General features: G+C 40.6%; 1 protein-coding gene across 2 annotated transcripts; it reads right to left on the reverse strand.

The window, feature by feature from the left end:
- Positions 1-15,316: 15,316 nt before the first annotated feature.
- On the reverse strand, positions 15,317-57,768 carry NDST1 (N-deacetylase and N-sulfotransferase 1). 2 transcript variants are annotated; one of them, XM_058168983.1, is made up of 14 exons: positions 57,238-57,768; positions 52,985-53,467; positions 50,582-50,669; positions 49,941-50,095; positions 41,958-42,143; positions 36,383-36,511; positions 35,628-35,810; positions 34,541-34,637; positions 33,526-33,649; positions 31,805-31,979; positions 31,235-31,405; positions 23,719-23,828; positions 22,411-22,513; positions 15,317-19,795 (listed from the first exon to the last, which is right to left on the reverse strand). In XM_058168983.1, exons 1-14 carry the CDS (start codon positions 57,742-57,744, stop codon positions 19,676-19,678), a joined length of 2,631 nt encoding a protein of 876 aa, XP_058024966.1. In that variant the 5' UTR covers positions 57,745-57,768; the 3' UTR covers positions 15,317-19,675. The 2 variants fall into 2 exon arrangements, with proteins under 2 accessions (XP_058024966.1, XP_058024967.1); XM_058168984.1 differs by lacking the exons at positions 15,317-19,795; positions 22,411-22,513; positions 23,719-23,828 and adding an exon at positions 27,587-30,108.
- Positions 57,769-72,089: the final 14,321 nt, after the last annotated feature.

Raw genomic sequence — 72,089 nt, forward strand, 5'->3', positions numbered from 1 at the left:
CTACTACCTACTTGGGCCTGGGTCACAACACTATCTATCTATCTACCCATTTACCTACCTACCATCTGTCTATCTACTGTCTGTCATCTATCTATCATCTTTTTTTCTTTCTTTCTCTTTCCTTTCCTTTTCTTTTTCTTCCTTGCAGGTTTATCATCATTTGGCTCATCAAGAAACCAAGTATGGAACCCTGATGCCTTGTATGTTTAGCTCACTAAGAAGAGATCACTTTCACCTTTACTTTCTCACCAGTATGCACCACCCATCACTTCTTAAGCCAAGGAACAATGAAGTTATCCACTCACAGTTCATTGCAAATGCAGCCTCCATTTATGTCTGAATGCTGATTTTGGTCTGAAGTCATCTCAAGCCCTTCGGAGCAGCATTTTCTTGCAATCTTGTGACAGATTCACTTTTGCCTGGCTAGCACACCTGGCAGATTCCCTGCCCACTTGTTCCTTCCTTATTGCTGGCCCTAGAGAGGATCAAAGAAGCAACCTATTCTCTTTGCTTTGATCATTGCTGTATCTGAACAAGAATGGTACAATTAGGGGGGAAAGGAAGGGCTTGCACTGGTCTCAAAAGAAGGGTACCTGGGAAGAGAACGTGAATCTGTGCAAACATTTGGGAAAGTAAAGGAAAGCCATGAGGACTAGTGAGGAAGGATCCCTCCAACAAAAGGAATTGGCAGGTCCTGGAAGGCCAGCCCATGCAAGGCTAAGCCAGTAAGTCCCACCTTCTCTTCACAGATGAGAAGGACAAGAACTACAATTCAGGGCTTGTGGTGGTTGTAGTCTGGATTGAGCACCAGTAGAACTCCGTTATCAAACTAATCCAGATTGGATTTTTTTGAAGTCGGCTTCTGGAACACAAGAGCAATGCAGGAGTAGCATAGGAAAGAAGTGCAGGAGACAAGCAGATTATCCTTAAAGCATTGCCACATCCTTACATTACTTCATATCTTTGGTGCATATATCTACAAATATTATCTGATATATTGTGGGAAGTTAGCACCCACCCCTCCCCTAACGGAATGAAATTTTAGGAAATATTAAAAAGGCAGAATATATTTCCCTAGATGAGAAATGGAGAAACATATTTTAAAGACAAAGCAGCTTCCTGCAGCTTCCTGCCTCCCCCCACCTTTGTCAATGGGCCAGAGGCAGAAACTCATTCTCATACCTTTGTCAATGGGCCATTAAGGCCTCAGCCAAGCTCACTCATTCCCCCCACCTTTGTTAGTGGGCCATCATCTGAAACACAATAGGACCCATCTAGCAACAGAAACTCACCACATGGCACCTGGGAAGATTACATCAGCCAGCAAGGCTAGCTAAGACCCCACCCCCTGGGAGTCTGACAACCAATCAGGATATTCTTCCTGTGCCTCAGGAAGTTCAAAGCTCAGAGAGGGCATAAAACCAAGGTACACTCAGTATCTCGCCCCTTTTTCTGTTCAGGAACTCAAGCCATGTGAACCTGACCACCATTAAACCATCTTTCCAAGCAGTTTCCATGTTTCCAGTGTCTTTTTCCCCACTTGGAACTGAACCCAGATGGACATTTCTTCCAACACTATTAAACCATCTTTCCAAGCAGTCTCCATGTTTCCAGTGTCTTTCCCCACTTGGAACTGAACCCAGAAGGATATTTATTCCAACAATCTTTAAACATGTGTTCCTTGATACTTGGTTTGACTGATATCCGCTACTTCTGGGCAAACTTTATTAAAGGCTCCTCCCATGTTCTGAATCGATTAGAGACCTGTGACCTTCTCAGGGAAGAGAAAACAGCACAAAGCCCTCTAAGAAACCACTCCATTCCCTCTTCTCTCCTTTGGAGGAAAGCCTGTTAAGAAATCATGCTATTTTTCTCCAACTTCCCCCTCCCCTCCCGAATCCATAACAAATATAGCAATGGGAAGGAGAGAGAGAGAGGAAATACAGTTTACACAGTTATGAAGACTATGTTGGCAGCATTCCTCTCTAATCAGAAACTGGTTCCGGTACCTCAGACATCAGTCGCAAAAAAGGGAGACAGCTCTGACCAGAGTTAATTGGAGGTATTTCTAATCTCCAGCCATCTCTCTCAGATCCTGCAGCACCGGACATGAAAAGAGTCTAGAAGGACCTGAAGGGTTTTGTGCAAAGCATCCCGGTGATTAAATTAAAGTGGGAGGGGAGCCAAGAGGAGTTTCCTGGTACCTCTGGGCTCTTGCAATCCAGGGCGGACATGGCAGACTTTGGATTGCTGCAAAAATGCCATGCCCAAAAAAAAAAAAAAAAGATCCTATGCCACTAGTTTGAATTAAGTCATCCTAGACTGTAACAGTTTGAAGGCATATTCCCCTTGGTGCTATAAACCCCTGTCAAGGGCCATTCATCGGAATGGGAGGCATCCAAGTCTAGAATTTTTGGGAAGCAGCCGCGAGAGTTAAATGAGTGCAAAGTCAGTCCTTGTTTTCCATATAAATAGGACCCAATGCGGGGACCTGGGCGGGGTGAAACAGCTTTTGATTTTGGAAGGGAAATATATTTTCATGTGCCCCATCTGCAGCCCGCAGTGGGTCAAGGCAGAAACAGATGTAATGCATTCCTGCTGCCCGTGAGGATTAGCTCTCTGGTCGTGGAAAAATAAAAACAACCCAGAAACTCTCAGAGCTGTTGTTGCTCACAGCCGTCGGAATGTTTCATTATGATTTTGCTCTATGATGAGCTTTCATTATGATTTAAACTATATTTTTCAGAAGCCCTGAAAGCAAAAGATCATATAAAAATGTAAGGATGCTACATATGTCTGCATATTTGCAGAGCTTAAGATATTGTCTCCAACTAGGCTCTTTTTAAAGAAAATTTCTGGTTGCTTAAAATTCAATATCCTTGCCGACAACACTCGTTCCCCCTCCAGTGGTGCAGCTAGGTAATATTAGACCCTGAATTTCATCTTTATTGCCATAATTGTATCGCCCACAGTTCACCTTTCCTCCTACTAGCCCCCACAATGAACAACTTGCTATGTTCTAACTGGGTTGTACGTTTCTATGATTAAAAGGTAGGGGGGGGGAAATAACAGCTTGTCAGCCTTTATAAAGTATAAGAAAGAAAAATGTATGCTGAGCATACACTGTAATGGTTTGGAAAGAAATACATATAGTTTTCCATTGCCCTTATTCTGGGCCTTCCAATGTAATACAGCAGAGACTTGGAGCCAAAAATTCAGCCCAAATTGTAGTAGTGTCTCCCCTCCAGCTAAAGTTAATAAGCAGATCTTCCTCTCACCCTTGGGAAGAAGTATCTATTGGAATTAGACAACTGTACAAATCCTGCTTAGGAGTTTACCAGCATCCAGCATGGTTTAAAGCAGGGGTCTCCAACCTTGGCAACTTTAAGACTTGTGGACTTCAACTCTCAGAGTTCCTCAGCCAGCTTTGTTGGAGACCCCTGCTTTAAAGCTCTTTTACTTAGGAATACCAGCACCCAGCATTTGACCCTTGACTACACAGCTTTATTGATCCAGGACATGATGACCTTCCTTTCTGTTTGCAGCAGAATTGTTGGAAGGCAACCTGAAACCAAATATGTTGGAGAACACTTAGATGATATGTGTGCTAGAAGGTTTAGTGCAATTAAAATTAATTACCGGTACTAATTTAAAATTACTATTTTAAAGCTACATTGGACAGGAAAAAAAAACTAGGCAAAGCTAAAAGCATTTCGGCTGCCTTATTTCCTTATTACTTTCCTCCCTCCCTTCTTTTCTTCCTGCCATCTGTCTGTCCATCCATCCATCCAATCATCCATATGTCTGAACATCTCAAACATTTGACTCTGGGTAGCTAATAAAGAATATATTCAAAACAAAAAACTTCATAGGAAAACAATAAGCAACAGATATGGGAGCCAAGGTAAAACCAACAGCACAAATCAAAATAACCAATACAATCAAAATACAACCATCATCCCAAACAACTCTTTAAATTAGAGAGTCTCCAAAACCCTTTTAATTTTGGCTCCCTTTCAAAAAGCAGCACCCATAAGTTCTATTTCAGCTGCAGAAATGTAGACTTGTCAATAAGGGAGAGGTTTTTCTGAGATTTTGTCTAAAGTTACTTTTTGGTGCAGACTCAAGCCCCCCTCCCCAATCCTCTTATTTATTTGAACTTTGCCTACCTAGCAGCTCTATTTCTCAAGGCCAGGAAAAATAGGCTGCCCAAAACCATAATCTGATACCTGAGAGTAAATTTGTTAAAACAGTGAGATAGCCTGCAAAAATCACTGGGTATAAAATAACATCTGGATATAAAATAACATTTGTATATATGTATGAACACAGAGGTGAAATCCAGCAGGCTCTGGAGAACCAGGAGTGGAAATTTTGAGCAGTTTGGAGAACCAGCAAATACTACCTCTGGCTGGTCCCAGAGTGGGGTAGGAATGGAGATTTTGCAGTATCCTTCCCCTGCCATGCCCACCAAGCCATACCCACAGAACCGATAGTAAAAAAAAATTTTTGATTTCACCACTGTATGAACAGTAAATCTGTTAGGTCCACACAATCCAGTAGACTTGCAAAATCCAAATACATAGTTAAAATAGTTTTAAAAAAACATTCCAAAAAGCAGACTAAAAGCAATCTTAACAAAACATGAGAAGGGTCTCCCAATTACGGTGTCCCAGCCCTGGGAGTAAAGCTGGATCTTCAGGGCTTTTTGAAACCCCAAGAGTGAGAGCACCATGCATAACTTGAGAGATGCTGCTCCAAAGGGCAGGGGCAGCTTCTTCAGTTCTTCAAGATGGCAACATTTAATTAAGGGGAATTGGAGTGCACCCAGTGCACCCAAATGTCCCAGGTAAGCAGAAACAATTGGAGATAGGTGGTCCTTCAGATAGCCAGACCTTCTACCATAAAGGGCTTTATAGATGATGACCAGCACCTTGAACTGCACCCAGAAGCCTACTGGCCACCAATGCAGCTTGATAGTAAGGATAGACATAGCAAGAAGTGCCCATTACTGCTTGTAGCACTACATTTTGAATCACCTGTAGCTTAACGTTTTTTAATGGGTTTTTTTTATTTGCATTTATATCCCGCCCTTCTCCGAAGACTCAGGGCGGCCTACACTGTGTCAAACAATAGTCTTTATCCATTTGTATATTATATACAAAGTCAACTTATTGCCCCCAACAATCTGGGTCCTCATTTTATCTACCTTATAAAGGATGGAAGGCTGAGTCAACCTTGGGCCTGGTGGGACTTGAACCTGCAGTAATTGCAAGCAGCTGTGTTAATAACAGACTGTCTTAGTAGTCTGAGCCACCAGAGGCCCTTTAATGTTATTTGTTTCTTTGTCTGTCTGTCTGTCTGTCTGTCTGTTTGTTTCATTAAGGCATTTTTCTATATTTCCTTTCCTGGGATTGCTCAACTCTTCAGAAATCTTTTCACTTCTTCCTGCAATCATAAATTAATTCTGGGAGAACAGAGGGTGTGGCCTCTTTCTGACTGAAATCAATGTTCTGTAGAAATGTAGAATTAGAGTCTTTTACACAAGACCTCTGGCAATCTTCCCAACCTGTGCTAAACCTGACTATTTAAGGAATCAGTAAGACCTGATATGAGCTTTGGAAAGTTAGACATCACACTCCTCAGCACTTAGGTACTGTAACCCATCTCTTTTAGTCAAAATGGCCACAGAGGGCAATCTCTAACAGAGGGGAGGCACCAGAGGTGGGTTTTGAGCAGGTTCTGACCAGTTCTGAAGAACCGGTAGCAGAAATTTTGAGTAGTTTGGAGAACCAGTAGTAAAAATTCTGACTGGCCCCGCCCCCATCTATTCTCTGCCTCCCAAGTCCCAGCTGATCGGAAGGAAATAGGGATTTTGCAGTATTCTTCCTCTGGAGTAGGGTGGGAAAGAGATTTTACAGTATCCTTCCCCTGCCATGCCCACCAAGCCACACCCACAGAACCGGTAATAAAAAAATTTGAAACCTACCACCTGGAGGCACCATATTTGCAGTAGCCTTGTCAAAAGGGGCTGAACTGACTCCAGTCCCTGACTGTAACATCAATCACATCATCAATGCTGGACTCTATCCAGAGCAAAAATGATGGGAAATGGTTTTAAAAATGGAACAGCTAAAGCTGATCCTTAAATTTCCTCAGCTGTGGATTAGGGTGAAATAAAGGAAAGGTCATGAGGTCATATCATATAAAAAATAGTACTGGAGCAACATTTAGGCTGCATTTAAAGTGATAAGAGGATGAACCCATTATGATATTTTGTTGCAGCATCCATTAGTGATGTTCCTTGGCCAACTGGCAACTTTTAAGATCCCGAAATTAAAGTTTGCTTCTCCAGATTAAGTTCTGGAGAAGACCAGAGAAAGACAAGTTAAGTAATCCAAGTTGCTCACTGAAACCACTGCTTTGTGAACAGAACAGAAGGTTTTATTAGAGGAAGCATATCTGTTACACAACAAACAAGGGAAGAAAAAAAACCAAAACACATTAGCTGAAACTGTATCCCCGTTACAGGATCTGGGAACTCTATTTGTGTCCTTGTCATCTGACCTCTTTGGAGAATACATTCCAGCAGGAACCAGCAGACAAGCACCAAAACACTCCAAATGGCTTCCTGGTAGCTGCATAGCAGGCGTTCTGTGGAATATACAAAGAACCAAATCTAGCACCTGAAGGGCCGCTAACTTAGTAGGAGCCACTTTGGGGAAGCTTTCTCTGGAATTGCAATATTAGAAACCTCTAGCCTGCATTGCTCTGTTCCCTCTTTTAAAATGTTGCTGCCAAGTTAGTGAAGAGGTCTATTTGTGGTAATACTGCAAATAGCTCACGAATCCACCCTGTGCTATATTAGTGGGAAAACTGAAAGATAGGTCAGCTAAAGTTAGATTTTCAGCCCCTATATAACAAAAAAAATACTATGATGGCATAAATGTAAAAATATATAGATTACAATATGTACAATGCCATACTCCCACAGCTGTCTTTTCTTCATTTATGACCGATTTTTCAACAAGTTCCTTATAGCCCTTTGTATGCTAGCTCTAAATTACCTAAATAGGCGGGGATGCTTTATGTCAGCTTCACCATAGAAGAAAATGAAATCAAAAGCCCTATTAAATCCAAGGTTCAACCATATGAAAGTCACCACTTATTTATCAAAGTAACAGCTTCTTTTGTAGCTAGGAAAGTTGCCCTTCCCCCCAGTAAAAGTGAAATTGCTCCTAAATATGTATAAGTTAGGGGTATTTTTCCTTCAAAGATAAAATTAAGAGACACAGAATCACAGAATTGGAAAGGACCCTAGGCATCATTTAGTTCAATCCCCCTGTTCAATGAGGGATCCATTCAAACATCTCTGATAGATGGATATGGAGCCTCTGTTTGAAAACTTCCAGTGACAAAGAACTTACCTCTTTGTTCCACTGGCTGACAGCTTACACAATTCCTTCTGATATCTTACCTGAACTATTTCCTTGTAGTTTTATGTGTGGGTTTTGGTCCTGCCTTCTGGTGCAATATAGAATAAGGACAGCCCTCCTACTTTTGTGAGAACCTTTCACACATTTGAAGACTGCTTTCTAGTTTTCATAAGTCAAATAAGACAATAAATCTCTCAACAAGGAAGTGCTAAGAAAGATGGAGTTCTCAGACATACAGAAAGAGATACGGCAAGCAAACCTAAAGGGCTCAGATGTTAGTACACCAAGACTTGGAATATGAACCAAACAGGGAAAACGTGAAGTCTTTGTAGTGTGTGTATGTATGTGTGTGTTAGAGATGACATTGGTGATGTTGGTATTATTGAAATCTAAGTCATGATTAAAATATGGTGCTAGAAGAATGTAATTTGTTCAAAAGAAACAGATGCAGCAAAAGGTTTGCCTCATATGTAGAGAATAATTACACCTGTATGGAAATCTGTGACACCAAAGATGAAAAGCCCGCTGAAAGCATCTGGATGAATATTAAAGGAAAAAGAAATAATAATTACACTGTTGTGGGTGTGTACAATAAGCCATCCAGCCTACCAGAAGATATAGATGAAGTCTTTACAAATTAGATGGTCAAAATATCTTGGACTCATAGGTCTGTGATAATGGGGGATTTCAACCACTCTGATATCAACTAGGAATTGAACTCTACAGAATTCAAAGGTCCTTATTGGCATTGAGAAAACTTTATTGTCCAGAAAAGAGAACTAGAGAATTGGCTATACTGAGTTGATACTTTCTTAACAGCCGCTATGCGAGATGGGAGACTATACAGATATGATTTTTTTTTAAAAAAAGGAAGAAATGGTTGAAGAAATGGACATTGTAGAACATGGGTGTCAAACTCGTGTCTTCAGGGCATCATCACATGACATATCGGGACTTTTTTCCCCTTTGCTAAACCGGGCATAGTGTGGCCAGCATGTGACACATCCAGCCCATGGGCCATGAGTTTGACACCCCTGTCATGGGAGAGAGTGGCCAAGTGATTCTAGACTTCACTATATTGAAGGTACAGAGAACTGAAGGCAGCCATATCCTATATTTCAAGAGTGTTGACCTCTATAAACTAGAGAACGATAGGGAAGATTCTAAGAATGGAAATCCTGAAGAGAAAAACTTTATAAGGGATTGGGAAATTCTGACAAATGAGATAATTACGGCATAGACACAAACATTTCCAAAGGAAAAAGGAGATGGCCATTGAGCTCAGCTTGATGGATAGAGTTCAGTGATAAACAGAGAAACAAACATGAGCTTGATAAAAAGCATAGGCTGCATAATCTAATCTTATTGTTTCTTTTTGTTTTCTCAATGTGACAAGATTGGTAAATCAAGGGAATATTGTTGATGTAGACTACCTATACTTCAGTAAGGCATTTGATAAAGTTGATGATAGCCTCCTTCTTGATAAAATGGAACAATGCGGGATGGATGGACGTGTAGTTGGTTGAACAATAGTGCCCAAATTATGATCCTAATGGATCTATAGCTACATGCAGAAAGGTCAGAGACTCGGTATTTTCTCCTGACTCAGAGGTGTTCAACATTTTTATAAATGGCTTAGAAGAGGGAAATGAAAGGATGCTCAGCAAATTTGAAAATGATATAAAGCTGCTGCAGGTGGGGGAGGGAGGAGTGCTAACATCTCAGAAGATAGAGTCGGGGTTTTAAAAGATCTTGACAGATTCAAATATATTTCAGTAGCAAGAAAAGCAAGTTTCTGCATTTAGACAAGAAAAATCAGATATACAGGTACAGTTGGGTGGTACCTGATTCAGTATTATTATTAGTGAGAAGGGTCTGAATTTCCTGATTAATCACAAATTAAGCATAAGCCAGCAGTGTGCTGCAAATGTCCAAAGAGCCAATGTGATCAACTGTGGCATAATACTGAGATCATGGGAAGTGATTGTTCTGCTGGTCAGGCCACATCTGGAATACCAAAAGGATCTTGAGGAAAGAATGCAAAGAACAACAAAGTTGATTGGATTTGGAGACTAAGTGTTATGAAGAAGACTAAAAGAACAGGATAGGATAAGCCTAAAGTAGAGAAGGCTAAGGGGATACACGATAGCAATCTTCCATCGGTTGAAGCTTTGTCACAAGGAAGAAGGTATGGATTTATTTTCTGTAGTGAAAGACAAGAAAAAACAGATGTATCTATCTCAAAGCATAAATAGAATCAACAAGAACAGTGATTTAAAATGTCATACCCAGACAAGAGCTGAGTATTTTTTTTATTAGAATGAATCAGTTCATCTACTCTAAAAGAAAATAACAAACACCAACATTTGCACTCTATGTTGTTAGCACACTTAACCAATTCACCTGATTCCTGCTTATGGAGGAAAATCCACGCTCACATTAACATGTAAGAAATCAATATAGGGACAAACCTACAGATTCTTTTCTGCTTACTGGCTAAACAAGCTACACAGATACTGCTCTGTGCTGGTTTCTCCCAGATATATAAAAAAAATCAAACGGGGACGTTATTTTTGTTTGTTTTCCATTACATGACTGAGCAGTTTATGATGCCCTACAGAGCAATGACATGATATTCATGTATTTGTTGGCTGATATAATTGAAGAACCTCCTATTTTAAACGGTACCTGGCAGTTTGCAATCTCTGATCTGTTTTGCATCAGGAAAACATCCACAGTGCTTGGTCAAGATTCCTGAACAATGATTTCCTTCAAGTCAAGCCTCCCACCTTCATTCATTGGTATATCCATTGTTTAATAGTATCTCCACCACAGGCTCAAAACAAAGCAATTGAGACGATGCTATTGATAGACTTGAGGATGTTCGTTATCAATTGTCCTTCTCTGGTTACTGTTTCTAAACAGGATCTCTAGATTTTAATTCAAACAATGTTTTGCCTCAGCAGCTACTCAAAATAAACCGATCGCTGAGCTGTTTAAGTAGCCATCATCACAGTTAAATGCTTTCCTAGAGGAAGTAGAATAAATTTACATGCCATTTCTAGCCTCATGAAACAGCAATAATTCCCCTGCCAGAGCTGCTTGTAAGATATCACCAGTGCGTACTTTGTCTCCATCTTCCACACACACACAAAAAAAGGCGGGGGATAGTGCAAATTAATTGACCAATATGCTGGACAAAATGGTAAGGCTTATTCGTCAGTTCAATTGCATCAGTGCTTGAAACATACCTTGACTGTTCAGGAGCATAATGTTCCTTCCAGAGACTTGGAAAGGATTCCATTTCTCCAATATTTGTTGGAGCAGTATGACTTGACAGTGTCTTAAGACCCTGCCTTTTCTACCTCATTAATTAGGAAAGCAATCATTTTTCAAGTTGCAATTATTACCTGTCTCCAAAGTGAGAATACGCTTCCTTGGTTCCTCTGAGCAAGAATAGCTTAACATCTCTCTTCAAAAGCAGGGAAATCTGTTAGGTTTGTACTATTCCTTTGACTAAGTCAGGAATAAGTGGTGAAGCAGTGGTATAAGGCAGGGGTCTCCAAGCTTGGCAACTTTAAGACTTGTGGACTTCAACTCCCAGAATCCCTCAGCTTTGCTGGCTGAGGAATTCTGGGAGTTGAAGTCCACAAGTCTTAAAGTTGCCAAGCTTGGAGATCCCTGTTATAAAAGAACCACTCTTGCCAGCAGAAGAGGCATGCTGGTGGTCCCATCAACCCGTTTATTTCGGCTGGCGGGCTCCAGGAGGAGGGCCTTCTCTGCTGCTGCTCCTGCCCTCTGGGACATCTTGCCCCCCCACCAATGTGAGGTTGGCTCCAACTCTCTTATCTTTTTATAAGGGCCTAAAATGTATGTGGCTTTGCCAGTCAGCTTGGGGTCCCAGTGGAGGAACAGCTCAATGGAGGTGGTTAACAATAGATCCCAGCTCTCTCCCCTCTGCCCTCTCCTCCCCATGTGTCCTTGGTTTTAATGTCTAATTTTAACTTTTTACATTTTAGCTTATATGAAACTGTAAGTCGCCTAGAGTTATAGTAAGATAGGCAGCCAATATATTTTATAAATAAAATAAAAATACTATTGCTTCATGGCATAATAATTTTATCACTTTACAAAAAGTAAATCATATGGTTTTTATTAGCTGATACGAATAAGAATAATAAGAATTATTATGTCATGATAAGGATTATTATGTCTTATTTACATTTGATTTCTAATTTCCAGTTGACCTCATGAGGCTGGGCAGGGACAGCCAAAGGGCCGGATTTGGCTCAGAGCTATAAAATGTCCAGGTCTGCAATACTGACATGTTTTTTGTGAAGAAAATTTATGATACTGAATTGTTCTTAAGCCAGCCGCAAGCTGATTTGACAATATATTCCCTGTTGCAGTGGAAGAAAATATTTTGTTCTTTCTGCAGAAACCAAGTCACAGAAAGTGCATCCTTGCCAATGATTGTGTGTGGAATTCAAGACCTTTAAAAGACGCCTTAAATCAGAGCTTATGCAGTGTCCATACTATAAGTGTCACACTGTAATAAAACTTTTCCTATTACTTCATGGTTAAATTTAGATGGAAAATGTGCTTGTGGCTAATATGATTCCTTTCAAGTAGTTGCCTGTATGTATTTTGTATGTAACTGTGAGAACATGGAATACCATAAAAATTACTCTTTCACTTCATTTTAATTAATCTGAATTTCATATTCATCTGAATTTCCACTAGAGATGAAAAGACCAAATCTTTGTGTGTGGTTCCAGAAGTGAAAAACTGCTAAATTCAAAAACAAAGACTTTGAGAAATCTCCAATTAGTGGAGCAGCAGAACTTCAGCAGAGATGGCCTGAGCCAGCTTTTCAGGATCGAGTGCCCAAACCAGAACATGCGCCGCACATGTGCCGCAGCCCCGGAAACTCGAAGACCAGCTGGCCGGTGCACATGTGCCCCGGAAACCTAAAGACCAGCTGCCGGCACGCATGCACGTGCCAGTCACCTGCTCTTTTGAGTTTCCGGCACTTACATGTATGCTGGCCAGCTGGTCTTCGCGCGTGTCACAGTGCCAAAAACCCGAAGACCAGGTGACCATGTGTGCGGTGGCCAGCTGATCTGGGGCTCCAGAACGTGTGAAGATCTGCTAACTGGTACACATGGAAACCAAAAGAGCAGCTGGCGACAGCGTGCCACCTCTGGCACACATGCCAGAGGTTTGCCACCATGGGCCTGACTTAAAATAAGCAGGCACACGTTCAGTGATGCCTAGAAGCAGATACCTCTCTCTCCTCTAGCCAGGAGGCACTGCAAAACCAGAAATATAGGAAGTCTTATGGTCTCATTTAGTGGCTGTTCAAAATTACAATGGCACTGAAAAAAGTGACTTATGACTATCACTCTTAGGACTGTTGCAGCGTCCGTGCAGTCACACGATCAAAATTCAGACTCTTGGCAACTGACTCATATTTATGACGGTTGCAGTGTCCCGGGGTCATATGATCAATATTTATGACCTTCCGATAAGCAAAGTCAATGGGGAAGCCAGGTTCACTTAACAACAGTGTCACTAACTTAACAACTACTGTGATTCACTTAACAGCTGTGGCAAAAAAGGTCGGAAAATGGGGCAAAATTCACTTAACCATTGTCTCACTTAACAACATAAATTTGGGGCTTAACTGTGGCCATTAAGCCAATGACTGCCTTTCACATTGGTTGGCAGAATGTTCTCTCTTCTCCAGTAAAAGTAGCTGTTGCTATCATGCGCAGATCCACCTAATTCTTCTCATGCCCTTCAACTAACCAGCATCAGTGTTAGCTGTATCATGCACATATAAACTTTGTTACCCTTCCTGATCAAATGATTTGGGACATTCAATGTTCTGTTTCCTTTACCAGCCACATCCATATGACCACCAGCAACCGCAATCAGGTCTTCATATCTACCCCCTCTAACAAATGCTAGCTGCTTAGAATTTGGATCTTTGAATATGAGGGGCCTTCACAGTACTGTCCTCACTGGAGAGCAGCTTCAGATCCAGATAAAAGTCAGTCCTTTCTATCTCCCTATTGCATTTCATCAATATTCAGGTAATGTAGATGTTGTTATGTAGAATAACAATATCTACATTACCTGAATACTGATGAAATGCAATAGGGAGATAGGAAGAGTGCATTGATGCCGTTTCTGTGGCTGCTATAATTATCTGGCTGAAAGCAATGCAACCATGCAGGGAATTATTTCACTCAGAACAATTTCTACACTCCAAACAAAAGCTAAAGCCAAGCAGCTTTATTTCAATCAGTCTTTCATATTTCCAAAACTGAGGACAAATACAATTATTGTAGAAACTTCATTTTTATCTGCCAATTGCCAAGTTGTTTCTAGGCAGATGCTGCCACCTTCTGGGAAAACATCTTGTTATTATGGAATACATTGATGTTGGTGCCATCACATCTCTTTCTCCTTCCAGTTTATGTGAAATTTGATCTGCAGATGATCCCCCCCCCATAGTTTTTTAAGAGGGTTATCTTAAATTCATGGTTATTTTAATAATAATAATAACAACAGAGTTGGAAGGGACCTTGGAGGCCTTCTAATCCAACCCCCTGCCCAGGCAGGAAACCCTAAACCATCTCAGACAGATGGTTATCCAACATTTTCTTAAAAATTTCCAGTGTTGGAGCATTCACATCCAGTGTTGGAGCATTTTGTGTAAACAGTCTTCACAAAATGTCTGTTTATGGTCTGTCACAAATGTATTTAGAATCACAGATCCCAAACCAGTGGTCAAACCAAATCAGTGGTCAAACAAACCCAAATAAAAACCAAATGCAGTACAGGCCCCAAAGATGAAAAATGGCCAGTTACATAATTCTTTCATTGACTGGTGATCGTTGTGCCACTATATTCCCTCTGACATGAGTTTCTTTATGGAGGCTTCCTGATGGAGATTTCCATGTCATTGCTTGGCAACAATACATGAAAGTTTGCCCCTTATTCTATTCTGGTAGAATTTTTCAGCTTCCTCATTTAATCTGCAGCACAATGAATTCCATCCGAGTACTTAGTCAGGCTGTATGCAAATAGGCCAAGCCAGCCTTGATCCCAGTGCTAAGTGCTGCTACCTGGCAAAGGTTTCTAGTGGTTTTAGGGTTAAATAAAACATGAAATCTTGAATTCCAAGGAAGCAAATCTGAGCCAAGAAGCTCAGCGTTCTTACATATTTGGCATCAAGTAAATGGCAGCCAAACCCAGTTCAATGAACACGATTATTCCTTTGTTTATTTGGTTTGCATCGTTATGCAACTCGTACATATTTAAAAGATTAACTACAGCCATGGTAAAATGTTAGGATACCATCTTTTGGGCCTTAAATAATGTACAGATGAATTTAATATGTGTGTGGTGGTGGGGAGGCTGTCTGTCCAGTCCCAAACATGAGCATCTATCAAACTGTTGCTTGTGGTCAGAGAAGGCTTTTAGACTACAGATGAGAGAAGTCTCTCATTGTGTAACTAAGCCATCTTTTGGGGAGGGAGGTTGCTCAGCAGAGTTTGTTGACTTTGAGACAGGTGCTGGAAGGAAAATTAAATTGGTACAAAATATAACTGGATTGTAAAAATGTAACTGAGTAACAACTTGTGGAACAGCTTTGGAATTGTCCCAAGATTCTGGCAAGGGACTTCACTACATCAAGGTTGGGAGCTTCAGCTTGTTAGTTCTATTTCAACCCTGATGGACTTTTTGAAAAAAATAGTGAAGTTCAATTTCAATATCCATATTAAAGAGTCAGAGAAAATCTACAGATATACAAAAATAGGCCACAAAATTAACTAAAAACAGACAACCCCATTTTATTAGCAGTTAGTTCACCAGGACATTACATTAGTGACACAGTTTTTTGAACTCAAAATGAGTTCAAGTACAGATTAAAAATACGGGAGAAAGACTTTTAAAAATATTCCCTCCCCTTTCCTCCCTCCCACCATGACAAAATAATCCCTACCCTTCCCAATGGGAAAACATACAGAATCTCATGCAAACATGACAAAAGGAATTCCCAGAGTTCTTCCTTTTAACAAAAACAAAACAAAAAAAAAACCTTAAACAAAAAATAAAAGTGTCCTTCTTCAAATTCAGATTTTAGTTAAGTCCTCTGTTACCCAGAGACAGTGGTGTTTTCCGTCTTTTGCTGACCAACTTCCTAAGTGAAAAGGCAAATGTTTCCTTCTCTCTCTAGTGCACATTAAATCACACTAGCATTTGGGAGCAGTACAAATTAATACTTTCATTACGCACATCCTAAGTTTTAATTCTTTTTTGTATATCTCGCTTCTGGCAGCAATCTACACCATTCAGACTGCTATCTTGAGAAGCCAAACTTTAAACTTTGAACATTGTTTTGTTATTTAAGACAGGGATGATCGTAATATTCACAATGAGAATGACCTTTTAGGTAGCAGCTACCATTGCTTCTGTGGACTGCCTTAAAACAACTTCCTAAGGGCTATCATACAGATAAGCAAGACTGTATTTTCACATTATCAGATGCTTAATTTGGTAGTTTGATTCAGGTATCCTGGTGCACAGAAGATGCACAGAGAAACTGCACTCAACAAGAGTAAAAAAAAAAGGGTTTTTTTTTTTTAAATCCCTTGTTCTTAAGTTGTGAAGTTGATTCTATCCACAAAGGGCAAAGGAAAATATATCGTTTTGCAGATTATAATTTCAGAGTTTTGGTTTCTGCACTGAAGTCTACTCAGAAATCTGAAGCTGTAGTAAAATCAACCCAGTACTGGAAGGCCTTTTGTGTGCTCCAAGCCGAAATTTCTCAAGGCAAGCTTACCATTTCTGATGAATGACCCATATCCCAAATGAACCAATACAGTCTTTCCGTTACCTTACTTCAGTGGTCCCTTTTTTCTTGATGTGCCTATTTTACAATGGCTTGGAAGGGACAGTCTGTCTGACTTTGTGTCTTATTTCATAAGGCTGCAGATGTCAAATGCTAAGATCTTGTCATTCCAAGTCTGCATCTTTTCTGCCAATAGCCTCCTTCGACATCCATATTTTTCAAACGTGACGGTGTTTAAGATGAGTGGACTTCAACTCCCAGAATTCCCCAGGCAGCCAAGACCTCTGGATGATTTGCAACAGAAAGGCAAGCTAAATTTGCCAATAGATGCAACTCTGTCTCCTGCCCACCCGCAGCCATATTCATTCTACCTTAAAAGAGAAATGTCCAACTAATTAGGGGTTACTGGGAAGCTTGGAACTCTTCAACTCTTCAGCACACTTTGCTTTCACAAATCTGTTCATACAGAAGGCTGCAGGTAAAACACCGTATTAAAAAAGTTCGCAAGACAATGTCATCTTGGTCTTATGCAGGCTTCTGTCTCAAATGTACATTCATTACTGGCATAGCTGCCTAAACAAATGGGGACAACAAGCATAATGAAGGTGAAAAGGAGTAATCAACTCAAAGAAGAATAATGGTAAGAACTATAAAGAGGGATTGAAAGAATTTATAATATTAAGATTTAGGGGGATTTGATCTCAGTCTTCCTGTATCTGAAAGCACATCACGCAGAGACGTATTATCTACAATGCAAGACTGCAGGATGCAAAAAAATGGAGAAAGGCAGATTGTGATTATCAGAGGGGGGGAAAAACCTCCTAATATTCAGGGGAATTTGAATTTCAAGGGAATAAATTATTTTACTGGTTATCTTCAAGTAAAGGTGAGGTGAGGCAGTCAGCTACTGGGCATGTTTCAGTTTAGATTGCTGCACTAAATGGTTATACACTCCGCGGCCTAAAGCTCTCTGCAGCTTTTATTTTACTCAAATTTTACTCTACAAGTCTGTGGAATTTCATGATCCACTAGATGGTGCTCACACACAGGATGAATGAAAACAAACGCGTTGAAACTATAACTCGATTGTGATGGACTTTAGCAGAACTGGAATTGAATTCAGACAGTAACTGAAGAATTGCCGACACTGGTGTGAGAATGACTTTTGTCTACGGAGTTACTCTGACCCAGAAGAGGCCTATAAACTTTTGGCAGCAATTATGGGCAGTCAAGGTCTAAGTTAAGAAGAAACCTTTTTTGCTTCTTGCCTTTTGTTCAAATGTTCATTCATGGAACTGGTGCTAGTAGGATTACAGCTTCAATGAAAACCAGAACAAGAAGACTGGTCTAGCAAATCACTTCCAATAGTTAGAAACTTTTAAACAAAACAGGAAGATATTCTGGGGGGGGGGGAATGGACATCTACCTCCAAATTGAAAAAGCTTGGAAATTTTTTTGATAACCTACTGTTGAATTTATAGTAAATGTTTCCATTAGCAATACTAACAATTTTTTTTAAAAAAAAAATCATAACAACTCTCCAACTTTGGATCAAACAGTAGTCAAACCAGTCCATCCTCCAGTGCCTTTAATTCCTCCACTGAGGAATTAAAAAGGCTTTTCAAAAGGCTTTGACCCTTGTCATGACCTCTGTTTTCCCAGCCCCCTCTGGACTGCAAGTTTAACATGCCTTTCCTATGACACATCCAATATGTAGCAGGACAGGACAGAATAAGCCAAATGGGGGAAAATGGGTTCTATTTACCTTGTTAACCTAGCTCCAAACACAGACAAGTGTGTATATGTGTGTGTGCATGCATGAATACAGAATACTATTAGCAGCATATTTATAAATTCCATACATACACATATACACACAAAGGAACTTAGTAAACCAGAATAAGTGAGTTATCGGAAAGTCTCAGTCACAGCTCAATAAGACACATTGGACAGGAGTAAATAATTGAAAAATAGACAGCCACTGGCTTATCCTAAAATGATTCTAACAGGAACAGACATTATGATGACAAATCAACCAAACCCATGGGCCATTTTTCTCTATCCTCTATAACAGGGGTCTCCAACCTTGGTCCCTTTAAGACTTGTGGACTTCAACTCCCAGAGTTCCTCAGCCAGCTTTGCTGGCTGAGGGACTCTGGGAGTTGAAGTCCACAAGTCTTAAAGGGACCAAGGTTGGAGACCCCTGCTCTATAATAGCAAAAGGGTGGGAAAATAAGAATCTAATACTTGGGAATACCAACTCTAATATGTATCCCCTGCCCCACTCCAAAATGATCAAAAAGAAAACTACTAAAATACTGTTTGTTCAGTACTCATGAAGATCAATTCTCTTAAGTTGTATTTAGGATGACCATTAGAGCAAAGTTTACACATGATGCTAGAATGTCATCCTTTTTTCAAACAGGCAGGATTGTGTGCACCAGAAATTAAAAAAAAACAAAAACTGGATTCAATTATTGAATCTTAAACCACATCTCACATAATTTGTATGCTGAAACCAGAGACAGGGCTATAAGAAGGACACAAATTAAAATATCTCTTTGGAGCAAATTCTCTTGCCAACATTGTCAGATGACTATGTTGCTCGCGCTTGGTCATTCCATCCCTTTCCCAATATATTTCTAAATAAGAAGACAGAAAAAAAAATCCATCTGGGATAATCTAAATATTGCCAATACCAAAGTCCTCCAAAGTCTTCCATATAAAAACAGAGCATCTGCTTTAACTAAGATCTCTGCGGCAGAACACTATCTCAGTCCTATCTCAGTCTGAGCCCAAATTGCATAATTAGGTCCATGCTTGGGGCATGGCCTCCCTCTGGCTCCATGTTCATATTACCAATGATGTTCTTTTGCAAACCCAAACATGTGCAGGACTATTATTCCTGATCCCTGGTGAATTCTTGATCCTCTCGTGTCATCTATCCAAAGAGAAGGAGTCATTTTGTTGTAATACTATTCCAGATATTGGAAATAAGGTGTGAGGAAAACTCAGATCTTTATGAATCTTCTCACCAAAACCTGGCATTATAGCCAAGGAGGCACACCTCAATACTTTCAGTAAAGCTGGGGTCTTGACTAATCTGGCAGAAACAGATGTAATAGTTCTGGCTCGGCCCTGAGGCAGTGCTTGTACATCAATTCCAGTAGTTCTTCGGATGGCTGCTTTCTTCCAAGCTTCCAGGTTTAACCATGTTGGCGGTTTCCCACTTTTCCTCAAACATCTTGAATGGATATTGCTCAAAATGCTTCTTCTCTGTTGAATATCTCACATCTGTTGGCTTGGAGTAGAGGTTTGAGATCCTCTCCATGGATCCATTCTACTATTGCTTAATACAAGAGATAAGAAGTGGCTATCTAGTATTCTGGAGTTCTTCCCGCAGCCAAGTTGGCAGTGTCTGGCCAATTTTATACAGTAGCTTGGATAACTCTATGTTGTGGTCCCTATAATAATCTCTCAAGAATGCTCTGGACTGCATAAGGAAGAAAGAAAAGAACAAAGAAACACAATTAAATGCTATGATTAAATACAAGGTGGTGTTAAACTTAAAGAGGGACAGAGAACCCTGGAATGCATGAAAGTCACAGGAGACATCTCCTCCACTAGCTGCCAACCAAGGCTATCCTTACAGAAGCCATGACAGAGTGCAGCAATGGTAACTTCACCACTCTGAAAGCCGCCCCAACCCTTTGGAATAGTCTCCCACCTGAGATCTGATAGATCCCTATCCTATTAGACTTACAGTGGGATATAAAAACCTGGCTCTTCCCCCAAGCATAGGATGTGGGTTGGGCTGCAAGGAAAATTGGTCTGGTGCCTGGGAGAAGAATAGTTTGTTTTAACCATGTTTTATTGGTGGTTGTAAACTGTCTATAGAGTTTAGACAGTTTAAGCAGCCATCTAAGTCCTGTAAGTAAATAAGTAAGCAAAAGTTCAAGCAGAATCAGGCCAATCAAAATAGATTGATTTCAATTTGGATTTAACTCATAAATTATGGAGGATTCTTTGTCTTTCAACAGAAAATAGCTAGAGTCCTAAAACTGCAAAATGTAAGATGATTCTAAAGCATTATTCTTCCCACCCACCCCAATTTTCAATTCCATTATTGCCTTTCTTACAACAACCTCATTTGGATCTATATTGTTAATTATACAGATACATTTTTCTTCATCTATCCATATAGTCTACCAATATTTTCCCAGAATATTAGTAATTTAATATTAATTACTAAAGCAGTGGTTCCCAACCGATGTGCCGCGGCACTAAGGGGTGCCGTGAGATCTTTTGAGGGTGCCGCCAAAATTTCGGGGAAAAAATTGCATTCTCTCTTGGCGGGAGAGGGGGAGGGAGGGGACTACCGATGCACTCGGAGAAAGCATCGATCAAGGTTTGCTCTAACTCGCCCGGCTCTTTTTATTTTATTTTATTATTATTATTATTTTAAAAAAGAACCCCCTTCTTCAATTCAGACTCGACTTCGCGCGCACGCGCGAGACCAGAGGATCTCGTTACAAGGGCTGTGAAGTGACGCTATCCGATCAACGCATGCGCAAAAGGCGTCTCGAGGCAAGACACCGCTCTCTGCGCATCGCCAAGCACTGACCTCAGGAAAATTTTGCTCCGAGAAATTGTGGGCGGAGAAATAAGAACTGCGGCCAAAAGAGCGCGTCACCGCAGTTGCTGCACTTAACGTCTTTTTTTCTTTTTTTTGCGCACCTCCGGCTTTTGGTTTCCTGGCAGCAGCGCGGGTTTGTGGAGAGCGAGGGCGAGGTCAGAGCAGGTAAGGGAGGGTGAGGGGTCTCTCCTTTGCTATTCCTCCGAGGACCCTAACGGGAAGGAATACCGCCCGTTTGCAAGGCGTGCTTGGGCAGGGTTCTTTATTCCAGTCGGAATAAAAGCCACAGGCTAAAAGCCACAGGCTTAACGTCAAAAGAGTGGGTGCTGTTTGCATGCCCTCCTGGGAGGCGATTTTTCATTCTCTAGTTTATTTTCATTTATTTTTCTTTTTCCCTACCAGCCTCGAGGGGGTTGACGTTGAGGAACCGTATCCCGTATATACAGTACAGGTAGTCCTCGACTTACGACCCCAAAGGAGCCTTCCTCTCCCCCCCCCCAATTGATGTTGCTAAGGGAAAAATGGATTAAGTGAGTTTTGCCTCACTTTGCAACCTTTCTGGTCCTGTTTGTTAAGTGGATCACTGCAGTTGTTAAGTTTGCGGTTGTTAGTAACGCAGGTTGTTAAGTGGATCTGGCTTTCCCCCATTGACTAGGTCACAAAAGGGGATCATGTGACTTCCAGGAAAACTGCAGCTGGCATAAATACAAACTGGTTGTTGTCAAGCATCCAAATGTAAAATCACGTCACCGAAAGAGATGCTGCAATGGTTGTAAGTGTGGAAAATGGTTGGGAGTCACTTTTTTTCAATGCCGTCGTAACTTTGACTGGGGCCTGTGGCCTATTTCCTTATAAGGGTGCCGGGAACTTTTGAAAGGCTTTCCAAGGGTGCCTCAAACAAGAAAAGGTTGGGAACCACTGTACTAAAGCATTATTCTATGGGGGGGGGAATCAGGTTTTGGTAATATATGAAAAGATCAAAGGCAACATGTTATGTTGATTTAACCACCCACACTCTTCCTCCCCATACACCTACAAGACTTCAAATTTAGGGTCTATTTACTATAAGCATCATAGAAACAGCATCAGCTATGCGGAGATCTTACCCTTCAGCAGGGTAAGGGTACAAGAACCATCCTAGCAAGGCTAATATGTACAATCTAAGTGATCAACTGGGAAAGATTCATGAGAAATGCCTAAGTAGCCCCACATCTTATCTTGCAACAGTTTGTGAATAATGATTGTGGGGACAAATCTAATTGACTGGGGTGCATGTGTTTCATAAATTCATAGCCTTCCTGCAGTGGCATAGAATCTCACCATGGAGAGGAAGCAGCTTTCATTGAGTACAGAGCAAAGGTTAGTGGAGTTTCTGTCCTTACAAAATCAGATCGGCTGGCTACCCAGCGCACAACTGTGCCAGTATCTTCTAAGAACAGCAGATGAAAAATGCCCTCATTTTACATACTTACATCTAAATCCATCTCTGGGTATTTTCTTCCTTTGCTTTTACCCAAGCACTTGGTCTTCCCTCCCTCTAATAGTTGGCACCAGAATCCTTTTTTGAGATCAAACCTATCACAAATTACAAAGAAGATGATATCCAAATGATTCCCCATTTTGTAACTGGAATCACTTATTTTATACATGCAGTAATTACATATAATTAAATATGGAAAACAACTTCCTGATCAAAATGAGATCCATTTTATCAAACATATGGATATGACCATATTGCATTATAACTCTGCTACAAAACTCAATAGCAGTGGAAGAGAAAGCACAAATTTCTATCCTTTTACATTTCTCTGCTAATCTATTCATTCCAATGTTTTAAACTGCATTGTGTGGTGGTCCTGTAGCTAGGTATAAACGGCTTCTTGTCCTAAATTATATAACACACACACACACACCTATTAAAAATGGTTCTTAAGTCATGCACCAGGAATTGCACTTGCCAGAATTGTTTACAAATACAAATGCTCTGAAGGAAAGGAATGAATACCTATTGATTATAAAATGTTCCACAGCTCTGAATAAGAGAATGATAATTTCTGCAGATTTCAAAGGACACACTCCACACTAATGCACACTTAATAGTAGACTGATATCTTGTTTTATTTGTGCAATTGCTTGTAGGCCTTCCCCTGGATATATCCTCTTCACAAAAAAGTAATGAGACGTAGCAAAGTGAGCATGGTTATCCTCTCCCCCCTGCTTCCCTCATCCCGTCTCCATAATTTGTTTCTCTACATGCTTTAAACTCTACCAGAAAAGAAACTCTTTGTGAAAGTGTTTGCAAGAAGGTAAACAGGAAAATTGATTCCTGAAACACATTACCCGGAATGAAGAAAGAAAAGATTATTTTCCTATTACATACTTACTGTATGTATAGAATATGTACTTGAAAGAAAATGCAGAGTGCTCTGTTATGGACAATCAGTCATCCATGCACCACAAGATATGTTCAATATAATGTTTATGCATTTGTTACAGAAAACAGTATTTAGTATTCTGCATTTTATTGCTACTGAAACCAGAGTAGAACATAATCTTATTCCTAACCACTACAATGATCCTTTTGTAATGAAGGATTTCAAAGCTTCAGAGCAATCTTGATGTCTACAAAATGAAAGGAAGCCAATTCTACAGTCCTCCAATCAGCTCTTCAATCGACAGGGGGGAAATGCAGGCAATGCGAGGGATGCAAGCAAGTAGGATCCAATGCTGAAAATATATTCAAAGATTATATTCAACAAAAGCAGATATGATGAACTCACGCTAGAGTTTTATGATAATCTATGGTGTTTGTCACTCCAAGAAATTTCTGGACTGTTTCCATTACTTTGGCTGGTTCTGCGCGTAGTCGCTTGCCATCCAGAACAAGAATCTGAAAGACATTTTTAAATACATATATATGTTAGGTTTCTCTCTTATACTAAACATACACCTTCCTAAGTGCAATATATAGCATCAGGAACAGAGACAGTTTCGCTCCTCAGGAGTAGTAATAGAGCAAATCAAAATAATAAATAAATCCACTTCTCCTGTTTTTGTAGAATTTGTATTTCATTTCTATTATATCCTAACTCAAAAGCACAGGAGAGACAAATAGCACAAGAAAGCTATGCACTGCTTTAACTTAGTGAATAAGTATTTCTAAACTTATAGTACCATAATGGGCACACATATAGTCCCTCAATGACCTACCCATCTATTTTTCAACCTCCGCTAAAATCTGTTAACTAAATCAAATTCATTTTCTTACATTAAAATTTTCTAACTTAAACCTAAGATGAAGAATTGTAAAAACTGTTCTATGTGGCTTAAAATTCATTCAATTGATTATATTTACCAAAAGGAGAATGATACAAGATGATTCCCCCAACCCAGGGGTCTGCAAACTTAAACACTCAAAGAGCCATTTGGATCTGTTTCCCACAGAAAAGAAAACACCGGGAGCCACAAAACCCTTCCCATGCCTGACTATTTCTTGAGCGGCCACAAAACTAGCATATGTAGTAGTTGAATTAAATTGAATTAAACGTTCTGTTTTCTTCTGAAACTTTTCTTTTCTTGGATTTATCCATGGTTGGCCTACCAGGGATTGAAAAGCTCAATAAATTGCATGCCGGTGAGTGTTGCACATTGGTGGTTGTGACGCATATTTTTAGTGACAGGAAGAGGCAGCAGAGGAGTGAAAGAGCCACAGTTTGCTGACCTTGCCCCAACCAAAGATGAGTTGTCAGAATAAAAATTGCAAATGCAAATGGATCTCTGGTGGTTCAACAGACTAATGCAGTCTGTTATTAACACAGCTGCTTGCAATTACTGCAAGTTCAAGTCCCACCAGGCCCAAGGTTGACTCAGCCTTCCATCCTTTATAAGGTAGGTAAAATGAGGACCCAGATTGTTGGGGGCAATAAAAGTTGACTTTGTATATAATATACAAATGGATGAGACTATTGCTTAACACAATGTAAGCCGCCCTGAGTTTTTGGAGAAGGGCGGGATATAAATTCAAAAATAAATAAATAAATAAATAAAAATATTGTACAATTCCTACCTTCTTCAACCCTATAAACTTAAGTTTCGGCCAAAGCCAATCCTAGACACTTTCCTCTCTCAAATAAAAGGGTGCATTTATTTATTCAATTTATCTCCTGCCTTCCATCCTGGAGTTCTAACTGATTATCTCTCATCCCACTTTACCGCACAGCAATCCTGTGAAATAGATTGGGCTGACAGAAAGTGACTGATCCAAAATCACCCAGTGAACTTCCTTGGCTGAGAGAGAACTTGAGCTTGGTTTCCTAAGTGCCATTCAACTTCTTCATATCTACACCACACCAACTATCTCATATTTATATATGTCTTGTATGTCTCACAAACACACCTGTCAGAAGCCACACTCAAAAAGTGTACACTGGAATAAAAGAAAGTAATCAATAATAGATTAATTTATTAATGGTACTGGCATTTGAGAAAAAAAAATAAGTAATGCCCACCAGCATATGCAAACTATTCATTTAGAAATAAAAGAAGTAGGTATACATACACTCCATCCTTCCAGAGATAACAGCCAAAAAGAGACGGAGGGAAAAAAATAAACAGGGTGAACAGGGGTTATGGGGAAGGAACCTTCAAGAACCTTCCAGATTTATTCAAATCCTCCTGATGGAAACAAACCAGGAAGCTTCTTATTTTTTTTTTAATCTAGACTATACTAGATCATTTCCCACAATATAAATATTTTAACATGAACATCTCAAGTGATAAGATGGAGCACTTCCATCATTAAGCTCACAATTGATGGTGTTAGCAAGCTACTTAAATTAAAACTATTTGTTATTGTTGATGACAAGCACATCCTTTTCAGTGTTAAAATAAAAGGCTTTCCACCAGACCCAATTATTAGTTACAGCCTCCAATCAACATAAGTAATATTTGTGTACTAAGACAGACTTAATGTTAATCTTCTTAGCAGCCTGCTAAATGCTTTGCTGAAATCAAATACACCATGTCTACAACATTAAGACAAAGTCCCCATGAGATTATGATTAGCAAGTTAGTTAAATGCTGGCTGGACAAAGAAATAAGTTGAGACACAGCTACTTAGAACATGGTATTAAAACTTCATCAAAATTCTCATTGAAATTGAGTAATGTACTGATTGGCAAATCACAAGGTTCAATCCCTATCAGGGTTTTTTAAAATTATTTTGTATTATTATTATTGTTGTTGTTGTTGTTATTATTATTACCTGGCTTAAAAGAAAGCAATAGCAATAGCACTTAAACTTATATACTGTTCCATGTGCTTTATGGCACTCTCTGAGCAGTTTACAACATCAATATATTGCCCCCAATAATCTCAGAAGGATGGAAAGTTAAGTCAACCTTGAGCCAGTCAGGACTGAACTCCTGGCCCTGGGAAGAGTTAGCCTGCAATACTACATTCTAAGCACTGCACTACCATGGCTCTAGATCAGGGGTGGGCAACTTGAAGGAAATGATTCTCAATTTGGCAGATAGCATAGCTATCACTTAAGAAACCAAATGCACAAGAGTAGGATAAAGATCCCCGTCTTGGCAAAAAATAAATCAAGAATATTGAGAAAAAAATATTTCTAAATAATAAAAATAATTCTCCTATATTTGCTGATCCCACCTGCTGAATCCCAAAATACAAATAATCTAACAGAAAATAATATAAAATAATATATATTCTAACAGAAAATAATATAATATATATTCATGGTAGTTATCACTCATCTGATTTAAAGGCTTAGGCTTCATCTTCAAAATGGTCATGAATTGGAAACTAATTACTGTTTGTAAAAATGCAATTTAATAGCCATGTGTCTAGAGCAAGGGTGGGCAATTATGGTCCTTTTGAGAATTGTGGACTTCAACTCCCAGAATTCCTGAGCCCATGCCAGCTCAGGGGCTCTGAGAATTGAAGTCCACAGGTCATAAAGGTGCTATAATTGTCTACCTCGGGTCTAGAAACTCAAGACATCCCATGCTTATTGATTAGATTTCAGACCCCAAAGAAACTTTAAATGCTTTCTTGGTTTCTGTCCAAAAGACTGGGCAAATAGGCGGCAATATAAATCTAATAAATAATAATAATAATTTTCAGTAAAATCCTAAATTCAGTGAGGTTTATTTTAGCCAACTCTTCTGAACTAGATTATTTATGTCATTAGTTTTCTGATTTGAACTGTTTTGTTTCATTTAGAATAGAACAGAACAGAACAGAATAGAATTTTTTATTGGCCAAGTATGATTGGACACACAAGGAATTTGTCTTGGTGCATATACTCTCAGTGTACATAAAAGAAAGTAATCAATAATAGATTAATTTATTAATGGTACTGGCATTTGAGAAAAAAAAATAAGTAATGCCCACCAGCATATGCAAACTATTCATTTAGAAATAAAAGAAGTAGGTATACATACACTCCATCCTTCCAGAGATAACAGCCAAAAAGAGACGGAGGAAAAAATAAACAGGGTGAACAGGGGTTATGGGGAAGGAACCTTCAAGAACCTTCCAGATTTATTCAAATCCTCCTGATGGAAACAAACCAGGAAGCTTCTTATTTTTTTTTTTATCTTGACTATACTAGATCATTTCCCACAATATAAATATTTTAACATGAACATCTCAAGTGATAAGATGGAGCACTTCCATCATTAAGCTCACAATTGATGGTGTTAGCAAGCTACTTAAATTAAAACTATTTGTTATTGTTGATGACAAGCACATCCTTTTCAGTGTTAAAATAAAAGGCTTTCCACCAGACCCAATTATTAGTTACAGCCTCCAATCAACATAAGTAATATTTGTGTACTAAGACAGACTTAATGTTAATCTTCTTAGCAGCCTGCTAAATGCTTTGCTGAAATCAAATACACCATGTCTACAACATTAAGATAAAGTCCCCATGAGATTATGATTAGCAAGTTAGTTAAATGCTGGCTGGACAAAGAAATAAGTTGAGACACAGCTACTTAGAACATGGTATTAAAACTTCATCAAAATTCTCATTGAAATTGAGTAATGTACTGATTGGCAAATCACAAGGTTCAATACCTATCAGGGTTTTTTAAAATTATTTTGTATTATTATTGTTGTTGTTGTTGTTGTTATTATTATTACCTGGCTTAAAAGAAAGCAATAGCAATAGCACTTAAACTTATATACTGTTCCATGTGCTTTATGGCACTCTCTGAGCAGTTTACAACATCAATATATTGCCCCCAATAATCTCAGAAGGATGGAAAGTTAAGTCAACCTTGAGCCAGTCAGGACTGAACTCCTGGCCCTGGGAAGAGTTAGCCTGCAATACTACATTCTAAGCACTGCACTACCATGGCTCTAGATCAGGGGTGGGCAACTTGAAGGAAATGATTCTCAATTTGGCAGATAGCATAGCTATCACTTAAGAAACCAAATGCACAAGGGTAGAATAAAGATCCCCGTCTTGGCAAAAAATAAATCAAGAATATTTAGAAAAAAATATTTCTAAATAATAAAAATAATTCTCCTATATTTGCTGATCCCACCTGCTGAATCCCAAAATACAAATAATCTAACAGAAAATAATATAAAATAATATATATTCTAACAGAAAATAATATAATATATATTCATGGTAGTTATCACTCATCTGATTTAAAGGCTTAGGCTTCATCTTCAAAATGGTCATGAATTGGAAACTAATTACTGTTTGTAAAAATGCAATTTAATAGCCATGTGTCTAGAGCAAGGGTGGGCAATTATGGTCCTTTTGAGAATTGTGGACTTCAACTCCCAGAATTCCTGAGCCCATGCCAGCTCAGGGGCTCTGAGAATTGAAGTCCACAGGTCATAAAGGTGCTATAATTGTCTACCTCGGGTCTAGAAACTCAAGACATCCCATGCTTATTGATTAGATTTCAGACCCCAAAGAAACTTTAAATGCTTTCTTGGTTTCTGTCCAAAAGACTGGGCAAATAGGCGGCAATATAAATCTAATAAATAATAATAATAATTTTCAGTAAAATCCTAAATTCAGTGAGGTTTATTTTAGCCAACTCTTCTGAACTAGATTATTTATGTCATTAGTTTTCTGATTTGAACTGTTTTGTACTTCATTTAGAATAGAACAGAACAGAACAGAATAGAATTTTTTATTGGCCAAGTATGATTGGACACACAAGGAATTTGTCTTGGTGCATATACTCTCAGTGTACATAAAAGAAAAGATACGTTCATCAAGGTACAACATTTACAACACAAATGATGGTCAATATATCAATATAAATCATAAGGATTGCCAGCAACAAATTTAGATTATTAAGCCATTCCACATGGGTTTTTGAACCACTCCAGCTCTGTTCTCATGTCACAATGTGGGTTCGACATCCAAGTTAATTTATTTCTATCACATCTGCAACGACCCTCAAATCATTAAAATTAGGCACTTTGTTTTATCACCATGCAGACCTGCAGAGTTTGTAGGCAATTTTGCTTTCCCATTCTTAGGAATGTGTCAGGTGCCAAAGAAATCAGAAGATCCAGGTAGTTCAGATGAATATAAAGATTTATTATAAGCTTAAGCTACCTACAAAAATCTGAACTACTAATGGTCAAAGCAATTTGGCACTAGATAAGACATTCCTGGTGAACTTAGATCTCTTGTGGGCATGAAGAGACTCATGACTGATGATGCATTTGACCCCTCCGTCGGGTTCAGCCTGGTCATCTTCTACAGCTTCTTACTAGCACTGATGTTACCTAGTTAGGTAATGAAACATCTGCCAGAAAACAAGCAAGCTCAGGGAGCACCAAGGACGCCTCATTTCAACCCTGAGCTACAAATATTCTCCTTTATTGATATATATCACATCTACTGTATGGTTATATGAAAAATAAAGCAATGACAGAATAAATATGTGAACAGCCAGGCTGCTTCATTTGTTTTTCCCTTAGCAACTGCTTCATGCAAAAAAAGGTGCTAGCAATTTATTCTGAGGTTTCTTCCCTTTCGTGGGAAGTGAAAAGTGAAAAGTGCGGTTTCTGTTGTTCCACAACTGTGTGTCTGCTGCTCCCCCACAGGCAACCATCAGCGTCTTGCTCTTGTTGTATCATTTAAAAAGTATTTTCGCTCCTCTTTCACTCTAGTGAAAATATAAAAATATATATTACTGAGAAAATGCCAGATTGCTTTCAAAATGCAATCATGGCATACGTTTTTAACTGAGAATATTTGTAGGGCTCACTTGCTTGGCTTTATTCCACACAAGATCTTTGAAAGATGTTCTGGAGGTGAGATCCATCCCTACCCTCTTGGCTTTTTAAAGGACCTTCAAAACCTGGTTCTGAAGACTGGCTTCGGGCCCTGATGGGGACATTCCATGCTGGAAGTAGCTAATGGACTAAGAAGATCCCACCTCCATCCCACCTGTGTTTCAGTTCCCAGAGTTTACCCAATTTCTGTTCATTTTGTTTTAATATTTTTATATTCTTATTTTTATCTGTTGTAAGCTACCCTGAGCTGCTCAATGGTAAGTTGGGCAGCATATAAATTTAATTGAAAAATGAATGAATGAATAAATGAATGAATGAATGAATGAATGAATGAATGAATGAATGAACGACAACCAACCAACCAATCAGAATACTATCTGTCTCTGACAAATTGCTTACTATCTCCATGACTGTAAACTTGGCCTACATATATACTGATTCTAAATTGCAATACTGACTGCAGTTGTCACAGGCTGGAAGAAGAGTCTGCTTTTTAAGTACTGTATCCACCCACGAAGGAGATCTGCATTTTGTGGCCAGAAGCAAGATTTTTTGGAAATGTTCACCATGTCATTAATGGGTTTTTTTCTTAACGTTATAAAAACCATGAAGATAACGTTGGAGTAATAGGGTTTTTAATCCATCCTGACATTGGCCAGCTGACAAACTACACAGCTGCATCTCTCATTCCCTTAACTTCAAAATAAAACACAAGTATGGTGAATTTTTTTGCTGCCCTATTCTCAACTAATCTCACAGGATAACAATATTACCACTGGAAGGAACTACGTACTTTATCCAATTCTCAGGGAACCTCTTTACAGACTTTTCAGAGCTTGTTAAGTGAATTCCAACATTCCAGAAAACATATGCATTTTCCACAAGAAACAAACAGCATTAAATATATGATTGTATATATAAACATTCTGCTTCATAAAACCCTCTCTCCGTTTTGTTTTTTGAGAAGGTAAAACTAAAGATCTGTGACTTGCTTACCTGATTGGTGTGGAAATTATTCAACCAGCGTTCAATGTGGGTAGCATACCAGCCTGGTACTAGGCAACGGTTCTGTAAAGTCCGAAGCTTCTGAGAGGTCCCAGGTCCAGCTGTAATCACCTCATGAAAGGTGTACTTCAGGGCAACCGGATCATCATGTGCCCGTTGATGCTATCAAGAAAAAAAACAAAACAATTTTGGGAGTCCTCTGCTGAACAGGAACAAAAAACATTCAGAGAAGCAGAGAGGAAACAAGAAACAGGAAAGTGGAGAAAAGAGAGGAAGGCACAAACATAGAAACAAGTAGCAATTAGGGAACACATTAGGGTCACGTGAGATCTAGGACAAATTGAGGTGCCACAATCTAGAAAGCTGAATTCTAATGGTAAAGGGAAATGTTGCTTCAGAGAGCCCTGCAGACTGGTGGGCAGGCAGGAAGAGCTTCTCTAATGACATAAGAGCTGCTGTTATTATGTTTAATAGCTACATTGCCTTTCCATTAATGAATAGTGCTGCCGTGGAGCAGCTTACCTGATACCAAGAGGACAACACTGCCGTGGAGCAGCTTACCTGATACCAAGAGTAGGCCCGATCTGCAGGATTGATGAGGATGGTGATTATTTTTGCCTTGGAAAGCAGTGCAGCAGCCCGCCTTGGTGTGACTTCTGAATCAAAGTAATTGGCACTCTTCTCAAAATAGAAATCGGAAGTAGTGTTGGAAGGAATGGGGAAAAACTCCATATACCTTAAAAATATCAGCAGCAGAAAGGGAAAAATAGATTTGGGTGAAGCAATGCAGAAATAGTTTCAGGTTCTTACTCAACGTCAATTGTTTATGCCACTTTAAACAGAACAAGGATTAAGACACATCAAAGGTTTCTTTCCAGCCCCAAACCGTATTAGTCAAGACATTCATTAGAATGTAGCTGATTTTAGAACTTAAGCCTGAACAACCAATGAAGCATTCTTCTGGATCAAAGACTTAACAGACTGCAATTTATTACATTTATGGAAAAAGATTAAGCATACGGCAAATGCAGCATGAACTACTGAACACAAGACAAACAGACCAGCTGTTGATCACCATTCTTCCCATGCAGACAGATGGGAATAAATGGTACATTTTGAGAAAAGAAGGGGGAAACATTACAACAGACATTAAACAAAAAACCTTTTTTCCTCATTCACATTTTAGCCCAGTAGGATTAACATATTTTTACAGAGCATCACTGCAGAAACCCGGTACAGGAATCAGATAAAACGTGTTTAACAATTCTGTGTTCTAGGCTTACAGAGATGGTCTGCTGACAAAGTAGAACAAGTTACCTGGCTCTTGCCCTTTGAAATATCTTTACCCCTGGAGGTGAAATCAACTCCCACCCTTCTGACTTGCCAGAAGAGCTTAGGTTCTGACAGATGGCTTGGGGTACCAATGGGGGATGTCCCACTGGAGCAGGGGTGAAATGCTCCCGGTTCAGACCGGATCAGTTGATCCGGTAGCGATGGTGGCAGGTGGTTCAGAGAACCAGTAGCAAAAATCCCTCCCCCCCGCGCCCATGGCCAGCTGAGCCGCGCGATCATCAGAGCCTTCTTTTTTCACTTTTAAAAGCACTTTTTTTACAACCTCTTCAGCCAAATAGGTTGTAAAAATGCTTTTAAAAGGTAAAAAAAAGATCACGCACCACAGCTGATCATCCCCCCACAAACACATGCTGTTCTACTTTCCCCATGCCTCCTTTCCAGTGCCTCCTAACACTGCATATTCATGCACCTCGCATGTGCATGCATGCAAAGCCAGCGAACCGGTAGTAAGCCAGTTCAGATTTCACCACTGCACTGGAGGTGGTTGATCAATTAAGAGTCAATCCTAACTTCTCTCTCCCTCCCCTCACCCCCATTGCACCTAGCTCCCTCCTTCCCCATCTTGTAACTATGATTTTACTTTGATTGTACTTTATTTTATTGTATTTGGAATATTTACTTCTGATTTTAACGTTTTCATGCTGTAAGCTGCCTACAGCCACTTTGAAATTAGATGGGCAGCAAATAAAATTAATTAATTAAACCTTAAGAGCTAAATATGTATATTTCTTCCACAAATCTAAATATCAAACAGAAGTTTGCCCCTTTCTGGCTTTGTTTGGTTTTCAAAGCATTCCGGCAAAATAGATTAGAAGAATTACAAAGCAGTTCCTTCATTCCTTTGCAGTATCATTATGAGCCACAATATAAGTGGAAGGGGCAGCTCCTCATCCACCTACCCCAGCACAAAACTTGAGAATGAGGCCTACCAGTCAATGCCCTTGTGATAATTATGTCCATTGAAGAATTGGATCTCTTCAAAGGTCTCCGAGCTGGGATAGTTACTGCTCAGGTCAGGGTGCATTCCCAGGAAAAGATAGAGGGCAGTGGTGCCTTTTCAAGGAAGAAGAGAAGAAATGGGGCAGGGGGACAAAAGAGTTAAAAACCGCTTTTCCACCAAGGTTCTGACAGAATTTTACACTCTCGATCACTGTTTCTCAACCTCAACAATGTTAAGGCCTGTGGATTTCAATTCCTGGCATTCTCTGGCCAGCATATTGGATGCAGAATTCTGGGAGTTAAAGTCTGAGGCTGAGAAACACTGGTCTAGATTATTCCAGGGATAAGCGGATTTAATATGTTCAGTCCTTAATAAAAATGTTAAAAACCAACGATTAACCCAGTGCATTTGTTAATTACGGCATATATGATATTTTATCCTACTACACGGCCTTTTAAACAGCTATCATCTCACAGGCAGGGAAAAAATAAACCCTCTGACGTAAAGCCTGGGATTTTAACTTATATTTCCTATTTCTCTCAGCCTTGCAGACTTAGCCTAAATATTTTCAGATTTCAATTGTGTTAAATGTTTTTGGCAGTTGCTTCTCCAACTCTGAGGAGGAATTTTACATTGCTGTTGTAAAAAAAGAAATCTCTCTCTGAAAAAAAAAAATTGGGCGAAAAGGTTTTTGTTTTTTAAATGTATTACAGTTTCCTATGTTGAACTGTGAACACAAATGGCACCAACAATAACTGTTCAATAACTGTTCAAATTTTACTCACCATTGCTTGAAACAGCCATTCTCCTTACCCTGACAATAAGTTGAAGAAACTGCTTATTCTAATACGCCTTGATATGATTTGGTAAGTTTTGGGGTACTGGATTGTACATGCTCAGTCAATTGTGGTTTAGTTCATATATTATGGTTTAAAATGATACTGTAATCTAATCATTGGGATAGTATATTTCAGCAATATAGCATACATCAGTTACTACTATACCTGTCTTCTGAGGACCAATAATTAGCAGCTTGGGGAACCGGTCGCAGGTCTTCTCTTTGGACCAAATATCCTTGTGGCGCTTGTCCTCACAAGGATCCTAAAACATGACAACATGCTGGGAATCAGCCAGGCCATCCATGAGAACAGGATTTATATAGCCCAACTGTTTTTACTGAAGAGGTCTCTCAAAAGCCAGCAATTTCAAGTACAGATAGTCCTTGACTTACAACCATTCATTTAGTGACTGTTTGAAATTAAAGCAGCACTGAAAATTTGACTTATGACTGCTGTAGCATTCCCATGTCATGTGACCAAATTTGGGGGGCTTGGCAACTGGCATGTATTTATGACAGTTGCACTGTCCCGGGCTCATATGATTGCCAACTGTAATCTTCCCAGCTAGCTTCCACCAAGCAAAGTCAATGGGAGAAACCAGATTTGCTTAACAACCGCATGATTCGCTTAGCAACCGTAGTGATGCACTCAACAACTGTGGTAAAAAAAGGTCGTAAAATCGAGCAAAACTCATTTAACAACCGGCTTGCTTAGCAACATAAATTTTGGGTTCAATTGTGGTCGTAAGTCATAGGTAATAGAAGGAAGATACCATCTTTTACTTTGCTACTATACTGAGTCTGCACCGTTCTTTGGAAGCTATAATTCGTTTGTTTTTACTTTCACCCTCTTGAAAGGGAAAAAAAAATACATTTTTCAAAACGAGGTTCACCCTTCTCCACGGGGCCAGTATTATGATCTATAATTATCAGAATACTCTTTTTGTAAACACATGTACAACTGAAAGAAGTGACCAGGCGAGATGTGTTGCTCACTGGATAGAAAGAAGCAAATCTCCCTGAGTACTGTTGCAGGTCTCCAGCCACTACACATTTCACAGAATGTTATTTCACATCTGCCACTCTTCCTGGGGAGTATTAAGTATCCTACTGGTCTATGACCGCAATTAACTGAATTGAGTATTATATAACAGGCAACTACTTGCCCAGATTTTTAACCGAGAGAGAGACAAAACAATAAAACAAAATGGAAATTTTTGCGACACAGGCCCAGGGAGGCAGTGAATGCACACCTGCCAAAGAGGGTCTTTTTCTTCAGAGAATATCTGGAAATACTTCTGTGCCAGCTGCACAGGTGGCAACGTCTGTAACTTCAAGTTAGTCCAGGAGTTCAGAAAACGGACCAAATGCCTAAAGGTATACAAACCCAGGCGGTCATTTCCATAATTGGAGAGGTGGGTCATAAAGATACTGATCTGCATGGGAGAGGGGAAAAGAAAGGGGAGGGGAGAAACCTCATAGATCAGAATGGTTACAGTAGTATTGGGGAAAATTTGCAATGAAATATTAAACATTCATTTGCAGATAAACAAAACATGCAGATGAACTACCCTGTTTCCCAGAAAATAAGACATCCCCTGATAATAAGCCCAATCGGGCTTTTGAGCTCATGTGCTAAAATAAGCCCCCCCCCCCTCCGAAATGTAATTCACTGTACCATGTAATAAACTTTGACCAGGCAATTATCCAAATGATATTACTATTTATGGCTCTTGCTGAACTCTTATGCCTAAGCCCTTTCAGCTTCTTAATCACTTCTAAATCATATTTATCTATCCATTCACCCAAACACATACACACACACCCTGTTTCGCCTACATATACATACGCATATCCATACTTTTCTGAAAATTATTCAGCTCTAGAATTTATCAACTCCATAACCTTTCAGTAGCTAATGGATTTTTTAACTTAATCATTCTATTTATATCCTGCCTTTGCTTTGCTGCAAGGGTTTCAGCCCATTGGTCCTTGAAGTAATACTTACGGGATTAAGGAGAACAGTCAGAAAAAGCTCGCCTCCATTGATGATTTTATCCAATTCACTCGAGCCACCTGGGTATTCATTATAGAATATGGTATGTGTAAATAATCCACAAGTTTGCCGTGGAAGAACCTAGCAAGAAAATGGGAGGGGGGGGGGGAAACGGACAAGTAGCAAATGAAAAAGAATCTAAAATCCACTGTGCTATTTCTTCACAAATCCCAGATAAGTCGATTCAAGGTGTCCTGACTTTGCTAAGAATGAGTTGCAGATAATTTGACCAATAATGCCTTATTATACACTGCCATCTTATTATGACTATTGTATACTCTTAATTTTACTCTGTGCCACTTTTCCCCAAAACATACAGGATCACGGAGTACCTAGGTCTAAAGTGTCCCTCTGCAGAAATAGTTATGCTCAACAGAGCTCCCACAAACTCATCCCGTCAGATTTAGAAAGTCAGCATTAATTCTTTCCATTTGGATATTGGGGTCTTGTTTTTAAGGCTTCTAAAACCAAACCTCTTACTGTTTTGTATTCACTTTTTACTGACTTTGGAGGTGGAGAAGTTTTTAGTAAGGGTGGAATTGATCCTGTACCATGATATTGGGGTTCATATTTTCACAAATAAATATAGTCATTCATGTAAGTGCATAACTGTTCTTTCTTTCCTTTCCTTTCTTTCTCCCTTCCTTTCTCAAGGAGAGAAGCAACCTAGAAGTAAAGAGAAATTTCCTGACAGTTAGAACAATTAATCAGTGGAGCGATTTGCCTGTAGAAGTTGTGGATGCTCCAACACTGCAAGTTTTTAAGAACAGACTGGACAACCATTTATCTGAAATAGTATAGCGTTTCCTGCCTCAGCAGGGGATTGAGCTAGAAAATCTCCAAGGTCCCTTCCAACTCTGTAATTCCTCCTTTCTTTCTTTCTTTCTTTCTTTCTTTCTTTCTTTCTTTCTTTCTTTCTTTCTTTTTCTTTTTCTTTCTTTCTCTCTCTCTCTCTTCCTTCCTTCCTTCTCTCTCTCTCCCTCTCCCTCTCTCTCACACACACACTTCAAGTCCATCAGCTCAAACCAAGGCAGACTGACTACCTATTTTAGTACCTCTCAACTTTAGACAAAAGAATAATTTCCAATCTGCTCCAGAAAACTACTATGTCCCAATTCCTATCCCCACACTGGGGAAAGATAAACTAAATGAAAAAATCAGAGTTTCCTGGTATCTGATTTATGTCAAATGTATCAGACTAAAATATGCTTCAAAGGGAACACCAGGGTACGGAAAGCCTCTGATGCTGGGGTTGATCATAAATACAAAAATGATTTAAAAAAAATAAATCATTGTTTATCTAATTTAAGGAGAACCAAAAAGTTTGTCTTGAGGTATCTTTCATCTGCTGAGGTTCTCTGTTTATGCATGATTTTTAAAGTTTCACTGTATATGTGCACTTCAAGATTTCGGTTACTATCTTTAAAACGCTCCATGGCTTAGGGCTAGGGTACTTACGGGACCGCCTACTGCTACCGATTGCCTCCCACCGACCCGTGCGCTCGCACAGAGAGGGACTCCTCAGGGTGCCGTCCGCCAAGCAATGTCGGTTGGCGGCCCCCAGGGGAAGGGCCTTCTCTGTGGGGGCTCCCACCCTCTGGAATAAACTTCCCCCAGGACTTCGTCAATTGCCTGACCTTCGGACCTTCCGCCGCGAGTTGAAGACTGACCTATTTATTCGTGCAGGACTGGCATAGAAATTTTAGTAGTTTTTAATATTTTGATATAAATTTTATGGGGTTTTTACGGTTTTAAATGGTTTTAATTTTGGCCTTATATTTAATAAGTTTTTTAATTATTGTTTTATTGTGTATATAATTGTTGTTTTATTTTGGCTGTGAACCTCCCTGAGTCCTTCGGGAGAAGGGCGGTGTCAAAATCTAATAAATCTAAATCTAAATCTAAATCTAAATCTATGTAAGCTCTGCTGAAATGCTACCATGCTGAAATACTGTTTTATTTTATTTCGGCTTGATATAAGTCCTGTTGTGCTGGGTCTGCACAGTTTGCTTCCTTAACCTAATTTAGGAGACCCTATGCAGAATCCTGATAAGTGGGAAGCTATGAAGCAAGCTCTATCCTGTGCTCCTATAAGACACTGTTGCAGTGGACACTGGAAAAACTAAGAGACATAACTGAGATCATTTGCTTGGCCTTGACAAAGCCACTGCCTATTGTAGCCTGGCTTACTTCAAATGTTGCCAAAAGACTAAATGCACATGCTGAGACAAAGGGTACAATCTGCATCTGGTACACGCATTTGGGATGCAGGGCGAGGACAACAGAAGGAAGAAACTTTGTTCCAGTTCCTTCTTTCCCAAGGGAGAAAAATCTCTTCCTATGTTCATTTTATGCTTTTTCAGGAATCTGGGAACAAAGGCAAAGTACACAGCAGCTGCTCCTTTCAAGCTGATTAGACTATCTCAGGAAAAAGAAACAATCACCAATGGCCATCATGAACTTTCATGAACGGTATGCAGTCCATCATAACAACCAAGGTTATCTAATAGGTTTGCTAGGAATTATTTAAAAGACTAGGCAGGTGGAAATTATAAAGGATTCCTTAGGTCCTAGGATTATCTGTCCATCTAAATTTTATTTTAATTTTTATTGTAAAGGTCTCTCACTGTCTCTGTCTCTCAACATAAAACTTCAGATGATTTTCAAGTTGCAATTACAAAATTCTAGTTGAAACTAGCAATGTAATTAAATAGAACTCTTCCTTTAAGACAGTGCTTCTCAAATAGTGGGGCGTAAAGGGGGGCGCGTTTGACCTCGGCAAACACTGTCATAACAAGCTAAGCCCCGTGTTTTACAGTCGCGCGGGGGGCGCGAAAAATGTTTTCTTCCTAGGGGGGCATGACAGAAAATAATTGAGAAGCACTGCTTTAAGATAACTCATATTAAAAACATCCAAAGCATGTTCTTAAAATTATGTAAAGTTTTTAACATCTGCAATTAGTTAATTTTCCTAAAAGAGCTATTCACTGCTCAAAAACATGCAAAACTCAGAGTTCAAGATTGTACTAATGGTTTTGTGATAGAATTTCCTTGAATAAGTAATATGAAATATCCTTTTCTAAGTTTGGCCATCTCATTTTAACCAAGGCGTTTTTCTAATTAAAACTCTTAGTTATAAACTTCTTGGAATCTGGATTATCTTGAATACCCCCTTCCCCATTTCTTTATCAACAGACTTCTTACAATGTATAACACTTCCCATTCTTAATACCTATTATTCTTTAATGTAGTGTTATCTTATTTGCTTTTCATAAGGTATTTATTAGTATTATTCAAAATGCAGATGTAAATGAAACAGAATCATAAATCAATACTGTGCTATAAATATGACATTGTTCATTATGAAGACAATTTTCTAGAGGTAATTCTGCACAAACTAGTGTTTTAAACCTGTATGGAGCCTCAATCTATATATTAAAAAAATCCCTAACCTTTTAAGTTGCTTGACAACTGACTCACAAATAGTTGTAGTGTCCTAGGATCATGTGATCACTTTTTGCAACCTTCTGACAAAGTCAAAGGAGAAGCCAGACTCACTGAACAACCATGTTATTCATTTAACAACTGCAGTGACTCACTTAACAACTGTGGCAAAAATGGTCATAAAATAGGGCAAAACTCACATAACAAATGTCTCACTTTTGTTGGGCTCAGAAACGTTGGGCTCATTTGTGGTTGTTAAGTCAAGGACTACCTGAAAGGTTTTCAGGGGTATAGTGAATGGTATTGTTGTAAAAATAGACTTATTTGTTCTTTTTTGGGGGCCTCAACTTCTGCCTTTAATTTCTTTTGCCTTTTTTTAAACCTTTCTGTTATGCTTTGGGAATCGCACGATGGGCAAATATGTACTTACGTACATAAGAAATGAAGAGCATCTTTCTCTGTCTTAAAATATGTTTGGAAACTACAGGCAAGTGGATATATTTAAAAAAAAGTATGAAAATGAATCCAGACAATATGGTAATCATTCTAATGATGAATGCCATCTTTTTAGAAGAACTACACCTCCGTTAAACTGGAGAACCTCTGTAAATCCTTCTGATTAGATAAAAGCCTTGGCCACAACCTGGCCCTGGTACTTATTTTTCTGAAAAGCTATGGATAGAAATGTTGTTTTCCAACTGCAGCTCCCCCGCCCACTGCCCACACCAATGGTAGAGGACAGAATGTTCTACCTCAGTCCTGACTGCCATAGCATTTACTGATTTCCACGCTGCAATTCACTCTACGTGAGAGTATCTTTGTGGAGCACTCAGAAGCCTCAACTGGTAGCACACAGCTGTCCATCTTGCATCAAGGGTTAGAAACAGGTGCATATTCAGCTAATTTTGTGCCAATTACATGTGGCTGCCAATTTGCTTTTAGGCATAATTCCAGATAATATTTTTATTCGTTAAAGTCCTACATGACCTGGGACACTAATGTTTTGAGAACTGCCTTTTCTAGAGGAGTCTACTGTTGCATCCTTGCATAGAATCTCACAACACAGACCTGTTGGATAATTCTGTCCAAGAATTCATTAAAGAATATCAAATCTGGTTTTTTTTTAAAATTTGGTTATTGACTGACAGCTGGGTTAAAATAAAAAAAATCATGTAAACTACTTTAAACTGTATTCAGAAATAGTATCTGTGTAGGTTGATGAATATATACATTTAATTTATAAAGTTAAAAATAGCTAATGATAGTGAAGTTTAACTGTGATCCTCAGACAAATTCTTATTATGAAATTAGGAATACATAATACTGTAATCCTAATTTAAGCAGATTTATTATTTAATATTATTGATTTGGGTTTATTCTTTTTTATTTTTAGTAATACATTTTATTTTATGGTTATAAGACACAAATGATACATTATTTTAGTATTTATATAGTATTGACTAGAGTTTAAAGCTGATGATTTAGATAATTTAAATCTTTAAAGATAGAGAAAAAAATATGTCAACATTAACTATCATCTAGAGCTGACCGTAGCATTGATGATTAACTGCAAAATTCATTCAATTACGGTATATAATAAAGGTTTTGTAGAAGATGACCCAGCTGAGCCCAAGGGAGGGGTCAAACGTGTCATAAGTCATGAGTCCCTGCGTGCCCACCAAAGATCTAAATCCAGCCTACCTTGAATACCTGTCTTATCTACCACTCATTTCCCTTGATCACAAGTTGGTCAGATTCTTATAGAGAGTTTAAGCTTGCAATAAATCTTTATACTCATTTGAACCACCTGAATTTCCTAATTTCCCCGGCACGTCTATCTTAAGCTTAATACAAGGATTCTACATTGCATTATTACTTATTGTTGTTTATGCTTATTAAAAAAGAACAAAGGAAAAATAAGTTTAAAAAAAACAATTTTCTATAACTTTCTTGACCAATTTGTGGTATAAAAGGTTTATTCCTTGATTTATGTTTAGTATTGTATAAAACAATCTTGGGGGGTGGGAGCAAGCTGTTTGCATTCATTACCATAGTTCACAAGATTGATATGTTTTCTACTGACCATGATTCCACTGTGAATAAATCCTCTTCGGTAGCGGGCTGGTTTGAGATGTGGATATTCTTCGGTGCTTGTTACTTTGATCCCCCACACCTGTTTCCAGGCCTCATAGAGTTGCACATGGACTGGGTACACACCTGAATGATGAGGGGCCACTGCGTATCCCATATCTGTGGGGATGCCATGTTCCTAAGAAAAGGCATTCACAACTGTTATCCTCTAGCGCTAACAGAGGAATTTTAATGAAATAATTACACTGCAAATGAGAAGAGCCAGACATTCATTTTATTTCTTTATCTTAGTCTAATCCAGGCGGAATTCTAGTTTAAGATGTAGTTCAAAGTGTATTTTTTGCTCTTACTGAATTAGTCAGATCAGGGAGTGGATTGAGTAACCAGCATTATATAAATCTTATTGTTTCCTGTTTTTTCTACAGGCTTTTATGCTCAATTTAAAGCAGGTTTTGTACAGAACTGGCCTGATGACTTTTAATCATCATGCTTCACAGTTTTTCAGAAGACAGTTAAGTGAACAAATACTAAATTTCTACCCTGCTGAACTGGAAAATATTCTACTTCACATCTGAACAATTCTTTTATGGAAATGAAGAAATGCTGTTAAAAACGCATTTGAATAAGCAGCAGTAAAAAAAAAACCCAATGCTGTAGAATATGAAAAAATCCCAGGCAACAATCCAAAGTGTTGGATTACAGTATGTGTACCACTTGTTCAGCAACTGTTCAAAGTTGCGACAATGCTGAACAACAGGTAGTTACAATCAGTCCTCAAAACTGTGGCGTCAGTACCCACATGTCACAAGATCCCAATCTGCACTCTTGGCAACTGGATGTTGATAGTTGCAACATCCAATGGTCACATGATTGCTATTTGCGATCTTCCCCGCTGACTTCCCATGAATAGGAAAGTCAGCTGTGAGTCACTCTGGTAAATCCCCCCAGTCTTCCTGTGCTCATGAGGAGCTGCCACAAAGAAGAGGGGGTCAAATTATTCTCCAAAATAAAGCACCAGAGTGCAAGACAAGAAACAATGGTTGGAAACTAATCAAAGAGAGAAGCGACCTGGAGAAGGAGAAACTTCCTGACAGTGAGGACAATTAACCAGTGGAACAGCTTGCCTTCCGAAATCATGGGTGTTAAGTTTGGGTATTGACGAGGCAGGAGACCAGGTTAGTGACAACAGCTCTTTAATATAGTGTGACCCAGCAAAACTCTGGAGAAAAACCTCTCCTTATATACACTTCAGCCTGAGGCTGCATCCAATCAGAAACGAGATATTTCCCGCCTAAAAGTCCCGCCAAAACTTACAGTAATACATTACACTCCTTCCCTCCCAGAAGGCACTTTGCCAATATTTGCATATTACTTCTCTACGTAGTCCTGCAGGTACGTGGGGCGTCTCCTGACTCTCCCGGACCTGCGCAGTTCACTTTCTGGAGTTGAGTCGAGCTTGCCGGAGGGACTTTTCGTTCCTCTGAGCTCCTCCTCCCGGCCATCCGGCCCTGGATTATTCGCCGGCTCGGACCTGCTGTCCTCTAGAGGGACCGGAGGGTGTCGCTGGACCTCGCCTGACTCAGATAAGTCTCTGTTTGGTTCTTTGCTTACGCTTTCTGTTTGTTCTTGGCGCCGGTCAGCTGTGGGGTTAATTAAATCATAGTCAGGGCTGTTCTCGCCTAATTCTGCCTTATCGCTCAATCTGTTTCTTAATTGATCTATGTGGCGCCTCCAGATTCTGCCATCGTCTAGTTCCACTAGATAAGATTTGGGGCCCGTTTTGTCTATGACTATCCCCCTCTTCCAGTTAGGGCCGTCGCTGTAATTATGTGCCCACACCGAGTCTCCTATGTTTAACTCTCGGATTCTATCTGGTTTTGTTTTGAACCCGTCCTGTACGTAGTTCGGTGTAGCCGGTCTAGCGGGCACCGTAGCTTCCGCCCATTAATAGCTCGGCTGGGCTGCGGCGGTGGCCACACAGGGGTCCTGTGTTGGACGGTTAGGAATGCGTCGATTTGTGCCTGCCAATCGCCGGGCCGCTTCGTGATAGCGCTTCTTTCGCACTCCGGACAAAGCGTTCAGCAAGGCCGTTCGGCGCGGGTGGAGCAGGCGCTGAGAGGGCATGTCGGATGCCCTCTTCAGCCAGGTACCCTTCAAATAATGCTGCGGTGAACTGTGGGCGTTATCGGACACGAGGGTGTCCGGTAGCCCGTGCGTGGCGAAAAGGTGTTTTAGTGCTGAGATGACAGCTCCAGCGGTTGTGGATTTCATTAGGATGATCTCCAGCCATTTGGAGAATGCATCCACCACAATTAGAAATGTTTGGCCGTGGAAGGGGCCGGCAAAATCAATGTGTATGCGGGACCAAGGGCCTTGGGGTTTCTCCCACTCCAAAACTGGGGCCGTGGGTGGTAGTGGTCTGGATTCCTGACATACTTGGCATCGGCCAACCCTGTCACTGATTTCCCTGTCCATTAGGGGCCACCAGACATAGCTCCTAGCCAAACCCTTCATCCTCACAATTCCTGGGTGACCCTCATGCAGGAGTTCCAGGACTTTTTCTCAGCTTCTCTGGAACTACCACCCTATCCCCCCAGAGCAGGCACCCCCCTTGCACAGACAATTCCCCTTTTTTCTTTACAAATTCCTTGAAACGTTCGCCCGGCGCAGCGGCCATCCCCTTTGAACCCAACTGATTACAGTCCTTAAAACAACGTCCCGGTAGGAGGCCGAGCCACTTCCTGCGATGTGACTGGCCCCGAGTCCAAAGAGTCAATTAGTAGAACGGGTGTGCCCGGGGTGGGGTCCTCGATTTCCCCTGGCAATGGGCATCTGCTCAATGCGTCCGCATGCCCCAGCTCCTTTCCAGGCCGATGCTGCAGCTTGTAGGAGTATGCGGTCAAAAAAATAGTCCATCTGGTCAGTCTAGGTGAGAGTGCTACTGGCGTTGGGCGGTCGCCAGCCAGTAACCCCAATAGCGGTCTGTGATCAGTGACAATTTCGAAATCTCGCCCAAAAACGTATTCGTGAAATTTTTTCACCCCTGACACTATTGCGAGAGCCTCCCTATCTAGCTGGCTGTAATTCCTCTCAGCCGGGGACATCGTTCGTGAATAGAACGCTATAGGGGCTTCAGTGCCGTTTGGGAGTCTGTGGCTAAGTACCGCTCCTACTCCATAGGGGGACGCATCACAAACCAATACTAACGGCAGTCTGTTGTTGTATTGTATTAACAGGCTATCGCTTGATAGCAAACTTTTTACTGCCTCAAATGCCCTATTCTCTGACTTCCCCCACGACCAAGCAGTGTTTTTTCCAAGCAATTTATGCAGCGGTTCAGCAACGGTTGCCTTGTCTTTTAAAAACACGGCGTAAAGTTTACCAGACCCAGGAAAGCCTGGAGTTCTGTCTTGTTTTTGGGTGCTGGGGCTCTCTTTATCGCCTTGACTTTGCTCTCAGTGGGGTGAATCCTTTTTGTCTATTCTATAGCCCAAAATTCAACAGATTCGACCCCTATCTGACACTTGCTTGCTTTGACTTTTAATCCTGCCGACCTAAAAATGGCCAAAACTTTCCTTAATCGCTTCCCCAGTTCTCTTAAATCTTCCCCTGATACCAACACATCATCGAAATAGGGTACGACTCCCGGTAACCCTTGTAGGAGCCGCTCCATCAAATTTTGGAATAGCCCGGGCCACACTCACCCGAACTGTAACGGGTGCACTTAAAGGCACCCGGTGCGTTACAATGGTCTGGGCCTCAGCTGTGCTAGCATCTACGGGTAGCTGTTGGTACGCTTGTGCCAAGTCTAATTTGGCGAAAACTTGTCCGTGCCTAGTGAGTGCAATAAGTGTTGCACTACTGGAACTGGGTAGGCGCTCTTTTGCAATGCTTTGTTCAAGGTAGCCTTGTAATCAGCGCAAATCCTTATGGACCCGTCTGGTTTTATAGGGGTGACGATTGGCGTCTCCCATTTGGCATGGTCAACTGGCACTAGTATCCCCTGGCTGACTAATTTATCTAACTCTTTGTCGATTTTAGGTTTGAGTGCAAAAGGAACCCTCCTTGCCTTTAACCTAATGGGAGCTATTTGGGGTCTAAATTGAAGGAGATAGGGGTCCCTTGTACTTGCCTAAACGGTCCTCGAATCGTCTGCGAATTCCTCCAGTAGGGCGTTTGCAGGTTGCATCCGCTCCGGTGGACGCCAGTCACCCCCATTCCCAACGCCCGGAACCAGTCTAGCCCCAGCAAGCTTGGCAAGGTTCCCTCGACTAACGTGATGGGCAGGGTCTTTTCGTATGTCCCGTACTTGACCTCGACGGTCGTTGTCCCTCGAACAGGGATGCGGTTGCCCTGGTAATCCTGCACCCGGGCCGTTGTTTCTGTAGCTTGCGCTTTGCGATGTCGGCAAGGCTTTCACAAAAGTGTCCCAGGACATGATTGTGATAGCTGATCCTGTGTCTACTTCCAGTCGGCACGGTACGCCTTCAATTGTCGGGTTTGTGAAGATCTTTTCTTGATGCGGGTAGCTGCGTGGTCTATGGTAACAGTCATTCGGTTTGACTTGGCGCTCTTTCTTTCCTGGCCAATCGCGGGTCGCCTCGCCGATCTCGCTCTGATTGGCTGGTTTGAAATTTCGGCGGAATGTGGGGTTTGCATCTCTGACTCAGAGCCGCTCTGATTGGCGATTTGAATTTTCGGTGGGAAGGTTGGGGTGCTCGGCAGACTTGAGCCAGGTGCCCCTTCCTTTCACACCGCCGGCAAATGGCGTCCCTGAACTTACATCTTTGGCGCTGATGTCGCCCCCCGCAACTTCCGCATTCCTCCGGGTCTTCCCTTGTCGATTTTCGGTGTAGTGGACTTCTTCCTCCTCTTCGCTGGTTGACTCACGATAGGTTTCTTCGTGGTGGACTGTGCTCGGCTTTGCGCCCGCCATCGGCGTGAGTCGCTTTTGTAAGGTGTCTGCTGCATGGTTGGACATCTCATGGGCTCTGGCTTCGTCCAGAGCGTTTGCCAATGTCAGGTTGCTCTTGGCTAGCAACCGTCTCCTCAAACGGATGTCTCTGACCCCCCGTATAAGTTGTTCCAGCAGCTCTTCGTCCAGATCGCGGTACTGCAATGCTTGGAGGCTTGTCTCAGGGCTGCCATGTAGTCGCTGATAGACTCGCCTTCTTGTTGCCTCGCTCCCCAAACTCGTACCGTCGAACGTATTTGGACGGGGCTGGTGCGTAGTGATTCTTCAGGAGGGTCTGAAGGGTCTGCCACGATACGGAGTGTAGCGGTGTTGGCTCCGCTAGGGCTTCTGCGACGGCGATGACTGCTGACCCACAGTGGCTTATGAAGTAAGCCCGTTTGCGGTTGTCGGAGACTCCCTGTAGCTCGTTTGCCTCCAGGAAACTTTCGAAACGGGTCATATATATTCCCCATGTCTCCTGGGCAGGGTCAAACGGAGTGGGTGGCGTGTAGCCGGTCATCGCTGCATTCGCCGTCACCTTGCTGGGTTTGATTCTCGTAGTGAGTTCAGCTCTGTTCTGGTGCTCTGCCTCAATATCCCATCCTCGTCGCCAATGTTAAGTTTGGGTATTGACGAGGCAGGAGACCAGGTTAGTGACAACAGCTCTTTAATATAGTGTGACCCAGCAAAACTCTGGAGAAAAACCTCTCCTTATATACACTTCAGCCTGAGGCTGCATCCAATCAGAAACGAGATATTTCCCACCTAAAAGTCCCGCCAAAACTTACAGTAATACATTACACTGGGTGCTCCATCACTGGATGTTTTTAAGACGAGACTAGAATCTAGACAGCCACTTGTCTGAAATGGTATAGTATAGGTTCTCTTGCTCGAACAGAGGGATGGACTAGAAGACGTCCAAGTTTCCTTCCAGCTCATTCATTCTATTCATGCCATGCCATCCACCTCCACGGTCTTTCTGCACTTGCACTCCTCACCCCAGGCTCTCCTGCTCTTACACTATGCTATCCACCCCCAGGCTTTCTTGCACTAATGTGCAGCCTGCACTGGGCCTCACCTCACCTCCAACTCTCATGCACCCTCTCACCAAATCTCCCATCCCCACCCCCGCAGCAACCCGTGTTCCTTATCTGGGAGTGCTATCACTTCTCACTTAATGACCTGCATCTCTTGGGGTAATAACATCTGTTCTGTAGGGAGAACCAGGGGGGCGAATAACTGAGGCCAGGCAGGTTGCGATAACTCAACCTATTTAATGTTAATAACAGACAGGTAACAGGCAGAACTCTGTGAGGCAACACAACAACGTTTGCCCTCTGACAGCTCCTTAAATACGGAGCTGTCAGACGGCTGAACCAATAGGGAAGCTTCAGGTTTCCCTCCTTCAGGCAGCTCGCGTCTTAGCCAATCATGATCTTCAGTTGGCTGACAGCTCTCTCTAAGCGCGTCGTATCCCCGAGGACTTAACAACATCAATAGGGATTGTTGTCTCTCTAAGTGATGTGGTTATTTGACTTCGTGCTTGATGACTGCGTTGCTTAGCAACAGCAATCCCAATCCCAACTGCCATTGTAACCTGAGGACAACCTGCAGTTTAAGAAGCGCCTTCTGCAAAGTTACAATATTACGCTTTGTTTTCCTCTCCCTTTTAATTGAGTTTTTGTTAATTAATAGTGTGAATAACACTTCCAAAGCTTCATACCCCTAAGAAGTATCTTTTGCAGGCTCTTTTTAAAAAGGAAGTAATTTTACAAGGTCAGGTAAGTACTGTGCTGAAAGATGTTGGGAATTATCTAGCAAAAGCACTGACTGAATAAACTGTGTTTAGGTTATTTTTCAACTGAAAGTAGTATAGTAATATTTTAACATACACTTCCTAATGTCAGTTCCAAGACCAGAGACAAGACAGCAAGATCCAACCAAGTTCAATCCTTATTTGCGTACATGTAGTGGGCAGAATCTTGCCAAATTAAAGCTATAATCTTCTAAACTACTAGTATATCCTGAGAGATTCTAGGGTGCTGTTACCCTGAATTATTTTCCTCATTCTCCCCTCCAGCTTTGGGTCATGCAGTCTCTTGGTCTGGGCCTCTCTCTGGGAAAGCTCTAAGTTGGCCAAATCCTCCCCCTATGCTGCTACAGGTGCACATTCCAACACAGCTGCATCTGGATATGTTGGAGTAACATGAATATGTTAAAATTAGAACAATACATTAGGAAAAATTTGGGGAGCACCAGGAACGAATCACTACTAAACTAGAAAAAAATGCTAATGTGGAATTGAGCCACTTAGAGATACCCTGAACACTATTTGTCTCTGTATATCCTTACTAGGAAAAGGAACCGTCCAGGCAACCTCTACATTGACAGCAATGTTGAGAGCTCACATGCAACACAACCAACCATCAGTGTGGTTCTTGAGATACGTATTAAGCTTTCAGGAGAATAGTTACTCAGTAACAAAATCCCAATTTAAATTTAAAATGGAGACTTGTGGGCAAATAGTATGATATTTACTGGAACCATATATTAAACAGATATTTGGATGGTGTCATAGGAACCATTATTTGTTTTTAGCAGACGTGAAAAGTTAACAAAAAAATGCAGCTGCAGATCAGTAGCTGCAGGAGACGCACACAAGGACAAAAATAACAGCACACAATTTGGGAACTACTAGGAGCACCATGAATTTGGGAATCTCTGTTAGTCAAACTTTCCACTCTGTGTATTCAATGCTTCAGGTTGTATTACCTGAAATAATTATTCAACAGGTTACAAATCCATAATATTTAAAGACTTTCTCATTTTAGTGGTTTAATGTAAAGTCACACTGTTCTGGCAATTCCCGTTTCATTTTGCAATGACAAACCTGTTATAGCCACCGGTTCTAGATGAGAAGTAAGCAAACTAATAATTCTACATGGTCAAACTATCCTCTGTCTTTTTTATAAAACCCATCCTCCTCACTCCAGCAGTAGTCCTGGACAGCATTTTACTTACCACGGCGAATTTCTTGTTCATAGCCATTTGGTCTGCCAACACAGATTGGTTGTGAAAAAGATGAGGCTGCATGTGACTCCACATGTGAGGGAACCACCAAAACTCCTTCACATAAGAGAGCAAAAGGTCATCTCCCTCGTCCTCCGCATCTGTACCTGCCAGGACCAAAGCATCATCATCATCATCAAGCAACGTTTAAGCCACAAATGAAGGCAGAGCTTCACAAAATCATAATCACACAATCTGACAACTTCTACACTGAGCAGCATTAAATGGAATACACCAAGGTTAACCCAAAAACCTTGGTTCTCCCAAGTAGAAAGGAATAGAGAAAACACTCTTCTTTATTAACCAGACATATACAACTCTATCATTTCCATGTCCAGAACTCAATGCAGGCGAGATCCTGTGGCCTTTCAGATGGTTTATAAAGTACAAATCTCAGCAGCCTTAGACATCATAAAAGATAATAAAGGATGCCTGTTGTCATAGATTAAATTTGGAGGACTTCAGATTCTTACAGTTGCTGTAATGCTTTAAGACACTTGCATATTCCAGTTATATTAGGTAAATTTTCACCAATCATAGAGGATAAAATTTTTGAGAGGCTACAAAGAAAACTTTGCCAATTGTATTCTTACCTGTGTGGAAAAATTTCCCTGAGTAGCCCAGATTGAAGGTGAAATTTGGGATGTGGGTACGTAGTTCATTCTGAGTATCAAACAAAGCCTACAGGATGGAGAAAAGAGAATTTAAAGAGTAGCTTACAGAAGAGATTGGATCTACATAACTAGATGGTACTTGGCTCAATAGTAGTAATTTTAAGAAGGATCTGGGAGTCCTAGTGGACAATCAGTTAAATATGAGCAAGCAGTGTGCTGCAGCTGCCAAAAAAGCCAACACAGTCTTAGACTGCATAAACAGAGGGATAGACTCAAGACCATGAGAAGTGTTAGCACCACTTTATAATGCCTTGGTAAGACCTCACTTGGAATATTGCATTCAGTTTTGGGTCGCTACAATATAAAAAAAGATGTTGAGATTCTAGAAAGAGTGTAGAGAAGAGAAACAAAGATGATTAGGGGACTGGAGGCTAAAACATATGAAGAATGGTTGCAGGAACTGGGTATGTCTAGTCTAACAAAGAAAAGGACTAGGGATGACATGATAGTAGTGTTCCAATGTCTAAGGGGCTACCACCAAAAAAAGGGGGTCAACCTATTTTCCAAAGCACTTGAAGGTAGAACAAGAAGCAATGGATGGAAACTAACCAAGGAGAAAACCAATCTAGAAATAAGTAATTTTCTATCAGTTAGAACAACTAATCAGTAGCATGGCTTGCCTCTGGAAGTCGTGGGTGCTCCATCCCTGGAGGTTTTTAAGAAGAGATTGGACAGCCAACTGTCTGAAATGGTATACGGTCTCCAGCTCGAGTAGAGGGTTGAACTAGAAGACCTTTCAACTCTCTTATTCTGTTAATTACTGAATTTTCCAATCTCTTACCAAAACCCCATATATATAGCACAGGAAAGCCCCATATATAGCATGAATTACTGCATGAGTATGGATTACTGCAGATAAAAGAAACCTTTGTTCAATCATTCACAAGACTGGAAGTTTCTGGACATTCTATCACAGATTCTAAATTCGATATTCCTGCTTTTTGAAAAGCTGACCATCATCTACTGACTTTCAGAAACATTCAACAACATATTCAAGAATGAAATGTGTAAACAGCAGCCTGTCTTCTTGAATCATTGTTGCTAACATTAGAGTTGCAATACTTGACTGAATGTCATAAGGGTCAGTCTACCGTTCCTGCTGCAACTTTCACTTCCAAAAAGTGGGAGGAAGAAGCTTCTTTTTTAATGAAAAATATTTTAGTACTGCCCTAGAGGTTAAAAAATAAAAGCTAAGCATCACCAAGTTCCATGCTACCATAGAAAGTGAAACAAGAATGTATGCTAGTTCAGATATTTCTTTTCATTAACGTGTTAATACATGCATTTCATTTATTCACATGCCATACTAGAAGTTTACTTCTACAGGACAGCTATATTGTAAACTACAGGTATATTTTGCAATATCCAAAGTTTAGAGATCTACTATTAATAAAGCAATCTTTGGACTCACATATCACCTTTCTGATAGGAACAGATATTTAAATTCACTTGAGATATCTTTTATGAACCATGCTCATGTTAGATCAATTCTATTTAGAAGCAAGGCTATATAAGGAAAAAATGTTAAATATTCATTCAGTACATTCAGATCTTGCCAAACTGGGTCTTTAGTCAGGAAGCACCTGTTATTTGAAGCTTTGACTGATACATATGTATTAAAATTAAATGACTAGCTAGAGGGTTCAGTAGCCATCTCTACTTTTGTTGAAATATGAAAAATAATAGCCAGTAATTTAAAAGGCAATTTATTGTATTTATTTATTTATCAAATTTATTATCTGCCTATTTACCACAGGGTAATTCTGGGTGTATTGTATGATTTTTGTTTTTCTTTGCTGTTCTTCTAAAAGTAGCTAATGACATTAAATAAAATTTTTCAAAAACATCTTGCGGTAACTAGCAATGTCTGCTATACGGCTCAAAGGTTCCCCCATCTCCTTCTCCCCCGTCCCTTTGACCAAATGTTGATTAACATTTGACCAAGATCAGAGTTTACTGGTCAGTTGCTTATAAAATACTCTCCTCAAAACAAATTCCTTTCAAGATAAATTGTATATTTCATAAGATGTCAAAAAATTGTCTAGCATCTCACATACAGAACTTTCCCATTTTATGCAAAGTGTTTCATGTTAGTGCATGTGCACCCATCTATAGCTAAATCAGTTTAGGCACCTGCAATCCAAACTGTATGCTAGCAGATAGAACAAGCAGCAAGAATTCTGTGATCTAGGTCACTGATCTGAGCATCAATGAAACCCATTTAAACTTTTCCTGTAATGAAATGAACTCGAGGGTCAATAGGTCCCACATCAACCCACAACCGTAAAACGAAGACCAATATGCCGGCCTAAGAACAATTACCTTGACATCATCCACCTTCATCCGTGTGCCTTCCTTGCCAACAAAGATATCATCAATATCTACCAAGATGTAACGGTCAAGGGGAAGTGAAAGCCTCTTGCCAGTCAGGAATGAAACAGCGTCCACAAAGACCAGTTTGTGTAACCAAAAGTTGAGATTGTTGCCAAAAAGGACTCTCTGGATGCCATCGTGGAGTCCCAAGTCTTGTACGACGGTGGTGTGGAGTGCGGCATCAATGCTCATGTGTGGGATGGATTCAGCTGACTTGGTTTTAGCGAGGAGGACTGGTTCATATGTGGAATGGTTTGACTGGAAGACTGTCCAGTCCTCCCCTGGAAGAAGTCCCTTCTCTACCTCACTTGGCCGCGTGATGTACAGCAGCGGTGATTTGGGATTGATGCTGCAGTCCTTCAGTGCAAGGTTGGAGTGGAGAAAAAGGGGGAAACCTTTCAGCTGAGCACTCAGTAAGCTGTTCTCGTTCGCCTGCAAAGAGATCACATGAACTGAATGACAACTGCAGACCGGAGGTTGTCAGGCGACAGTAAATTCAGGAACAAGCAAAGAGAATTTCAGCTTACCGTCAAGGAGGTAACTTTCTCTGTTTTACAGTTCAGAAAGCACAATGTGTCCTAGTTGCTTGGCAAGTTTCAGGACTAAAAGGCCAAAGGACACTAAACACTTCGAGCAGAGATGCATAATTCAAAAGCTTCCCCATTCAAAAGCTTTCATGCAGCATCCAGAAGCCGCAGCTGAATTCTTGTTTGTAATATATAAACTGGTAGGGAAAGTTATTACAGGCATGGAGGGTGACCTTGCTACTGTAACTTTAAGTCTGTGGATATTTTCAGTCATTCAGGTCATAGTTGTCTCAAAGGTGCTTTTTCAAAAGGCAATTGGACTGTTTTTTTCCATCTGAGGAAAAAGAATACTTTTCACTTCTCATCCAAGAAGCTTCGTCGGTTCTGACAGGATGGTGTGGGCAATGGAAGGATTACTTCTGACAGGATTTGGGGGGCAAGGGGGTGGTATCATATTTTTTTGCAGTCATCTGGTTGCTAGCGCTCTCCCTGAGAGCTCTTGAGGCCACAGAGGACCAGAGTGCAAATGGGGATGGCATCTTCTTGGAACTGCTGCATGGCAGCCCTCTGTTGAGAGAGGGGTGATCAATCTTAACATAAATGGCCCCTTTTACCCCTCTTTGAAACCAATGGTCCTCTCTATCCAGAATGTGGCCTTTGCTTCCATTGTTCCCCACCGTACTGCCAGGACCGATGAAGCTTCTTGAATGAGAAGCTAAACATAGTATTCTTCTTCCTCAGAGAAAAATAAGTCCAGTTGCCTTTTGAAAAAGCACCTTTGAGACTATTGTAACTTTGATTTTGTTTTAGTTTAATTTTAATATGGTTGAAATCATTTTACTTATTATCGCACCCAGACCCTTCTTTTAGAAGCACTGAGACTTTGCTCTTGATTAAGCTATCAATTAGGTTCCTAAAACAGTCAACATGTTTACTATCTTCAGTCAAATCATAAGAATGTCATTAATATATGCATTTCAGCAACTGGAGGATCCAGTTCACAACGGAATATGGAACAGTTTATTACCAATTTTAACATGAACCTCTTCTTAGAAGAAGAATCCAGATTATATATAGCTCAGAGTCAAGCATACAGAGAACTTTGTCTGCCTCCTGTTTTCCCACCACAACCCTGTGCAGTGGGTTGGGCTAGTTAATTGTATAAACTAATTATTTTACAAGTGGCACCATATTAAAAAAAAAATCTTCTCTGAGCTGCCCATTATAAAAGGGGAAGAATGGAATCTAGTCATTACTTATCTGTAATTTAAATATCAGCAGACTGAAGGGAAGGAGGGCACTGAAGACAGAAATCCTAAAGGCGCTTCCATGTGACGCTGAATATGACAAAACAACAAATCTGGGGGTGGGGCTGGGAACTGCTCTCTAGCATTCAAACTCCAGATGGCATTTTTCCCTGAACAGACACAAGCAACCTAATAAGAAATGAATAGGTTACTTGTTTCAAGATTTGTTGCAGAGAGCAAGAATCCAGTGCTTGTGCACTCTGAGAATTATAAAATGTCAGGATTTAAATTTATGATGGTTCATTTAATTCCTCACAGAGTCCAGAGCTGCTCAGAGCATCTGGCTGCATGTCTTTGCCATTAAGCTAATGCAAAATAAATAATGGCACTGCCCTTGATTCAAAATATTGTAAGAGGTATATATATATATGTACATATATATATGTGTGTGTGTGTGTGTGCGCGCATATATATGTATATGTATGTGTGTGTGTGCTTGCGTGCGTGTAGATTATATATATATATATATATATATATACATAGTCAAATAAGGGACTAAGAAACATGCTCTAAGATTAGGACAAAATATTCCCCTTGTCCATTAATGTCCTCACTTACTCTTAACCCACACTCCCAAAATGGCTTTCAGGGGACAGATATAGATGGCTCTCAATGGAAGTCCTAAGAACTAAAAAATGTTTTAAAAGGCACTGTTCATATGTTCACAGAGGGAAAGAGAGAGGCAGAGAGGGAGGGAGAGAGAGAGAAGAAGGGAGAGAGGCAGAAAGGGAGAGGGAGGGAGGCAGAGAGGGAGAGGCAGAGCGGGAGAGGGAGGGAGAGAGAGAGGGAGGGAGGGAGAAGGGCAGAGAGGGAGAGAGAGAGGCAGAGAGGGAGAGGAGGGGGAGAGAGGGAGAAAGAGAGAGGGAGAGAGAGAGGCAGAGAGAGGCAGAAAGGGAGAGGGAGGGAGAGAGAGAGGCAGGGAGAGAGAGGCAGAGGAAGAGAAAGAGGGAGGGAGGGAGAAAGATATTTTGCCTACATGTATTCAACCAGGGTAAATCCTGTGACCTAAACATCTTCCAGACAATCAGTTTGGCACAGTGATCAAAACCTTTATTATGATCCTCAGGCCACACCACAGCAGCTTAGTTAAGATCAAATGTAGTTCTGATTAAGAACCAGATTAAAAATTGGAAAATTGTGAATTCTAGTTCCACCTTAGACCCAAAACCAGTTGGAAGTTTGGGGAAAGGTTACTGAGAAGATGGTTGGCTTACAACTCCAGAGAGCTTTAGAAAAAAAAAACCAATTATCTGGTCAGGATTCAGTCCAAACCATAGCACTGAAATGGCATTGGTTATGCTTAGCAATTACTTTTGGTGGGCCCTGGATAGGGGTACTACATTTATCTTGTATCTCCTTTCAGTGGCCTTTGATACCATGATGTTCTTCCAGAAATGGAGCTCACGGTGTTGTGCAGGTTGCCTCTTTCCTCTATGGCCAATTCCAGGCCTCTGTTTTGGGGTACCCTCAGGGTTGCATTTAACATTCACATGAAGCAGCTGGGGGAGGTCATCTGTATGCTGATGGTACTCAGCTGTAGATCTCTGCCTTGGCTAATCAAGTAATGCCATCAAGCTCCTTTCCCAGCACTTGGGAGCTTGTGAAGGTCTGGACAGAGGAAGACAAACTTTATCCCAACCTTGGCAAAACTGAGTGTGTGAGGAGTTTTTTAGGGTCCATGGTTCTGGAAATTCTCCATCTTTAATTTTGCCTGGGGGTGACTTCCCTTGTCAAACCAGTGAGTAATTTGGGTGACCTCTTGGGATCACAGATTCCCACCCTTCCTAGCAACCATAACCATGCTAGGAAGATGAATGATTCAGGCCAGCAACTATGGAGACATCTGCTCCATAGCTAGGAGAATAGCTAGGAGAAAGCTTTCTTACAATGTCTTTGTATTACCGTCTACTTTTATGCATAAAATGTGAAGTAAACTAATTTTGGAACATTTTGTAGATACAGTAAGTATCCGATTAGGTTATATAATATTGTGTTGCATGCCTCTGGCCTTTTAAAAATCTCAGGTGTGAAGCATTTCTCTGCCTCTGAGATGTTTTCAAGACAAACAAACAAAACTGTGTGTCAAAAAAATAAAGGAAACTCAGCTACTCAGTTCACTTTCTTTTTGCAGAGAAGCACAAACAGACCTTGGGGAATATTAACAAAGAATCATCTCACAAGAAATCAGGAAAGGAAATTACAACCTGAAATTTCATAGTTCCCCTTTGATAACTTCATTGTGCAGTAGGAATAGGTTAACATATACTATTCTGCTTTTCACTGTTGCTCAAATCTTATCTGCAGAAGTCGGTGTATCGCTTCTCCTTTCCCCATCATTTCAGTAAACACTTTCTCAAATTTGAAATACCTTGAAAAAGCCAATGATGCCTACACCGTACTCTACGCAGTACTTGTCCAAGAGCTCACGGTTCCAGGCATCCAGGTTCACATACTTCAGGATGTTCTCATAGATGATAAGTGCAAAGCGCCCTCGGTCCTTGTCAGTCAATGTAGGCATGTCTCCCTTCCCCGGAGCGATCTCTGTCAGATATTTGAAACGACTGGATTCCAAGATGGCCACAATCTCCTGTCCCAGTTGAGAGTAAAGGCTTTCCACAAACACAAGGACCAAGGGGTCAGTCCGAGAAGAATCTACTACTTTGATGGGTTTTATGGGTAGCAGGCGTGAAGGAGCAATCTTCGGTTCATCACAGTCTGGGCTCGGGATATCCCCAGAGGGTTCCAGTCCCCTCTTCCACCCATATAAATAATATGCGGAGACAAAAACACTGAGCAGGCAGAAGGCAAAGAGCAAGAAGAGCACCACTTGAGGAGATACCTGCCGGAAGCTCCTCCGGATCCTTACTAAAGTCATCCTTGCTTTGGAAAAGAGTTTTCAGGTTCCTTCCCCACCCCACCCACCCTTCCCCCCTCCCTCCCTCCAGGTCTCAGCTCAGGAAAGACTGGAGATAGTTTCACAAAGAGGCCATACATGTATGGCATTGCCCCTGTGACAGTCCATTATCCATTCTGGTCCTTTTTCATGTCACCATGGCAAATCCATTCAAAGTTCCTTTCTCAGATAAAAATACCAACAGTTTCTCATCATCACTGTTTTATTAGGATGGAAATCTGACAGCCTTGGCCTTCAGGAACTGTTCTCAAGAAGCGGGACCACATGGTGATTCCTTGGGTCTGCGAACAGAAGCAAAGGGGGGGGGAATGTTAGCAGTGGGGAAGAAAAGCCTCACCTCCCAGTTCAGAAGCTCTGCCTCTTAACTCATTTGTTTCCAAACAGAGAATTTATGGGCCCCTCACATCTACTTGGCTTGTCTTGCAATTGGAGTGGGAGAAAACTCACTATACCCATCGATAAGTGTTTTTTCCTTTTGTTTTACGTTTTTTTAAAAAATTATTATTCCTTATCATGTACCATGCAGTGAACTTTTTGCCACTATTGCATAATAAAAGCTGGACTTGTTAAGCCAATTCTTTGGGAGAGCAAAATATTCCAGTGGGTGGATGATTAGGGATGCTCTTTTTTCTTTCCAGAGCATTCAACTCTGCATTCTTTCATCTTTTTTTTTTTTTAAGTTTCCCAGGCTATTTAAGCCCACATAAATAGCACAAGGAAGGAGTCAGAGAAATAGCTAAGGAAGATAAAATGCAGGCTCGTGCATAAAATATATATATATATATATATATGCAAACTGGATCTTTCCAAGGCCTTAATCTGCAGAAGGGAGAAAGAGAATAATAGAGTAACTTCAACCAAGTTCAACCAGCTTTATAGAGAAACTATAAATGTAAGATTGCAGTAACCCCACCCTCAATTCAATCTCAGAGCATCAATTAAGAAAAAAAAACCAGCTGCCCTTCAGAGAACCATACATGCAACAGTCTTACACAGGACCCCATAGTTTGTTTCCCCAGTCTTGCTGATCACTCCCATGTAGCTTTGAGGTAGCCGCCACACTCTCTGCACCTGCTTCAGCTTAGTGTCAATCACTTGCCAGCACACCACAAGAAGCCTTTAATGCTTTGACAGTGTAGAGGACTGTAAGAAATGCTGCCATTGCTTTGTATGCTTGGAAAGGCCAGAGGGGGCCCTCAGCCCAGCTTTCACTCATGGAACAAAAACATGAAACAATTACAAAGGTTCTCCTATAGGCAGTCACTGAAAGAGCCATTCCAAGGCTATGCTCCCAAAGAAGAGAACATTATTCAATGCAAACGGTTGGGGCATTTTACCTGTAGCTTAGAACACCTTCAAAGTACACATCGACACAAGACAGCCTCAGGAAAGCATAGAGAAGTAAGCAGAAAATGTGTATTTCTCCCATCCCAGTTTTGAAAGGCAAACCCGGTTTCTTTATTCTCTCACTGCGGATCAGTGCAGTAAGTTTTCCAGTTTCTCAGTCAACAAGTACCGTATTTTTCGGAGAATAAGACACACTGGAGTATAAGACGCACCTTAGTTTTTGGGGAGGAAAATAAGAAAAAAGCTGATTGGCAGATGGATCGGCCTCCCAGAATACCCCCAATCAGCTGTTCCCAGAGGTGAATTTTAGCAACAGGTTCCTTGGTTGTGAGCTCTGTGCCTTGCTTTTTTTTTGGTTTTTTTTTCTGCCTCTGAAACTCCCTTTCAGAAAAAACTTTTTTCTGCCTCTGAAAGCCTCCAAAACAGAACTTCAGAAAAAAAGCCTCTGAGGCTCTGTTTGGGAGCTTATTTCTGAAGCTCTGTTTGGGGACTTCTTTTCTGAAGCTTCTTTCAGCCTCTGAAACCTCTTTTTGAGAAGCTGGGTGGGGCTACATTCTAAGTATAAGACGCAACCAGATTTTCACCCTCTAAAATATACAGTAATCTTACGAGGGGCAAATTAACCCAACTGCCAAATAAAGGCAACAGGAGTGAGGAAACAACTACCTTGTATAGAAAGCGCAGCATTTCACATCGCTATGGTCGTACTGTCTATACAGGCGAACAGATTTGATTTGCATACCATAATGCCAATCAGCTCACAGCTAGATCAACTATCATATATGTGCACCTTCAAATTTTCTTTAATCACAGTATTACTTTTCCCATAGAGGTAACTTTTGGCATTCCTGCTTCCAGGGATGCAAAGAATGGACAAAATAATAGTACCAGATAGCAAATGTATCCCTAATGTGTAGAGTATGTTAGATCATGACAATTCCACACAGTATTCTTATTCAGTAAAAGCCAATCTTTGAACATCCATCTGAATTTTCATTTAGGACTAAATGAGACATAAAGTTAAATCTATCTTTGGCTTGAGACTGATAATAATCCAGAGCCCAGCAGGTATATGACATGAAACATATTCTTCTGTGCCTCTGCTCTTATCCTAGGAGAAAAAAATTCTGCATTTAATATTAGCACCAGGACGAAAATCCCCACTGTTGTAGATTATGAATTTCCTTACAATGCAAATAGTACTGCTTGAGGATAGGTGGAAAAAGAAAAGATACATTTCACTTTCTTCATATCTGCTTTGATCTGAAAAAGATTAATCCATACAGCCGCAGAATTTTTTATTTCCAAGTTATGGCTCACTAAATACAGATACTGTAGTTTAAACCATTATGTTTAGTTTAACCATTAAGGTTGAAGTTTAATAGCCACAATATTTTTCCTTACTGGTTTTTTTTAGTGACACTTAATTATTACAGCTGAGGAGAAAGCCCCCCAATTCACAGTTGCAAGTTGAGACATCTGGCAAAATTTCCAAAATGTGGTTGTGAAGTGCTCAGTCTTCTATTCTACTCTTCATTAAATCTTAATCAGACATTACTCAGCCTTTTTAAATCACGAAGAATGAATCACAATTACCGTTTTCCCACAAGCTAAAGCTCCCTAGGGTAGATGCTCCATCATTCCACAGAAAGACACTACTCGGGATCTAAAGAGCTTTTCCAGTATGCTGGACAACAGGTCTTTCTCTTACACAGACTGGACAATCAGACAGATCAGTTAGGCATGACATTTATATCTCTGATACGTGAGTGCTACTAGTAGAATGTTTTAATCTGGCTGGCCAACAGAGACAGCCTGCCATGTAACTACCCTAATGCGATATACATTTTTTTTTAAAAATGAAAAGGTGAAAAACATTGAAACAGGGGTGAAATGCTCCCGGATCGGACCGGCTCGCGCGATCCGGTAGCGATGGCGGCTGCTGGTTCGGAGGACTGGTAGCAAAAATCCCTGGCCTCACCCCCCTGCCTCTGCTGAGCCGCACCATCTGCAGAGGGTTTTTTTTTTTACTTTTAAAAGCCGGTTTTGCTTCAGCCGAAACATGCCTTTAAAAGTAAAAAAAAGCCTTTGAGGATCCCGCCCCTCAGTTGAGATCGGCAGAGACTTTAAACTTAAAAAAAAAATTTAAAGTCTCCTCTGGCGATCTCACCTGAGTTCCTCACCAGCAGAACCTTACTTGTACTCTTACTTGTAGAAAACATGTTTTCTACAAGTAAGAGTAGCGATTCTAAGGCACTTACCTGATTACTGATGAACGCATGGCTCTTTTTCCAGCCCAAAAGCAGTTTCACTTTCAGCCAGACAGAATCAATCGCTTAGCTAATCTATTTCCTCGGTGATCAACTGGCTGGCTTTGCTGGCTGAGGAACTCTGGGATTTGAAGTCCACAATAAAATAAAATAAAATAAAATAATAAAATAATAAAATATTTGTGCAGCTTTCTGAGATTTGGTGTGTTTCTGTAGTGTGTCACTCTAACTACACAAACACACAAAATCTCAGAAAGCTGTATGTGGCATTTTGTGTGTGTGTGTGTGTGTGTGTGTGTGAGAGAGAGAGAGGTGTGTGTGTAAAGTGTGAAAGTTGGTTTTTGAGCTTTTTGTGGCTGTGTGAAGTGTGAAGTGCAGCTGCTTTTACATTGTGTGTGAGTCAGTTGTGTTGTGTTGTGTGTGTGTAAAGTGTGAAAGTTGGTTTTTGGTACCTCTTATTGTTTTTTATACTTTGTTAATTATTTTTATTATTTATTGTTATTGGCCACGCCCACCCAGTCATCTGACCACCAAGCCACACCCACCAATTAAGAACCGGTAGGGAAAATTTTTAGATTTCACCCCTGCATTGAAACAACAGTTTAGTGTAGGATAATCTCAGACATCAAGCGTATCATAAGTAAGAGGGAGAACATCCCTAGTTCAGTGGTGGGTTTCAAAAATTTTTACTACCGGTTCTGTGGATATGGCTTGGTGGGTGTGACTTGGTGGGCGTGGCAGGGGAAGGATACTGCAAAATCCCCATTTCTTCTTGACCTGGTACTTGGGAGGCAGAGAATAGATAGGGGCAGGGCCAGTCAGAATTTTTACTGCTGGTTCTCCGAACTACTCAAAATTTCCGCTACCAGTTCTCCAGAACTGGTCAGAACCTGCTGAAACCCACCTCTGCCCTACTTCCATCTATCCAACTCCTGGACTCCTATCTCCTATGGCAATCATAACCAGAAGGGCCTATATACAAATCCATTTTTTCAATAGAAGGAAGTATGCAGTTTGTAGTTCAAGAACTGTGAAGTCCTTGATGCTCTTTTGAGCTTGGTTGTTTGCTTGCAGACATTTCATTACCCATTATATGCCCATATAGCATTATCAGTGTGAATGAATATGGGGTTTGCTACAGTAGCTTGCCCTCCCAGTTTTGATGTAAATATGGTTTTCCCTGTGGTACAGGTAATCCTCAATTTACAAGCACGGTTGGGATCAGAACTTCTACTGCTAAGAAATGCAATTGTTAAGTGAGTCACACCTGCTTTTATGACACTCTCTCTCTCTCTCTCTCTCTCTCTCTCTCTCCCCTCCCTCCCACCTTCCCCCCCCTCTCTCTCATTAGAACTGCAGAAAAAGCAATTGCTACCAACCTGCCTTCCATTGAAGACCTGCACAAGTCAAAAAGAGGGCTGTGAAAATATTTACAGATCCCTCACATCCTGGACATGAATTGTTTCAACTCCTACCCTCAAAACGACACTACAAAGCACTGCACATCAGAACAACTAGACACAAGAACAGTGTTTTCTCAAATACCATCACTCTGTTAAACAAATAATTCCCTCAACACTGTCAAACTATTTACTAAGTCTGCATTACTATTAATCTTCTCATCAATCCCATCACCCATCTCCTTCCACTTACGATTGTATGACTGTAACTTTGTTGCTTGTATCCTTACGATTTATATTGATATTGTTTCCTGATTGCTTATTTGTATCCTATGACTATCATTAAGTGTTGTACCTTATAATTCTTGATGAACGTATCTTTTCTTTTATGTACACTAATAATAATAATAATATTATTTTAATTTGTATACCGCCCTTCTCCCAAAGGACTCAGGGCGGTTCACAGCCAAGATAAAATACAATGGAAACACATACAATACTAAAAACAGACATTAAAAAACTTATTAAATTTGTCCCAATTAAAATACAATCAAACCCTATAAAATTAATAAAAATTAAAACCCATAAAATCAACTAAAAATTAAAATTCAAGCCAAGCCACTGAGAGCATATGCACCAAGACAAATTCCTTGTGTGTCCAATCCCACTTGGCCAATAAAAAATTCTATTCTATTCAATATTATCTTTTCCCTAGCTTGTGCTGGTTGTGCTGTAGTGATTGCATAGTCAGGCAAGTTGTTGCGTGGGTATCCCATTTTGTATAGGCGATCTGTTTTCTGGTGTTCTGACTTGCTGCAGTGTGTTTGTACTCATCTGAATAATGTTCTTACACAGCTCCTCTTGTGGAAGATTGGCTTGTTACTTTGGTAACAGAGCACTTGATTGGTGTGGGTTGTCTTTTGATAGACTTATTTTTAAAATTTGTGATCATTTGCTCTGATCAGAATACACAAGCAGGGTTCTATGTTGTTGCTGTTTTACAGTAAACTTCTGGGAACAATTCATGATCCTGATTACACTTTTTACACAGGGCTGGGTTAGTTGCACAACTGCCAATCTCCAACTGAGTCTACCTACCCCACGAGATCCAAATGAGTAAGATGTTCTAGGTCCCCTCTGTAGGAAAGTATCATCTGGCAGAGCCAGAAGGCATGCTTTCTCAGTTGCAGCATCAGCCACTGGAACAGCTTACCCTGCAAGATTCAAATGGCCTTTAATCTACTGGCTTTTTTAAAAGTCTTAAAGAACTGGTTTTTGCCCCAAAAACTGGACCGAGGTGGTGGATGAGTCCATCTGTAGGGAGCAGGAACTCCCACAAATATTGGCTGGCTACAGTTACACTGCCTTTGTGTGTGTTTTTAAAATCTTGTCGATGTTGGCCTGGTTTGCAAACCTATATTAACCTCCTAGAGCAGTAATTTGTGGGTTGAAGCAGGGGTGAAATGCTCCTGGTTCGGACCAAATCACCCGATTCAGTAGCGATGGTGGTGGGTGGTTCGGAGAACCGGTAGCAAAAATCCCTGCCGGTAGCAAAAATCTTTGGCCGAAAAAATGCTTTAAAAAAAAAAAAGGCTCTGATGATCACGTGGCTCAGCTGGGATGGTCAGAGGCTTTTGAAAGCATTTTTTCTACGGCCGAAGAGATTGTAGAAAAAATGCTTTTAAAAGTAATAAAAAAAAAAGTTGGCCACCCCACCCAATCACATTACCCCCACCACCAAGCCACGCCCACAGAACCGGTAGTAACAAATTTTACATTTCACCACTAGGTTGAAGTGCATATTAATTGATTAAATAAATACATCTACGTTCAGATCTATGAATCTCAGCGATGACTTGAGGTTACTCAGTCACTGTCACTCCAATAACCTGCAATATAAAACTACAACGAGGATAAAATTGGTAGGCAAGCACTGCAAATATTTTAAACTGAGTTTCTAAAGAAAGAATGAGATTCAGAGTTAACTAACGAATAAGCTGAAACAAAATATTGCTTCTCTCTTTTAGATATAACCGAACAGTAAAATTTCCATCAGGCCAAATTCAACTCCTGGTAGCTCCTCTGGACTTTTCCATATAGTTTTCCAGGCAGGAAAGGCTTTGTCCAAATGCAAATAATCTTAATTTGAAAAATAGAACAAGGTACCGACACAAACTAGCAAGGAACACATGGTGCAACAATTCTGATAGAAATTTAGCCAAAATCATAAGCCAGAACCACCATGGAAAAGGTCGCAAGATCTGTCACCTCCAATGCACCATAGGAAGAGCACAACCAGAATTCAGTAAACCTCAGCTAAGATGATGACTCTCAAGATCTCCAATCAAATTACACCCTATCTCATGGGTTTTGCTACATAAGCCACATTTCCTAAAACCTACATAAGGCAGAAGTTGCGCGTCAACTTCTGCTTTATGTCGGTTTTAGGAAATGTTCACAAGGCCTGCCTGTCACAATTTGTTCTATCTAACTGCAGTAAAAGGCATTCCTTTCATCACTTGCAAGTGCTTTAAACCAGGGGTCTCCAACCTTGGCAACTTTAACCCTGGTGGACTTCAACTCCCAGCTTTGCTGGCTGGGGAATTCTGAAGTCCTCCAGGCTTAAAGTTGCCAAGGTTGGAGACCCCTACTTTAAACATTCTTCAACTCTCCCATCTTCCAAGCTGGAGCTGTTTAGCCTTGCTGAAAGCTGGAACAGAGACATCTAGGTCGCCAGCAGCAGCCTTTGAATTGAGCTGAGCAGCAGTTGAAGGCCTGCCGTTTCTCACCTTGGCATCTTAGCAGGGAAAGCAAGGATATTAATAAATGCCAGCGTGAGTCTCCAGCTGTTCACTGAAGGTTTTTCTAATGGCTATAGCCGAGGCTATAGTTAAATTAGCCTCTGGTTATACCTTAACAAATTCATGGTCAAACGTGAATTTGACGATTCTGATGTTGTTCAGCTCTTAAGTGCATTTGCTTATGCCATGCTGCAAAGGCCAATTACCTAAAATAAATTTGAAAACAACGTTATTAAAGCAAGCTGATTGAGATGAGATGAGATTATATCTAACTTAATCCAGTTATTTTTGTCCCTACCTGAGATAAGGGGATAATGGCCCTACATACAGATTACAGGTAATAATTCATATACAAACAAGCTATAAGCTAGAACTACTATACCTTTGATCTTTTTAAAAGTTTATTCCATTTTCTTCTTGGAGTAAAATTCAGAAATCAAAGATGTAGTAATGAAATGGGATTCTTTCTTTTTCAAACAAAGAAGAACATATAACACACACAATGCATGAGTATACATGCACACCTAACATGATCAAGGTCATTCCATATAAAGACCCAGGTGTTGAGGCAGATAAAGGACAAAGTTAGAAGGCCATGAGTTCGAGTCCTGTCTTTGGCACAAAACCAGCTGGATGAACTCTCTCTCAGCTCTAGGAAGCAAACAATGGCAAATCACTTCCGAAACCTCAGTAAGAAAACAGCAGGGACTTGCCCAGGCAGTTTCCAGAAGTCAACATTGGCCCGAAGGCATACAGAGCACACACACACATACATACACACACACACAACGATGTCTGTACAGAAAGCAGCAGCCTCTAAAAAAGATTTTACGTAGATCAAGAATAGACAAGAAGAAGAATGTTAGGACTTCCTAGAAAGATGTTCCTTGCAGCCGCTGAGCAGAACAGCATTTTGTTCCCCTACACTGAACTCAGCATCTTCCTTTCTCAATCAGTAATTTTCCCAGAGGCAATCGCTTGGAATGACAGGAGCACTGCCACAGTTTCAACCACTTCCTTTGCTAAAGCTCCAAATAGCCCTTTTAATCTCCCAAAGTGCTTACTAGACGTTAACCATTACATTTCCTTTTTCCTCTCCATCCACAGAGCACACCTCAGCATTTTTCTTTTGTTGGGAAAATGCACACTTGTGATATGTACAGGGCACGGAAGACGGCGGGCGCAAGGAAAAACTATTTAATCAAGAATTCCACGTTAGAGCCATAAGATGGTTTTCTTTTGTTCTCTGCCATTTTCAATCCTTCACATTGCACCGTCCAGGCACCTCCTGCCTTCACTAGTCCTCCCGTTCCTTCCTGCATAGAAGAAAAGTCACAAGCTCTCATTAGTGACATCAGAGTTCCCATGGCTACATCCAGAGAACTGACAGCCAACAGATTTAATGGCAATGCATGGAAGGAAAGGGAGCTCAGGCAGCAGTGACTGACAGGGAAATATCACCTCTGCCTCTTTAATCATCAGTGAGCCCTAAGCAACTGGGAGCACAAGGCACTGATGACTTTTCTTTTAATCATGAGTCTTCTCCATCACCCTAAATATCTCCTTGCTCTTCCTTCCTTCCAATTAGGAAAAAAGGGAAAAAATAAAACAGAGGATGGAAGAAGCAGAAATTCTATTCCACTTGGTCAGAGGCTAAATGATGCATTCTTTTGAATTTAGCACATTTCTTTTTAGGAGATAGTGACTCAAAGGTCAAGAACAAAATAAATCAACCCAAGTAACTCAAAGATATTCATAGAAAGGGGAGGAGGGAGGGAGGGAAGAGAGAGGGGGGAAGGGAGGGGAAGAGAGGGAGGGAGAGAGAAAGAGAGAGAGAGAGACACACACACAGAGAGAGAGATGTTTAGGTGGGCTATAAGTTTCACACAGCTTCCTCAAAACTACCTAAGTATAGGTTTACATCAAGTTCCACTAGTCCTCAATATTGACAATCTAAAAGGAGGAGGAGGAGGAGGAGGAAGAGAAAGGCATATTAGATTTCCATTATTATTTATAATTCCCAGATTATAGCTATGTCTTATACAGATCCTAAAAATTTCTTTAGAAAATGATAGACAGACACGGCCCATTTAGGTTTTATTTCCTCTTGGGGAAAGGTTTCCACTTCTATTGGTTTGCTGTTATAATTGCCTTCTTCCAGGATGCTTTTGTTTTTATTTTTCAGTTAAACCAAGGGTGAAATCCAGGTTCTGGAGAATTGATAGTGGAAATTTTGAGCAGTTCAGAGAACCAGCTAATACCACCCCTGGCTGGGCCCAGGAGTGGGGAGGGAATGGAGATTTTGCAATATCTTTCCCCTGCCACGCCCACCAAGCCACGCCCATAGAACCAGTAGTAAAAAAAAATTGGATTTCAACACTTGAGTTAAACGAATATCTAGACCGTATAACCCCAACTTTCTTAAACTATCGTGGATGGCTGAAAATGAGATAGAGACATGTAGGATACAGCAACCATTTTAAGCCCCAGCTACATGAAAGTCCCGCAAGTCATATACAAGTGTTGAATGAAATCTGGCAAAAATAGACTCTCAAAAACAATAGGAAGCATGTTTTCTTGGACTACTGTAAAATAAGTTCAGTTTGGTTCTTTCTAGGTTGTGTTTATATACCGCAATCAGCAAATCTTTTAATAGTAACAGCAGTGGGCAAGTCTTCCTCCTTCCAACTCAAAGCCTCTAAGGGAAGGGACATTATAGCACAGGAAGGCTGGGGAGGGGCGAGTCATCAGTTGGCATGCCACACATGAATTAAAATATTACACCAACATTACACCATTACACACAGCTAAGGGGAAACCAAGGGAAGGATGGGCACACCAACAGGCCAAACAGAGGAAGAGAGAAGAGGGGGGCATTATCCTACTTGCCCTATAAGACCCCTGGTCAACTGGTCGGAATCCGTACCTGAAACAATTAAAATATTTTGGAGTCCACCAGATTGAGATTCTCTCTGGAAGAATCTTTGAATATGATTGAATTCTAAGCCACGTGGTACTGAACACATTTTTGATTGCATGTTATTATCTACCTTTAATTTGAACCACTCGTGCAAAGCATACTACTTAACAGTCATATACAATTACAACTGCTTCCCTTTTACTGACCACTATTCTTAAGTACTAAGCTATTGTAGTATTCTCTTACAGAACCATAACACTGGTGAAATATTTGTCTGACATAGTAGTATTTATGTGGATGAAAAGAAATATTAAGAAGAAAATATCGGTGGTAGCAGAATTCCGATATCTCTGATAAAGTAATTCTCCCTGCTTTTATTGCTTACATCAAGTGCAAAAAGAGGTTTAAAAAATAATCTCCCCTCCCTAAATTCTACTCATAGTTTAAGAATGTAGATCCTGGCTAAAGCAATCTTTCATATTTAAGTTTTGACTACCTTGTGTCAATGCCTAATATGCATGCACTAATTCAGTACAATAGGGTTGCAGTTTATCAGCATGGAAAACTGAAACAAGGGGAAAAGTTGCCCATCTGCCAACATACCACTATTATTTAGTGCTCCTTCCCACCTACCACTGACCCACAGAATTCAAAAAAACATATAGAAACATCTTAGAGCAGAGGTCTCCTCCAACCTTGACAACTTTAAGCCTGGTGGACTTCAACTCCCAGAATTCCCCAGCCAGCTTTGCTGGCTGGGGGATTCTGGGAGTTGAAGTCCACCAGGCTTAAAGTTGCCAAGGTTGGAGACCTCTGTCTTAGAGCATGCAACCATACAAAGATATGAGATCACAACAGTTCCCAGCATGAAATGAAAAGACATTTCTATGAATTGATTATGTTCCACATTTCAAGCTACAGCTTGGCAGTGATGGCCAGAGTGGTAACTTTCACTGTGAGTCTGAAAAACTACAGTATAAAGAAACCAACACTTTATACTACAGCACAGAAATCTACGTCAAAACCATATTAGGAAAATACAAAGCACTAGGTGATTTTTAGCAGGTGGGTCCCCGATTAAAAAGAAGAAGAAGAAGAAATATTCCACCAGACTATAATTAGTCAATTATTAGATTAATATGGGAGCTATATCTTCTAAAGTATAAAATTTTAAGATGATTAGCTAAAATAAGTAAACATGGTGCTAGTCTATCTCACGTGTTCTCAGAGAAGGTTTAATTCATGGTTGAACTTTGATCATTAAGATCTTCAGGTAGGGAGGAACAAAAACATGTCTTAAGAATTCTTCCAAGCAATATTTTTAATTGTCAAGAGCAATGCCTTCTTTGTGATATATACCCTATTTCCATTAAAATAAGGCCTAGCCTAAAAATAAACCCCAGCATGTTTTATGCATGCACCTAATATAAGCCCTACCAAAATAAGCCCTACTTAATAGCCTGCGTAGCCAGCTGCCTCAGGGCCCCCTCAGCCAGGCCATCCATGCACTGACACTCGCTTTGCGGCAGCAGCAACACCAACCATGTGTATAGTAGGAACCCTGGGCTGCCGGCCCACTTCTTCTACTTACTCATGGCCACAATGGAAGGCAGGTGTCAGGGCATGGATGGCCTGTCTGCAGGGGCTCTGAGGAAAGCTGGTGCGGGGCAGAGCCACCACTCCTCACCTCGTCTTGTAGCCACGGCACCACGAGCAACCAGGTAGAATGGGTGGGCAGCCGACTACACAGGCTCTTAAGTAGGGCTTATTTTGGTAGGGCTTATAGGAGGGCAGCTCTACGCCCCCCCCCCCTGCCTTGTGGCGGTGTACTGGTGTGTTGCTCGGCCTCCTGCTCTGTTGTGGCCACAAAGAAGCAGGCTGGTGGCCACATGGGTACTGCTAGACAGGGCCACCAGAGTTGCTGCCATGAGGCGAGGCAGGTGTTGGGGCATGGATAGCCTGGCTGCAGGGGTTCTGAGGTAAGCCAGTGCAGGGCACATAGGGTAGCTATACCCTGCCTTGCAGCGGCACACTGGCGCACCACGCAGTCTCCTGCCCCACCACGAATTAGCAGAAGAAATGGGTCTCCCATACATGGGTGGAAGATAAGAACACCCCCAAAAATAAGCCCTGGTGCTTATTTTGGGGCCCAAAAGAAAATAAGACCCAGTCTTATTTTGGGGGAAACATGGGATATATAACTTCCAAATTACTGTGTTACTCATTTATAATCGTCCCACATTTTCCAACTAGCACCTATTTTCAATAAATCTGAAAGGAATGGAATAATAAAGTTGCAGTACAATTATCTGCACATGTGAATAGGAAAATACACAACAGATATGCAATAAGAATGTATAGATTCTACATATCTCTCCATCAATTCACTTGTATTTCTATTTGCAGAATAATTTTTTGCCATGAAAAAGTCCTTTTAAGAAAGTGCTTTCCAGCTGTTTTGGTCTCCAAATCTCTTCTTTATAAAAATATGAAGTAAAGCACTTATGTCTCAGAAACAATTCCTGCCTTTCCTTTCTCTTTATAGATATTACAAGGCTTTAACGAATGACTTCCTAAACTTTCTTTTCTTCTGAAATAAAGGAATTATCTTAGCCTTCTACTCTCCAATTAGTTACTTAATTATGGGATTCAATATGTTCCTTCTTTCATTCTTTTGGTGTATACATGCATAATTCAGCAAAGTAAATATTTTAGGGAATAACTAAAATAGGAACTACTTTGAGCTCTGACTCTGGTGATTGGGTCCTGAATTATTTTTTCTTAACACTTGGGTTCCCAAAGCCAACCAACAGGAACAATTGAGCCAACAAATTGTTTCGTGAAATTGACTAAGCTATCAACCGTTTGTCAGAAAGTAAGAACTCTTAATTCTCTGGGGAAATCAATTAAACTTGTTCCCATTTTTAAAAAAATTATCAGGAAACAAGCCTGCTATAATTGTTTAGTTTTATATTACAGGCAGAGTCTAATAGGAAGGAATCAGTGGTGAAATCCAATTTTTTTTAATACTGGTTCTGTGGGTGTGGCTTGGTGGGCGTGATCGCAGCTTGGTGGGCGTGGCAGGGAAAGGATACTGCAAAATCTCCATTCCCTCCCCACTCCTGGGGGAAGGATATTGCAAAATCTCCATTACTACCCCACTCTGGGGACAGCCAAAGGTTGTATTTGCTGGTTCTTAGAATTACTCAAAATTTCCGCTTCAGGTTCTCCAGAACCTGTCAGAACCTGCTGGATTTCACCCCCGATTTCATCATCTGTCAGGACCTAGCAGGCACTCACCCTCTAAAACATCCTTTCTCTCCCCCCACCCCCAAAGTCAGAGTGGACCCAATCTTTTTGGTCTTCTGGAAGGGCTGAAAAGATGGCTTTGTATTCTGGTCTGGGTATCTACTAGTGGTGTAGAGTCAGAAAAATCACTGCTGCACAGCTGCTTCATTTTAGAAGATTCCTTGGCTCTACTTATTCCCAGGATGTGTAATAGAGATAGATGGCAAAGAAAATAGTGCATGATTGATGAAAGGCCACTGCAAACAATTGTCTTCTGCAG

Source organism: Ahaetulla prasina, chromosome 2, assembly GCF_028640845.1.
Source record: "Ahaetulla prasina isolate Xishuangbanna chromosome 2, ASM2864084v1, whole genome shotgun sequence".
In the NCBI taxonomy this organism is placed as follows: domain Eukaryota; kingdom Metazoa; phylum Chordata; class Lepidosauria; order Squamata; family Colubridae; genus Ahaetulla; species Ahaetulla prasina.

Coding starts and splice junctions, on each gene's coding strand:
- NDST1 (XM_058168983.1), bottom strand. CDS start 57,744: ATGACTTTAGTAAGGATCCGGAGGAGCTTCCGGCAGGTATCTCCTCAA. Junction 36,512..41,957: donor TTATTCACAGTGGAATCATG/GTCAGTAGAAAA, acceptor TTTTCTTGCTAG/GTTCTTCCACGGCAAACTTG. Junction 33,650..34,540: donor TATTGGTCCTCAGAAGACAG/GTATAGTAGTAA, acceptor TTCCTTGAAAAG/GCACCACTGCCCTCTATCTT.